Source organism: Hordeum vulgare, chromosome 5H, assembly GCF_904849725.1.
Source record: "Hordeum vulgare subsp. vulgare chromosome 5H, MorexV3_pseudomolecules_assembly, whole genome shotgun sequence".
In the NCBI taxonomy this organism is placed as follows: domain Eukaryota; kingdom Viridiplantae; phylum Streptophyta; class Magnoliopsida; order Poales; family Poaceae; genus Hordeum; species Hordeum vulgare.
This window is the reverse complement of record NC_058522.1, coordinates 560,888,014-560,952,008: the sequence shown is the minus strand read 5'-3', so window position 1 is coordinate 560,952,008 and position 63,995 is coordinate 560,888,014. Positions and strand designations below refer to the sequence as shown.

The following is a 63,995-nucleotide window of genomic DNA, read 5'->3' as shown; positions in this document are numbered from 1 at the left end:
CCGGTGGAGAGGCTATTCTGATTGAACGCTAGACAAATAACATGATTGAGGTAAACCTCTTGTGCACCTGAACTCGTTCTCTCCGGATGAACTCACAGCCAAACATGGAACCATCGTGCTTCGATTTATTCCTCTTGGCATCGTCACTAGCATAGCAATTTCCTCTTCTTCAGTCAATTCAAATTCCTCACCGAGCAAGGAATCGTCCACGAAGGTGGATCCCCATGAGCTCATCTACAATTTGGAAATCATCATCAAACTATACCTTCACACCCAATAAAGAACTCGTAGTTTGCATGTTTTTTACCTCGGGGGGGGGGGGAGATTTGCTCGAACATGTTCCGTGCAAGGTGGAAGAAATCGGTGAGCGCGGGTCGAGCAAGAAATGGGTGGCGGCTGGTGTGGGTGACTGCTCCGGACGGCTGCGATGCTGCAGGAGAACACTGCTCATGGTGACGTACCGCCGACGGGACCAATGAATATACCAGCGATGACTCCATGCGCGAATGGGTGGCGTCGCGCGGCTGCCCTAGATCCTGTTGTGGCTCGCAGGTAGCACAAGCAGCAGAGCCTGGGCGACCACGTCGTCGACGCCATTGTGACAGATAGAGCTCCGACGAATCTCCGAATCGGCCGCGAGGTAGGAGGCGGGCAAAATTAATCGGCGGTGCTGATGATGGCTTTATCGGCAAGGTAGGCGGCAGGGTCAGAGATGGACGGAGTCTAGTCCAGCATGTTGGGTGTGCTGAGACTTAGCGAAACCTTATTCAAATGACAAAACATATAAAGGAGAAAAAATTAAAATAAAATTTTAGATGGATCTCTGCATAAGATCTCATGAATATAACATTGGCTAAGACATTCGAGTGAGATTTACAATCTTAGCATTTTTAATGCAGAGTCTTTTTCTCGGGAGGGGAACATAGATTGTATTACTCAAGGATGATCATTATTCTTACAAAAATTGACAATTGTCATCTGTACCTAGAACTTGCAGACCAAATAGGGTAGTGTAGCACTTTCACAGAAGTATCCCAATAAGTAATCATCCCAACAAAGAGCGGAGGAGAGTATTTATGGAGGCGTTTCTGTCACACACAAGGCGTCAGAGTTCTTGTGTGGAGTACTGCTTGAGCTTCTACGATTACTGTTAATGTGGTTGGTAAATGATAGCTAAATATGATAGTAAAAAGAGGATTTAAAAGTGTCTACTAAATAACTAATGAAAGTAAATAACAAGAACGAAAAATGTAAATGGTGTTTACTACAATGAAGAGATTAGGTGCAAAGAGATTTCAGTTCATGGTAAGAATATATGAATTGTGTGAGTGCGACGATAATACGAGTTACCTTGTATTGTACTCATAGTATTTGATATAAACTTTTTTGCAAGGGATTCTCCCTAGAGTCATGAAACTCCTCCACGTGGGGTTACATTTCATTCTATGGTCCTACTTCTCCATTGCCACCGAGTTGCCGTTTCCACAATTAAGGCCATAAGACCTGAACCAATCATTAAGTTCAATGGATCACCGCTATCTCATACTTTCTTTGATTTTCATAGATATCTCCACCTGTCACGTCAGAGGTCATAGAGTTCCTAAACAATATGTGTTACTGTGTAGGTCTTGAGATCATATTGTTTGGGCCCTTAAATTGGACAACACACATATGGTTCACCACATCATAACAACATACTAAATTGATCATACTACTACAAATTCAAATGTCGACATATAGGATAGACACATATCAATACTACTTACCTACGTCTCCCACACCTAGGGGAATTACTCACACATCATAAGAGGGGAATTAATCACAACAAAGAGAAAAACCATGAAAACGATATCAATAATATTGAGGGGATCCACAATGAGATGAAATGGTGCTCAAATAGTCTTGATCTCAGCTGAGATGGAGTAGAGATCACAAGTTCCTATCCCTCTTACAATAATGAAGGAGGTGATGATGATGATGGAAATGAAAGGACTAAAAATTACGATGATCCTCACGAGTTCTTCAGATCCTCCCTTCTCATGTTCTAGATGGTGTGGTGGCGCCTAGGGTTCTCTTCTCCTCATGGTCCCTTCACTAAAGTTTCTTGTATAGAGGAGTAGGAGCTATGTGCACTCCAAACGACCGCTCAAACGAGCGCATGCGGTCGTATGGAAGGTCGTCTTTCACTCTGTTGCGCTTGTTGACAATGCTCTCTTCAAGAAAGTTGCTCCAACTGGCTTGATTCGCAACAATCTCCTTTGGTTTCTGTGACAGCCCGATGCCGACACCCCAGAAGATTCCCCCTTCTTTTCCGTTTCCGTCGTGTGGTTAGTTTTATTTGTTGCATCATCATGTAGTTTGCATCATGGCATCATGCATGGCATCGTGTCAATTGTGTTATTTGTCGGTGTTGCTTGTGAGTGCTTTATGAGTGTGGCGTTGTTCGTTGGCGTGATGAGAGTGGGTGCAACAGAGCCGCTTCAAACCCTGTTGCACCGTGGACCTAAAACCTTCTCTCCCCCTCTCTCCTCTTTATTTGTTTTTATGGTTTTGCTAAAGTTTAGTTTTAACCCCGTCAAAAGATTCATCTTCTTTTAAAAGATCCTTTTATTAAATGTGGGGGCAACCCTTGGGTTTTTTATGACGGGAAAATGGCGGGCATGTAGAACACGCGTCCACGTCATTGATACAGAGTGAATATATATATTTAAAGCGCATACAATGCATAAAATAAAATGAAGATCAAACATTGTAGGTACATATTTTCAGAACTCTTATATTTATATAAAAGATCTGTTAATTACATCTCCGTGGAGAGAACCCCTGATTAAGAATTCCAACATATCTATTACATGAGATTGCAACACATTCCTATTACAATATGCTACAAGAAAAATCCTCCTCGCGGTCGACATTAAACTCCGGCCTGGGAACTTGAAGTTTATCTCCGTAGATTATCTTCGACACCGTTATGTTTGATGGTTTGCCATATATCTCTTTATCTTTCAGGCATAGGATACATCCATGCATTTTTAATATTTAACGCTCATATCATGAAATTCATTTCAGAGAACCGCTGCTTGGAGCATAATTGTTGTTTCTATTTGGTTGATGGTTTATGCCATAGTTGTGTACTTGTTATATGGATGTTGTATGCCATGGAATTCGTATGAGATAACCCATGTCATAGCGTAACTTTATTATTTTATGGCTCATGCCACGAAATTCATATGGAAGAATCCATGCCATAAGATTTTTTTATATATTTTTTTATCAACTTGTGACTTATGCCATGGAATTCGTATGAAGGAACCCACGACGTAAGATACTATGTATTTTTTTATTTTATGACTTATGTCATGGAATTCATATGAAAAGAACCCATGACATAGCATAATTTGTATTTCCTTTGGTTTTATGACTTATGCCATGGAATTCATATGAGAAGAACCCATGACATAGCGTAATGGTGTATTGGCTCATGTCTTAGTCATTTAATGGCTCGCGTCATGGTATTCGTGAGAAAGAACCCATGCACGGAATGTATTTTCATGTCATGTAATTCAAATGTAAGGAACCCATGCGTAGAGCATTTTATGATTTTTTCCACACATAGCATGTCCACGTGAAGAAAGAAAAAAATATGTTCCTTGATCCGAACAAAAAGCCAAACCTAAGGACATGGTTTGGTAGATTTTATGTTCCTTGATCCGAACCGAACGGCCGAACCTAAGGACATGATTTGGTGGATTTTATGTTCCTTTATCCGAACCAAGCGGCCGAATCTAAGGACATGATTTAGTGAATTTTATGTTCCTTGATCCGAAACAAACGGCCGAACCTAAGGATATGATTTGGTGGATTTTATGTTCCTTGATCCGAACCAAGCGGCCGAACCGAAGGACATGATTTGGTGGATTTTATGTTCCTTGATCCGAACCAAACGGCCGAACCTAAGGATATGATTTGGTGGATTTTATGTTCCTTGATCCGAACCAAGCGGCTGAACCGAAGAACATGATTTAGTGGATTTTATGTTCCTTGATCCGAACCAAGCGGCCGAAACTAAGGACAATATTTCATATGTGAGAAGAGAGAGTTCCTTGATCCGAACCAAGCGGCCGAAACTAAGGACAATATTTCATATGTGAGAAGAGAAAGCTCCTTGATCCGAACCAAGCGATCGAAACTAAGGAGATTAGACCATCATCATATCTCACCTTCTCACCTGTGCAAGTAAAACGCTGGCCTCCCTGCTTCTTCTTCTTTGTGTGTGTATCTGTATATGCGTGTGTTGCTAATAGTAGTAGGAGGAGATGGAAGGGAGAGATGAATGGATGCGAGAGCAAAAATGGATCCAACCTCATGCACCCTGGGCGAGCGTGTATTTATAAGGGGCAGCAGCGGAGCGCTGTGGCCTGTGGCTGGTTGCCTGCGCGTGCCCACGTCCAGTGATCGTGGGATCGTGTGATGAAGGGAGTGGGGCTGCTCCTTTCTTTCTTTCTTTCTTTCTTTCTATTTCTTTATTGCTAATCAATCGGCAACTTCTAATTAGTCTGGGATTAGGCCACGCTCTCTCAGCATCTGGATCTCCACACTAACATTGCATACGTGAGTGACTGATGGATGAGACTATGCATGCTCATGTACGTAGCCAACTTATTTGAATGAGCTAAGCCTTATTAGTTGGAATGGCTAACCAAGTCTTGTTTCCTTCATATGAGAAGATATTCTTTCTATTAGTATTATACGCCAATATTTTGATAATGGTCCAACACATTTTAATTTAAGTATGTCATCATATCAGACATTTTTTTCTTTTACATGGGTAGTGTGACATTTCATGAACAGTGCCGGCATATGTGCCCATTTAGTGTGTAATCCAATACTTTAGTAATATTAATGATGCCTATGATAATTTGAATTTGTGTCAATCTTAGATTTCCGTCATCGGTGACACATATGTGTGTATGCTCATATTTTATAATTTCTTGACACTTTTCAGTATCCTCGGCAATATATCATATGCCTAGTTTTTGCACGGTTGATTACATATTCCTTTGAATTTCTCATTTTCGTCGTAAACGGATTTTGGCCGATTTGCATTTATATTTTATGTGTTTTATTTTATCTTGGTCAAAATCCACGTCAACAGTTTTTCTCTTATTTCTCCTCTTGTTTTATTTTAAAACCGTCTTATTTTTCTTTTCTCCTTTAAAGAGCTTTTATTTCATTCTTTAAATAAAAGAGGTTTTTTTTATTCTCTTGTCAAAAGGGGTTTAGATTTTTATTCTTTTGTGAAAGGGTTTTATTTTTATTTTCTTGTTAAAAGGGGGTTTATTTAATTCTTAAGGTAAAGGTTTCATCTTTATTTGTTTTAAAAGCCCAATCTATTTTTAAAATTGGGGTTTATTTTTAAAAGAGTGAAAGACATTTTTTTTAATTTTGTTAAAAACATTTTTTTTGTTTCTTTTGTCTTGTTCTCTGTTTTTTTATAAAAAAAGGAAAAGAACCCCAAAGAGGGAGAGGCCCAGCCGGCCAAGGCCCAGCTGAAACCCCCCTTCAACCCTAGCGTCCAGCCCGTTTCCCCTCGTCCCCTGTGCTGCGCCGTCATCTCCCTGCCCTCTCGATCCCGTCCCCTTCCCCCAGTGCCTCCTTTCGCCCGCCGTGGCTCCTCCCTCCCCTTGCCGCGCCGACCTCGCCATGGCCTCGCCTCGCCCCTCGCGCACCCCTCTGGCGCCCCGCGCCGCGCCGCCTCACAGCTCCCCTGCGCGCCGTCAGCCCGTGCCCCGCCGTCCCCGTGCTCGCCATGGCCGCCGTTCCCCTGCCGATTTGCTGCTGCCGTGAATGTTGCTGCTACGCTAAGCTGTTGCGTTGCGTGCTGCCGAAGCTGCTGGTTCCTGCTGCTGCCTGCTAGTGCTGATGCATAGGCTTGCCTGCGTGAGGTTGTTGTCCCGTTTTGCGTTGCTTGTCCGCTGTGCTGGCTGCAGACAGTTGTTGTTGCTGTTGCCTGCATGCCGCTGCTGCTCTTGCTGCCTGTGTGCCTGTTCCTGTTGCTGTTGATAGCTGCAGCTGTTATGTTTGCCCGATGCTTGCTTGCTTTGCTGTTGCGGGCTACTGCTTGGAGATGCTCATGCTGGTGCTTGCTGCTGGCCGAGCTTGCTAGCTTTGCTTTGCTGCTTGCCTACAGATGATGTTGCCGTTGCTTGCTAGTAGCTGTTGTCGAGTTTAGTGTTTGCTGCTAGGTGTAGTTGCTAGTTGCTAGGCTTGCTGATAGATGCTAGGCTTGGTTGCTGTGCTGCTTGCCGTTGTCTGCCGGCGCCGATGCATTTGCTGTGGTGCCACATGCGTCGCCGCGTGCGCCGTTCCCCTCAGCCGAGGAACCGACAAGATCACCATGCACCACGTCGTCCTCGACGGCCTCTTCAGAAACGTGTTTGACTCCCGACGCCGAAGATCATCTACCGACGCAAGAGAACGACTACCGTCGACGAGACCGTGTACGACTACTTCCACGACGACCGTTGGTCCGCTACGACCCGAACCGCTTCGAATAGCACGCTTCAAAGGTATACCGATGAGACGTGTCGTGTAACGAATGCTTGTGTTGTATGGGATGAAAGTATGTTTTGCGTCGTATGTTGCCGTAGCACGTTGTATCACTTTTGTTGTGCCCCGACACATGGGAACCCGATATACGGGATCACCCCATTCTTTATTTACCGTTCCGCACATGCTCCCTATTCGTTGGCTCCGATACCCCGTTGAGTTATCGGGATAGGAACGTTGTCGTGGCATCGTTTTTGTTTTGCCGCCCTCTCGCTCGCCGTGGCGACATATGCTTCTTTCCCTTCTTGCCGTGTTGTTGTAACTCGCATGCATGATGCATTCATGGCATATATCTTGTGTTGCATGTTCTTGTGCCGTAGCTCCGATCTATGCTCCGCGTGTTAACCGACTAGGATGTCAGGTAGAATCACTCGCTTCACCCTTGCCATGTTAACAACATTTAATATTGCGTGTTAAATTAACGGGAGTGAACTAAGAATTAATCGTGGAGTTTCGTCGATATGTAACTCGTTGCATATCGAGCTTCACTTAATGTGTAGAGTTTGCGTGAGGTGAATTGCCATGCCATCCCATGCATTTTGAACTAATCATGCATCATATTAGGTTGTGCATCATGTTGTGCATCGTGGGGTGAATACCGTGTGTTGATGCTTGTTTCTGGTTTGCTCCGTCTAGATAGAGTTCCGCAAGCGTGTCGGGATGTGAGGACCGTTCGACTACGTTGGTTCATCGACTTCACGGAGTTGTTCTTCTTCCAAGCGGGATCTCAGGCAAGATGACCATTTCCCCAGATACCATTACTATCATTGCCATGCTAGTTTTATCGCTTCTATCGATTATGTCTCGTTGCCTACCACATGTTAAATATCATCCTCTCAACAATGCCATGATTACCTTCAACCTGTTCGACCTAGCAAACCACTGATTAGCTATGTTACCGCTTGCCTAACCATGTTGTTAACGTTGCTAGTTGTAGGTGTAGTTGCTTCCATGTGATAACATGGGTTCCTTGTTATATCACCATATTTAAATGCTATTTAATTTAATGCACCTATATACTTGGTAAAAGGTGGAAGGCTCGGCCTTTCTAGCCTAGTGTTTTGTTCCACCTTTGCCCCCTTAGTTTCGGCTACCGGTGTTATGTTCCATAAATGAGCGCTCCTAACACGATCGGGGTTGTTATGGGGACCCCCTTGATAATTCGTTTTAGATTAAAGCTGGACTGGCAAGGCCCAACTTTGGTACTACATTTGCCTAATAACTAATGAACTGCATAGGGAGTAATTAACCCGAGGATAATTTAATCAACCCCCGGGCCAGTGCTCGTCATGAGTGTTGGCCCCACCCGAGCGATGTTCGGCGCCCCTCTGGTCACCCGGAGGTTTAGCGATCCCGACGTCTAGCTCATCCGCCGTGTCCTGAGAACGAGGTACGCGACTCCTATCGGGCTCGTCGACACGTCGGGCGGCCTTGCTGGATTGGTTTTACCTTTGACAGAATATCTTGTGCATCGGGATTCTGGTGATGCTTTGGGTAATCTCAGAGTTGAGGTTTTCCACCAGGGAATCCGACGAGATCGTGAGCTTCGTGATTGAGGATTTCTATGCGACTTGTGGTAATTTGTGATGGACTAGTTGGAGCACCCCTGCAGGGTTAAATATTTTCGGAAAGCCGTGCCCGCGGTTATGTGGCAACGTGGAAACTTTGTTTAACACTGGTTCTAGATAACTTGAAGTTAGCTTAATTAAAATATGCCAACTGTGTGCGTAACCGTGTCTGTCTCTTTCGTGAGTTCCTTCTCCGATCAAGGACACGGTGGGGTTATGTCTGACGTAGGTAGGTGTTCAGGATCATTCATTTGATCATCTGTAGTTCACGTCCGCTATGCGTAGATCTTCTCCCTTTTACTTCTTGTACTCGTAAGTTAGCCACCAAATATATGCTTAGCCGCTGCTGCAACCTCACCACTTAACCTTGCCTCACCTATTAAGCTTTGCTAGTCTTGATACCTTTGGAAATGAGATTGCTGAGTCCCCTGTGGCTCACAGATTACTACAACACCAGTTGCAGGTACAGGTAAAGGTTACTTGACGCGAGCGCGTTGATTGTTCATTTGGAGTTGCTTCTTCTTCTTCTTCTTCATCGATCTAGGATGGGTTCCAGGCCGGCAGCCTGGGATAGCAAGGATGGACGTCGTTCTTATTTTTCTCGTTTGTTTTCGTCCGTAGTCAGACCCTGCTCTTACTCTTGATGATTATGTAATGTACTGATGTGACTCTGATGTAGCTTGTGGCGAGTGTAAGCCAATTCTATTATATATCTCTTCTTTTCAGTACATGTACTTGTAACGATATCCATTCTTTCGACACGACGAGATGCGCTTGTATCCCTGACGAGGCCTTCGTGCCAAATTGAGGATAGGGTCGCATCTTGGGCGTGACAGTTTCCTTCCAAATATGATATTTCCTGCCATCCAAAGGACAACGTAGATTTTCCTCTCTTTTGTTGGATTAGCATTAGAAATATTCAAGGAGTAATAAAAATCCGATGAAACCAAATGGAAATCACTATGAAAAACACTGCAAATTCTCGAGCCATTAACTCTCCCAAGCTTAAGATTTGCTTGTCGTCGAGCAAACAAGAAATCAAGAGAGTGAAAAAAGCTTGGTTGAATGGAAAGAACGTTACCGGCTCGAGAAAATACATATCAAGATAGTGAAAAAAATGATGGATTAATTACTGCCTTTTGTATTACCATTTACAGAAAGAAAAATGAACTAGAACTAAAAAAAATACCATATTCGACTTCGTTGGATGGATTGACAAGACTAAAGGAGAACATGCATGTGACATACATAATCAAAATCACGGGAGACCGAAATTAAAATTTGTGCCAGTCGACCACATATAATAAAAAAATTACCCATATATTTAGCATTTTAAATAATATGCAAGAATACGCATATAACATCACAAATTTCACAGAATTAAGTTTTTTAAGCAGGAATGTATTAGTGGCATTGATGTTAGCCTTAAAAAATAATTTAAAAACACAAAACATAATCAAAATAACAAATGTTTTCTAAAAAAATGAATTACTGGAATTGGTATTACCGTTTCATAAAAAAGAAAACGAGATAGAAACTAAAACAAAATGAAAATAATGTGGTTTTCTATGAAAAAATGAATTGGTGACATTGGTGTTACCCTTTCAAAATAAAGAAAATAAACAAACTATACAAATAAAAATAATGAAGTTTTCTAAGGAAGAATAAAGTAAGGGCATTGGTACCACCCTTTCAAAAGAAACAAATGGTAAAAATAACCAAAACAAAACAAATATAATCAAGTTGTTAAGGAAGATTAGGTTAGTGGCATTTATATTACCCTTAAATGGGAAATAAATGATATTAAAAACTAAAATAAATATTGAGACAATTTGGACACAATTTACACATAAATTGTGCTGTTATAATATACAAGAATAAACAAGTAATAATGGATTTATTTGCAAGAAAATGGGTTTCTAAATAAAGGATGAATTTGTTGCATTGGTATTTGATCCATGGTGTCTCTACTTCTTCCAATCAAAATAATGTATTAGTGGTATCGGTATTAGCGTTTAAGAAGAAACAAAAGTAAAAAATAGTAACAAAAAATGTACAGAGTTTGCATAGCAATTACGTTTTTTATCATATGCAAGAATAAGCACAAATAGTTAAAGTTTGCCTAAAAAAGTAGTTTTCTAAGTAGGATTGAATTAGTGGTATTGGTATTACCCTTAAAAAGAAAGAAAATGAAATAAAAATTAAAGAAAATTAAAATAATTAGGTTTTCTAAGAAAGAATTAATTCATTGGTTTTCTTTGAAGAGGAAATGTACACAAAAAAGTAAAACAAATATTGATTTTTTTGCAGACATTTTACACAGAAGTTGCGCACTTTTATAGTTTGCAAAAATAAGAATATAATAGTGTAATTTTCAAAAAAAGAAAGTCTCCTAAAAAAATGAAGTTGTGGCATTGGTATTATCATTAAAGAATAAATAAAATAAAACTAAACTAAAAATATCAAAATATCAAAGTTTCCAGGAAAACCCACCACGACATTTTTATAAAAAAGCCCCTGTAAATTTTGTTATTCAACCCGCGCTCCATCATTTATCTGCAACGCAAAAGGAAAAATGATTCGCTGTAAAAATTATATCCGTACGCATCGCCTCCTTCCGTCGACCTTGGGCCACCCTGGCCTGTGCCCAACCCGCCGCCACACCACTCACCGCGGCGGCCGACCTCAACCGCCACCGTTGCCGATCTCAACCCACCCGCCTCCGCGGCTGTACCTCTCCCCGCTCACTGCCCCCGTTGCGGCGCTCGAGCGCATCGCGTCGACCCTGGTCCACCCTGGCCTGTGCCCAGGCCGCTGCCACACCACTCGCCGCCGCGGCCGACCTCAACCACCACTGCTGTCGATCTCAACCCGCCCGCCTCCGCGGTCGTACCTCTGCCCGCTTGCTGCCCCTGTTTCGGCGCTTGAGCACAGCTTCTGGATCAAATCAACGCGACAGGTACAACGACTTGGATGATGCGTCTGCTCGATGCAGAACGGCGGCGGCGCGCGGATAAGGCATGACGGAGCGAAGTACTTGCAGGTGGAGGCGGACCTCCATGGCTCACACGGGGAACTCTGAGGTTATGGCGCGGCAACAGCGACTCCTTATGACCAGATAGAGGCGCCTAACCCTTGCTCCCCTCATCGTATCCCCTCCCCCGGCAGGAATTCATCATCTGGTGAGATCCCCTCCCCATGCCTCCAACCGTGTGCCAAGCACCGGCAATAAATTTTGTTTTGTGAGAATTTGTTTGCTGATGAATGAATGTATTGAATGTAAGATTGCATTGTTGTAGAGAGAGAGAATGAAACACCACCTTCAGTTTGTCATCTTATCCCACATTCTCTACCCCATGAGTGAAATAAGATAACAGTGCCTTGATCAATTCATGTAGCCTCTTTGTTTTGCTTTGCTTGTCCTGCTCAATTTTCTCATCATGGTAGAATTAACAATGGATGGGTTGATTTCTCAACAAAATAGGATAGGACTGACTACATTAGTTAGTTAGCTTATTATTTTAATAAATCAAAATGATTATAAAAGATTAAAAGCGTGTGGTATTTTTTTCTACGTTGCAACGCACACCCCTTTTGCTAGTATAGCTAAAGTGAAAGAAAAAATAAGGACGAACGTTTAGGAACAGGGTTGGATGGTCAGCCTTTTTCCGCCGGCGTTACATGTTTTGTTCTGGAGGTCCGCGTCGGAGAAGGGCTGACCTCTGCTCTCTAGTTTTGCAGGTCTTACTCGACTAATTCGGATGGTAATTGATCCTTTTTGTGTGTGTGTGTTGTGTTGTACGAGTACTAAATTGATGAACATTTTGAATTGTCACTGGGGTGACAAGACCGTGTACATCCCATGACCGGCAAACACCAAGCCGGAGAGCAAGAAAAAGTAGTCCACCGCGCGCGCCCACGTGCTCGCCGTCGGCCCCACGACGCGGAGGTGGAAGAGCGCCGGCAGCACGAAGGAGAGCAGCGCGCACACCGTGCTCCCCACGAACGCCGCGAACTCCCCGAACGCCGGCACGAAGCACGCTATCGCGGCCAGCGCCGCCACCACCGCCACGCGGCTCAGGTGCAGCGCCGCCCGCTCCACGAAGCCGCCGCGCCTCCGCGCCCACCCGCCCGGCGCCAGCAGCCGCGACTCCACGATCTCGTGGATCGGGTGCATCATCACCGCAAACGTGAGCGCCAGCGCGACGCACAGCACCACCTTGACGGCGGCGGTGGACCAGTTGTTCGGGAGGTTGAGGGTGACGATGTCTCGGGTGGCGTCGCCGTAGGCCAGGTAGCCGCAGACGCCGAAGCCGACGTACACAACCGTGACCCCGGCGATGGCTTGGAGGAGCACCGACCTGAACTTGGCTCTGTTCGACATGGACGCCTCCAGCGCCAGCGTGAGGCAGAACCCCTCGAAGCAGAACACGGCGACGCCGCAGGCGAACGGGACGCCCCATAGCCCCGCGAACGCGCTCCGATCGGCGAACGGCCGCCCGCGCTCCACCAGGAGCTCGACGTCCTCCTTGACCACGGCAGCCACGGCCAGCACGGTGCAGGCGTCGGCGAGTATGCTGAAGGGCGCGAGCGCGGAGAGGGAGTGGACGAAGGAGAGCGCAACCTCGGCCGGCAGCAGGAACGCCAGCACGACTGTGGCCGGCGAGAGCGCGGGGAGCACGGAGCTGATGTTCTGGCCGATGAAGACGAGGTACGCCACGGTGCCGCCGGTCTGGCAGAGGACGATGATGGCCTCCGTGAAGTGCCTGCCGACGGGGCCGAAGCATCGCTCCCCCAGGTCCCCGTAGGTGTAGTTGCCGCCATCGCCATGGCGGCGCTGCTCATCTCCGAGCCCGTCCTCCTCTGTTTCTTGCTCCCGCAGCTTGTCCCTGCAATCCAGCTTCAGACCGAACAGCAGCTAAAGTCAAGAGCGAGTCACAGTACAGAATCGATCGAGCAAACTAAGCTGAACATTTAGGCACAGTACAGAATCTAGATCGATTGAAGCTGATTGAATCCTAAGAAATCCACCCAGGTAGTGATGCTCAAAGTCAAACAGGGGGAGTGGAGGAGTGTGTACTGACGAGGAGGAGCATGCAGTAGAATGTAGCGGCACCGGCACCAGCGACACCGAGGGCGCCGGCGAGCCAGCCGGCGGTGCGGAAGGCGAAGGGCAGGCCGAGCACGCCGGTGCCGACGATGGACACGACGATGTTCCCCAGCGTCTGCGCGGGCGTCGCGCCCCTCCCCTCCAGCAGCGGCACCTTCACTTCCGGCGCCATGGAGGGATGGATGGTCCGACAGACAGACTAACAGCGAGCCAATCCCCGTGCTGCAGCTCAAGATCAATCAAGCTGACGGCCACGCCACGTCGTGATTGGACATGGTGCTCTCGCGATGATTCTGCCGGGTTCTTGGAGGAGGATGAGGATGGATGACCGGTGATGGTGATGACGCGACGGTAGGTGGCGGCGACTGGCGCGTGTGGGCGGTTCGCGCTGGACGCTGTCGGGCTGCGTCGGCAAAATGAGTAGAAAAAGAAAAATGGCGCACGCGGCTCAAGATTTCCAGTGTTTCTTGTTTGGATTGGTCTGATTGGGCAGGAGGATCATATCGTATCAGATCGTCAATGATTTTCCCGGTGGAAAATGGATTATTAATAGGCCGGGGAATTTTCTATAAGAAAATAATAGGCTAGGGAATCTCGCACGGCACACTTCCCTGTGTCATCCAGAAAAACGAACCGAGCCTAACCTACCCACTTGATTTACGTTTTCGACTTTGGTACTGATACTCGTATTAATCTGAACTAGCAAAAGGGTCCATGCGTTGCAACGGGAAAAAGAAATACCACACGCTCTTAATTTATAAAAAATGATCCATAATCTAAGAATTTGTAGTTACGACACAAATAAAGATGGTCTTATCCTAAAAAATGCAGTTCAAAATTTCACTGATCTTCTATTTTAACACGGCTTGCATGTAGATTTAATACGTACAAAGAATCAGTCAAGTGACCTTCAGTTTCATCTCTAATCCTGATTTTGTTGACGTGTTCATCCCCAACCCGGATGAGTACCGGTATGAAAAAAAGACGAATAATGACTTATTTATTAAGATTGCACCCTAGATAGTATTTTTATTAAACGTTTAACAGATAAAATAATATCATATTTAAATTCTACATATTTTTCTAATCAAATTCCATACATAATATGTTAAATTTGGAGTTACGGTTTAAAAGATATGAGTATTTTAAAAAACATTTAATATATACTACGAGTTTAATGTCATAAACAGTAAGGACTTTTTTGTAAAATCACCTCGGTGGGTTTTCTGACGGAAGCAATAGCCTCTTTATTATTAGGTAAAGATTTATTTTAGAATTTTAGTGCTGTTTTTTTTTTGAGATGAATTTTAGTGCTATTTTCTTTTGAAGATGAATTTTAGTGCTATTTGTTCATATGTAGATGATGACAATTCGGAGGTGCTTATAGGAGTAAGTTGAACATTTCTGTGTTCATACATATGGGTGTACGTGAGTCGTATTTATTGTGTCTAAAAGTTTAAGATCACTAGAACTTCTTTTCACTAATTGACATGACTCCATTGAGGGCCTCTTTGATTCAAAGAAGTTTTACTAGAATTTTTAAGAATTCTATCTTTATAATCTATAGTTATGTTCTATGTAAGTTTGTTTGATTCTTGCGATTATAATCTATAGTTTTCTTTTCCTTCTTAGGATCCTTTTGTGCTAGTTTCACGGACAATTTTCAGCTACATGTGAAGAATTCCACTCCCTCCGTTTTACAATTATTATTATCATGGTCCATGACAATAATTATAAAATGGAGGGAACATGTTTTTCCTCAAGACAATAAACACCCAAACTAATCCTATTGTATTAAGGATGATTCTGTTGGAATGCGCCCACGTCAAGCCACGGCTGAACCATCAGCCCAAGTCTTCAGGCACCCAAACGGCCACTACACATCGTGTTTATCCTCTCCTAGAGATTAGGCACTACTGGCTCATGCCGTTGTAACTCCCCACGATCTCCCTGCTCCTCTCTCTCTGTAACATGTATATATACTCCACTGAGTGATGAATATAGCAGGGCGTGAGTTATACAGCTCAACTTGGTATCAGACGCGAGCCTCTTCGATCCTCCTTCCACCTTCTGCTTCCGCCATGAATCGCCTCCTTCGTCGTTCGCGCTCGGCCGATCTCGACTCACCAGCCTCTGACGGCCGCCCCTTCGCTGCTGTTCCCGTCGCCGTCGCTGCCACGCCCGTCGCCACTCGCGTGGCCGCCGCCGCGTCTGCCGTGCTCCCCACAGCTCGACTCGCACCTGCTGTCGTCCAGGGGAAGGCGCCTGTCCCCGAGGGTGCCAATGCGCCCTCCTCGACTGCACCCGCCGTCCACCTCACGCCGCCACCTGTAGCGGGCATTCTCCGGACCGCCGGGAGCTTCCCCGTCCCGCACGTCGACCTCGGGGTCCCAAACGGCGACCTCGTCCCGCATGTCGGCTCCTCCGATGCCGGCCCTTCTTCCGTCAATGGACTACCGTCGTCCATCACACACTACTTCAACTCCAAGCTGGCGCTTGAATCCGGTAACTATTCTAAATGGCGCCACATCTTTTACATGGTCTTGTGCAAGTACAACGTCCAGCACCACCTTGCCATCGCCGCCATGCCACTCGAGCAGAGTGCCGTCTGGCGCAATGACGACCTGACCATGGTGCTCTGGATGCACGGCGTCGTCGCCGAGGAGCTCATGGACGTCGTCGCATCCCCAACAAGCACCGCCTACGACGTCTGGACGTAGCTCCATATCTTCTTCATGGACAACCAGCCAGGGCGCGCCGTCATCCTCGGCGCCGAGTTCCGCAACCTCGTTCAAGGCGACCTCACCGTCACCGAGTACAGCTGGCGGCTCAAGTCGCTCGCCGACGCACTCGAGGATGTCAGCGAACACATCTCCGACCAGTCGCTCACTCTGCAGCTCATCCGCGGCCTCAACCAAAAGTTTCATGTGATGGCGACACTCCTACCTCTGCAGTCGCCGTTTCCTTCCTTCGTACAGGCACGATCTCGGCTGCTCATGGAGGAAATCTCGGCTAACGAGCGGGCCCGCCTGGATGGTCGTCCCGAAGCCACCGCTACCGCGCTCACCATCGGGCAGGGCGGCCCCGACCGTGGCGCCTCCGCCCCTGACCGCGGCGGCTCCTCCTTTGACCGCGGCACCAACACGCGGGGCAGGGGCCCTGCCTCCTCCTCTCCCACCGGCGACAAGGGGGCGCGTGGACGTGGCCGCGGCCGTGGCCGTGGCCGCGGCGCCCAACCCTCTTGTGCTGCTCCGACTGGACGCGGAGCGCCTCCTCCAGCCCACGGCATGCAGCTGCCCACAGGCTACTTCACGCCTTACGGCACCCTACCCCCCGGCCTCCCACCGCCTCGTGCGCCTTGGGCTGCACCCAACGCCGTCGGCGTCCTCGGGCCGCGCCCACCACCACCACACCAGGCATACCCGGTGGCTGCCGCGTCATCGTCCAGCGGGCCGACATGGGAGCAGTACCATCAGCTGTACGCTGCCCTTCAGAACCTCTCCGTGCAGCACCAGCAGGCCGGCGGCGCCTCAGACTGGTTCCTTGACACAGGCGCGACTTCGCACGTTGCAGGTAACACGAGCTCACTCACCTCGTATGATTCTCCATCTGCGCGTCATTCTTCTGGCATACTCGTCGGTGACGGGTCTCGCATCGCCATTACTGCTGTCGGCTCCACCTCTCTCTCAAATTTCTCTCTTAATGATGTTCTTATCTCTCCCACAATTATTAAGAACTTAATCTCTGTTCGTCGTTTCACCATCGATAATTTTTGTTCTGTCGAGTTTGATCCCTTCGGTTTTTCTGTGAAGGACCTAGCCACGGGGAGGATACTCCTGAGATCCAATAGCCACGGAGAGCTCTATCCCTTCTTCAACAACTCCAGCGTTCAGGCATCGCTCTCCGTCGTCACCAATGGCCTCTGGCATCAACGTTTAGGGCATGCTAGCAATAAATCTGTCTCTATATTAGCTCGTCACTTCCTTCCAACTTGTAATAAAAACCAGCCTAGTTCCTGTGTCTGCACCGCATGTAACTTAGGCAAGCAGCCTCGGCTGCCCTTTTCACATTCTGTATCCAAGACTAGTGCTCCCTTTCAGTTGGTACATTGTGATTTATGGACCTCCCCCGTACTTAGCTTCTCTGGATTTCAGTACTACCTGTCATTCTCGATGATTATTCGCATTACTCGTGGACATTCCCATTGCGCAACAAGTCCAACACCGTCGACACCATCTCGCGCTTCTTCACTTACATGCTCACGCAATTTCAGGTTCCCATCCAGTGCATGCAATGCGACAACGGTGGTGAATTCCTCACTTCTTCCTTGCGTGATCTCTTCTCTCGCCACGGTACATCCTTCCGTCTCTCCTGCCCTCACACCTCCCCCCAAAACGGAAAGGCTGAATGCCTCATCCGCACCACCAACGATATACTACGAGTCCTTCTCATACACGCCAACCTCCCACCTCCCTTTTGGGTCGAGGCCTTACACACCGCCACCTACATCTTAAACCGACGCCCATCTTCAGCGATCAACTTCGCCACACCTTTCTTCCTCCTCCTCGGACGTCATCCCACGTACGATCACATGCGTGTGTTTGGATGCCTCTGTTTCCCTAACACCATTGCCACGAGTCCTCACAAACTCGCGCCGCGCTCAACTCGGTGTGTTTTTCTGGGCTATCCTCTAGAGCACAAAGGATACCGGTGCCTGGACTTGTCCGCCCGCAAAGTCATCATCTCTAGACGCGTCACATTTGATGAAACAAGATTTCCCTACTGCCCACCCAGCACTTCTCCAGCCACAGACAAACCCGGCACTCCGGTACTCCCTGATCTACAGGCGTCTTTCCCGCAGCATGCCCACCTGCGAGCGTTATCTCCTCCGGGGTTTGCGCCCGCCGCCACGCCGGCTAGCTCGCTCGCTGAGCCGGCTCGTTCATCCACCACACGCACGCCACCCAGCTCTCCTCGTGTCTCTGCTAATTCTCCTGCACCATCCACTCCCTCACATGCATGTAGTTCCCATGCACGTAGCAGCACCAGCCGCTCCCCTAATGATGTTTCCCATGCACCTTACCATTCCCCCCATGCATCCAGTCCATGTGCGCCACGTGCCCCGCCCCTATCACTGCGCGCCCATGCATGTGACCATCACCATGCACGTAACGTACCCCGACCCTCCGCTATTGCTGGTTCTCCTGCACCCTCCCATACCCCTGATCGTCCCCATGCATCGAGTCCCAGCGCGCCGCATGCCCCGCCTTTACCACCGCGCGCCATACCGGTGGTTCCACCCACAAACGCGCATCGCATGCAGACCCGGAGCAAAACCGGTTTTTCTCAGCCTAAAACTCTTCATGTCGCTGCTTCTGCCATCAGTCCACTCCCTTCCTCCTACCGCGTTGCCCTGCGAGATCCCAACTGGCACGCTGCAATGCTAGAGGAATATAATGCACCGATGCAGAATGATACTTGGTGTCTAGTGTCTCGTCCTGCAGGTACAAATGTTGTCACGGGCAAGTGGATTTTTCGGCACAAGTTTCATCCGGATGGTACCCTCGCCCGGTACAAAGCACGGTGGGTGCTTCGAGGCTTCACCCAGCAGGCCGGCGTTGACTACGCCGAAATATTCAGCCCCGTCGTCAAGCCGGCCACCATCAGGACCTTCTTGAGCATCGCCGTCGGTAGGGCGTGGCCCATTCACCAGTTGGACGTGAAGAATGCGTTTCTTCACGGTCACCTCGCCAAGACCGTCTACAGTCAGCAGCCGTCCGGCTTCGTCGACGCTGCCTCGCCCTCGCATGTGTGCCGGCTGAACCGTTCTCTATACGGTCTCAAGCAGGCGCCTCGCGCGTGGTTCACTCGCTTCACCACCTACCTGCGAACACTTGGCTTCGTCGCGTCGCGGGCGGACTCTTCGCTCTTCGTCCTACGCCGCGGTGATCAGCTGGCCTATCTTCTTCTGTACGTCGACGATATCATCCTCACCGCCAGCTCCACCGCCGTTCTCGACTCCGTCATCCAGGCTCTTCATCGCGAGTTCTCGATGAGTGACCTCGGCACGCTCCATCACTTTCTCGGCATCAACGTCACCACCATCGCGCACGGGTTGTTCCTCTCCCAGGAACAATACGCCCTGGAGATACTCGACCGTGCGGGCATGCTTAACTGCAAGCCCATCTCCACTCCGGTCGACACATTGGCCAAGCTCTCCGCCGACACCGGGCCACTCTTCCACGACCCGTCGCTCTACCGCAGTTTGGCTGGTTCTCTACAGTACATCACACTGACGCGCCCCGGGCTCTCCTACGCCGTCCAGCAGTGTTGCATGTTCATGCATGCGCCTCGCGATTGCCACTTCCAGCTTGTGAAGCGCATCCTTCGCTACCTGCGCGGCACCACTCACCTTGGGTTGCAGATTCATCGCGGAACCGACACCGAGCTTGTCGCCTACTCCGACGCCGACTGGGCCGGTTGCCCTGACACACGGAAGTCCACCTCGGGCTACTGTGTCTTCCTCGGCCCCAACCTGCTCTCGTGGTCGTCGAAGCGTCAGAACACCGTCTCGCGGTCGAGCGCCGAAGCAGAGTATCGGGCGGTCGCCAACGCCGTCGCTGAGTGTGTTTGGCTCCGCCAGCTCCTCGGTGAACTCCATTCGCTGCCCTCACGCTCCACGGTGGTCTATTGCGATAACATCAGTGCTGTCTACCTATCGAGCAACCCGGTGCAACATCAACGTACGAAGCACATCGAGATTGATCTTCACTTCGTCCGCGAGCGTGTGGCTCTCGGTGAGATACGCGTCCTACATGTACCCACGAGCTCGCAGTTCGCCGACGTCTTCACCAAGGGTCTGCCATCGGGCGTCTTCCTTGACTTCCGCTCCAGTCTCAACGTCGCCGAGCCCCATGTTTCGACTGCAGGGGGGTGTTGGAATGCGCTCACGTCAAGCCACGGCTGAACCATCAGCCCAAGTCTTCAGGCACACAAACGGCCACTACACATCGTGTTTATCCTCTCCTAGAGATTTGGCACTACTGACTCATGCCGTTGTAACTCCCCACGATCTCCCTGCTCCTCTCTCTCTGTAACATGTATATATACTCCACTGAGTGATGAATATAGCAGGGCGTGAGTTATACAGCTCAACTGATTCATTGTGTTTTTTCTATGGATTTACAAATCCTGCGAATTAGAGAGGCCTTAACTAAGATCAATCGTATGCAACACAAGGTTGGACACACAATGGCTGCCATTGAACGTGGAGAACAAATGACGGATCGTTGGTTTGCAAATGTTTATCAACAAATTAACATTGTCATTATGAATGGTTGTAGCTCCCCCTCTCTCCCAACCCTAGCCGCCTCTCCCTCCCTCCCAACCCTAGCTGCCTCCCCTACACCTCCCTTCCTCGCCGCCGCCTGAGGCAGCCGCCGGGCAAGTTCGGGGCGTCAAGGATGGTGGCGGCGGGGCCTAGGCTGCCCTGCCTCTATGTTGGGAGCCCTGGCTCTGGAGCGGCGACTCCATTGGCGAGGCACGACAGGCTAGCAGCCGTGCGGGCGGTGGATCTGACGTCTCGGCCGCACGCGCGGCGGGATCCGGTGGTCTTTGGCGTCCGACGGCGGCTTTTGCGGTGGCCGGTGCACGCGATCTGGCACCTCCCCTCCTCCCCTGTTCGGCGTGCGGGCCAGTCTGGTCGGGCCGCGATTCCTTGGGTCGCCGGTTTTGTTCAGGAGGTGTCGCTGGTGGCGGGGATCTAGTTCGGGCGAAATCCCTGGTCGGTCATGGCCGGCCCTGTCGACGGCGACGCCTGAGGGCGCCGTTCCCCTTCTTGAAGGCGTCGGTATGGACTGATCCCCTCACTTCCCCTTCCCCTAGGTCTCCCGGACGAAAGCCTTAACTTTGTTGGGCGGCGGCGGCGCTCACGGCGCCGTTCCCTTCTTGAAGGCGCCGCTTTGGGAACCTTGCGGCTGGGTGGCGCTTGTGGTGGTGGGCGACGGCGGTGGTGCGGCCCTATCCTAGCATGGATCTCCGTCCGTTGCTTGGAGATGGACTCGCATAGGTGGAAGTCGTCGTTTGGCATCATGGTGGCGTCGATGGCGGAGGCACCTACCAAGGCTGGTACCTCAATCTGATCTGAAGATGGACCAGTGGAAGATGGCGGTGACGACACATGTGAGTGCGTCAGACCGATTTGTGCCCCGGACCCGGTATGTGGCTCGGTCAGGGTCTCCCGCTTTAGATGTTAGGCTTAGGTGAGAGGTCTGGGTATTTGATCCAGTTTGCACCTCTTCATCATATGAATAGGAGTAGCGGCAGATGTTGTCAAGATGGCGAATTCAGGCATATTGTAGTACTGCTTTGTAAGGTTCTTGAGAATAATCAATAAAATGACCGCATACATCTCCCAGATGCAGAGGCCGGGGGTCATCCTCCTTTTCTAAAAATAATAATAATAATTATGAATGGTTGTAACACGGTGATGAATTAAGTAACGAAATGTTTTACCTCCGCAGAAAAGAGAGGCCCTAACTAAAATATTGTTAGATGGAATAAATTGAAACAAATGCAAAGGATAAAGAGTTGTGATAAAACTATAAGTTACCATAAACTTGACTATATAGAAAACATTTGCGAGCAATGATATCATCACAAAAATATGAAAATAGAAGGGATCGAAGATTTTCATTAGTAAACCAATTTTCACGAGCTTTTCTAAATTATTTGACCAGTTTGTCAGGCTGGTGGTCGGCATTTAACCGAAAATCCTATTTGACGCTCTGTGCGAAGCGGTGTCGAGGCTTCGCACAGAGTAGTAGGGGATCGGACTGGCCCGGTAGCGAGGCTGCAGTGCCCGGTTTTTGGGGTTCCCAACCGTTTTTTTCCGGTTTGGGGCAACTTCTAGAAGGTTCCATGAGCAGGGTTTTTTTCTTTTTCATTTGTATTCTCGATTTTCAAAAACTATTTTCAAACTTTCAAAAAAAATCTCAATTTTTAAAAAATGTCCTGTATTTTTTAAAAATTGTTCTTAAGATTCAAATTTGTTCTCAGTTTTAAAACAAAATCTTAACATTCAAAAAATGTTTGTGCTTTAAAAAATTGTTCTCGTAGTCAGTTTTTTAGGATTTTCAAAATTGTTGCCGGTTTCAAAATTTGTTCTCAAAATTCAAGAAATGTTCATGCTTTTAAAAATTTGTCCTTGCTTCCAAATTTGTTTGGCGTTTTTGAATTTTGTTGTCGGTATCAAAATTTGTTCTCAAGATTCATAAAATGTTCGTGCTTCCAAATTTTTTGACGATTATTCAAAATTTGTTTTCAAATTAAAGAGATGTTCGTGTTTTAAAAATTTGTTCGCGCTTTCAAATTGGTTCCAGTTTTTTTTAAATGTATCTCTTTTTAAAAGGTGGTTCTCAAGATTTAAAAAATATTCGCGCTTCCTAATTTGTTCATGTTTTTTCAAAATTGTTCTGGGTTTCAAAATTGTTATCAAAATTCAAAAAATGTCCATGCTTTGAAAAATGTTCGCACTTTCAAATTTGTTCGTGGTTTTCAAAATTGTTCTCCTTTTATAAATTTTGTTTTCAAGAGTCAAAAGATGTTCGTGCTTTAAAAAACTATTCACTGTTCCAAATTTGCTCACGTGTTTTAAAATTGTTATCGGTTTCAAAATTTGTTCTCAAAATTCAAAAAATGGTCGTGCTTTAGAAATTTTTCGTGCTTCCTAATTTTTTGGGTTTTTTGAAAAAATTTCTCCTTTCCAATTTTTTTTTCTCAAGATTCAAAAAATGTTCGCGCTTCCAAATTTGTTCACATTTTTTTTAAATCTCGGTTACAAAATTTGTTCTTAAAATTCAAAAAATGTTCCTTTTTCAAAAATTTGATCGGGCTTTCAAATTTGTTTGTGATTTTTTCGAAATTGTTCTCCTTTTCAAAATTTTATTCTCAACATTTTAGAAATGTTCGTGCTTTAAAAAATTTGCTCATATTTTTCAAAAGTTGTTCTTCGAATTGGAAAAATATAAAAGGAAAAAGGAAAGAAAAAATAAACAAAACTGGGCCGACCGAGTTGGGGCGCCCCCTGTACGGCGCAGGGTCTCCGTACCGCAATGAGCGACACGTAGGTGCTCCCGAAGCAGCTATTAGCGACAAGAGGAAGCAGTGCGTGAAGCAGCAAGTGTTTCGAATTGAAGGCCCGTTCGCAAGCCTCGCTTACCAACTCGGCTTGTGGGCCTTGAATGGGCCTTGGACCATGTAAACGTGTAAGTCACCTACCGATGGCGTGTGGAAGCCCGGGGATCACACAAATGACTTGTTAACACGACTTGCTTGTGATTTCGTCCTTCTCCTCTCAACTACCCATCCCTGAACCGTTGTTGTAGCTCACATTCGAAATTCCATGGTGATAGAGAGTGAATCCTTACAATCTTCTTCCCTCTGCTTGTCGCTCCAGCGGTTGATAGCGGGGAGGAGAATCCGGTGCTTCGACTTTGACAAGTAGTTTAGGTAAGGGTTTTGTAGTCCTCATAGGGATGTCACTTCATCTTTGAATTGATTTTTTGGTCTTTCGTCCTACTCGAATTCAAACAATGTCGACATTGCTCCAACGTAGATTCCTCTCACCTTCTTAGGGTAGTGAGGTTGGAGCTTCTCATCTTGCGTGCACAACTGCAAGATCTAGGCCATGAGCTTTTAATTTATTCAAGGTTTCAACAACGATGACTGCAACTCTAGAGTCTTGGTTCTCACACGCATGTGCACAAAAAATTTCCCGTGTGCCATGGACAAGGTCAACCAGGTCTGGTATCGGAGCGGTGGCATTTCTTTTTTATATCTTTGAACTGCTTTGTAGTTTTAGTTAAATTTTATAATAGTTCTAGTTTTTTCAAACATATATCTCCGATACTCGATCTCGAGTGTTGACGATGTATGGTCCTCGATCTTGGTTGCTGGTCCCTCTAACCACAACTTGACAAACAGTGAGACGTAGTACGGACACGATGGAGATTCAAATCTGACGTGGTGTATTTTTTTCCAAAGCACGTCTTTTAGGGATTTTTTCAGAGCGTGTGGACCAGCCTTAGGCCCATTCTTTTGGCCCAATCTAGTTTTGTAACGAAAGAAGTGTATATAACCCCCTAAACTTTCGTGTTTTGGCCACATCACCCCCTCAACTCTAAAATTGCAATCTTAATCCCCTCAACTATGAAAACCAAATAAATCACCCCATACCCCTGTGAAGTGGTTTTGCCAACTTGGCAGTGAGAGGCTGTGGGGAAGGCCCACCATGTCACCCTCGTGCACACATACACATACATTGGCCACCTACTTATTTTGTCAAACAATTTGAGGGCATCCATGAGACAGACCCGTCGAAGAAAAAGCCAGTGTGCGTTCTCATAGGCTCGTACTCGTGGAGGTCCTTCCCGGCCTGCACTTTTGCTGAAATTAGACATGCATCTTGGTATGAGTGTGTACATGGGGAGATTTTTTTTTGGCTTGATGATGGCTCCCAATGGCTCTGCTGTCCTCGCTCCCCGCTCTGCCTTCGCCCATGGCCCGGTGGTGCGCCTTGATGCGCCCTCGTCCGCGGTGGCGGGCTCCTGGCATCTTGTGGAGAGGCGTCGTGGCGTGCGCGTTGTTGGCTCCTCCACCATCTCACCGTCCCCTTGATCCCCCTCCGCCCCGAGGTAGGTACTGGGCGCTGGCGGAGACTGAGGTGTTAGGGAACGTTGCATGGAAAACAAAAAATTTCCTACGCGCACCCAAGATCTATCTATGGAGATCAGCATCTATGAGAGGGGGAGTGCATCTACATACCCTTGTAGATCGCTAAGCGGAAGCGTATATAACACAGTTGATGTAGTCGTCGGTCTTCACGATCCAATCGTGATCCGTCCCGATCTAGCGTCGAACGGATGGCACCTGCGCGTTCAACACACGCGCTTCTCGATGACGTCTCCTCCTTCTTGATCCAGGAAGAGAGGAAGGAGAAGTAGATGGGATCTCAACCAGCACGACAGCGCGATGGAGATGGTGGTGGAGCAATCCTAGCACGGCTTCGCCAAACGCCTCCAGAACTACGAACGAGGAAGAACATGAGAAACGGGATAAACACCCCCTTACATCCCATGCACTTCCTAGGGGTTGGAGGGAACCTTATGGACCCTACGGAACCCTCTGGAACCTTCCGGAACCTTCTAGAAGCTTTCTAGTACAATACTGATAAAACCAAAAACTTTTCCCATAGCCAAAATATGATTTCCCATATGTAAATATTTACCTCCGGACCATTCTGGAGCTCCTCGTGATGTCTGGTATCTCATCCGGGACTCCGAACAACATTTGATCACCAACGTACATATCCCAATACTACTATAGCGTCACCGAATGTTAAGTGTGCAGAACCTGCGGGTGCGAGAACTATGTAGACATGACCGAGACACCTCTACAGTCAATAACCAGTAGCGGGACCTGGATGCTTATATTGGTTCCTACATATTCTACGCATATCTTTATCGGTCGAACCACGATGTCAAAGATTCAATCAATCTTGTATGGAGTTGCCTTTGTCCATTGGTATGTTACTTTCTCGAGATTCGATCATAGGTATCTTCATACCTAGTTTAATATCATTACCAGCAAGTCTATTTACTCGTTTTGTAATACAAGACCCCGTGATTAACTCCTTAGTCACATTTCTTGCAAGCTTCTTGTGATGTTGTATAACCGAGTGAGCCTAGGGATACCTCTCTGTTATATGGAGTGACAAATCTGAGTCTTGATCCATGACAACTCCACACACACCCTCAGAGATACCTGTAGAGCATCTTTATAGTCACCTAGTTACATTGCAACGTTTGATACACACAGGGCATTACTCCAGTGTTAGTGAGTTGCATGATCTCATGGTCATAGGAACAGATACATTGACATGCAGAAAGCAATAGCAGTAAACTCGATATGATCAAACGCTAGCTTAAGGTTTGAGTTTTTTCCATCACATCATTCTCCTAATGATGTGATCCCGTTATCAAATGACAAATCATGTCTATGGCTAGGAAACCTTAGCCATCTTTGATCAACGAGCTCGTCTAGTAAAGGCTCACTAGGGACACAGTCTTGTTTATGTATTCACACATGTATTTGAGTTTCCAATCAATACAATTATATCATGGATAATAAACGATTATCATGAATAAGGAAATATGATAATAACTAATTTATTATTGCCTCTATGAAATATTTCCAACATGAGGTGGCGGTGAGCCCGTAGATGGCCAGTGGTAGTGCTTACGTGACGATGGCGCGACGCCCGGGATCTGTGGCGCTAGGCCTCGCGGTGGCGCTGGGTGGTCCTGCCTCTATGGAGGATTTCGTCCTCACGGTGGTGGCTGCATGGGCTAAAAATGTTTAAAATTTCATCAAAATATTTAAAAAATATTCATATTTCATAATTGATTTAAATTATAAAAAAGTTTAGAATTGTAATTTTTTTAAGTTTTGAAAACTGAATTTCAAAATGTGCATAAATTTTGAAAAATGTTCAAAATTTGTTGATTTTTTTAATAAAAAATCAGATTTTGAAAAGGGCTTTATTTTTAGAAAAATGATCAGAAATTGTTTAAAATAATAATACCAATTTTTTTTTAAAATTTCAAAATATTATTCGGAATTTGAAATTATTCAACACGTCTAAACAGATGCACTTTGTCAAATAAAGTATCCGCTCAGTATGTTGATACGTCTCAAACGTATCTATAATTTTTGATGGTTTCATGCTGTTATCTTGTCAACTTTTGATGTTTTATATACCTTTTATATCTTTTTTGGGACTAACTTATTAATTCAGTGCCAAGTGCGAGTTCCTGTTTTTTCTGTGTTTTTGACTCTCTTCAGATCTGATTTTGGAACGGAGTCCAAACGGAATAAAATCACTGAAATGAATTTTTCCAGAACAGAAGAAGATCGGGGGACTTCAGGGCCAAGGCAGGAGGCCCACAGGGGGCCCACAAGCCCTGTAGCCATGGCCAGGGGGGCCATGGCTACCAAGCTTGTGGCCCCCCTGGAGCTCCCCCGCCCTAGCTCTTTGGCCTATTTATTCCCTAAAATCCCAGGAAAAATAAGGGCGTCCACGAAACCACTTTTCCGCCGCCGCAAGCTTCCGTTTCCGCGAGATCTCATCTGGAGATCCTTCCCGGTGCCTTGCCGGAGGGGACTTTGGAGCTAGAGGGCTTCTACATCAACATCATTGCCTCTCCAATGACTCGTGAGTAGTCCACTTCAGACCTACGGGTCCGTAGTTAGTAGCTAGATGGCTTCTTCTCTCTCTTGGATCTTCAATACAAAGTTCTCCATAATCTTCATGGAGATCTATCCGATGTAATCCTCTTTGGCGGTGTGTTTGTCGAGATCCGATGAATTGTGGATTTGTGATCAGATTATCTATGAATTATATTTGAGTCTTTGCTGATTTCTTATATGCATGATTTGATATCCTTGTAAGTCTCTCCGAGTCTTGGGTTTTGTTTGGCCAACTAGATCTATGATTCTTGCAATGGGAGAAGTGCTTGGTTTTGGGTTCATACCGTGCGGTGACCTTTCCCAGTGATAGAAGGGGCAGCAAGGCACGCATTGTGTTGTTGCCATCAAGGGTAACAAGATGGGCTTTCTTCATAGATTTGAGATTGTCCATCTACATCATGTCATCTTGCTTAAGGCGTTACTTTGTTCTTATGAACTCAATACACTAGATGCATGCTGGATAGCGGTCGACGTGTGGAGTAATAGTAGTAGATGCGGAAAGTATCAGTCTACTTGTTTTGGACGTGATGCCTATATGTATGATCATTGCCATAGATAACGTCATGACTTTGCGCGGTTCTATCAATTGCTCGACAGTAATTCGTTCACCCACCGTCTACTTGCTTTCATGAGAGAAGCCACTAGTGAACACTACAGCCCCTGGGTCTATTCACAATTATCATCTCCGCTTTTACTTTTACTTTGCTTTGTTTACTTTTTTGCTTTCAATTCTCACTTTGCAAACAATCTATACGGGATTGACAACCCCTTCATAGCGTTGGGTGCAAGCTCTTTGTGTTTGTGCAGGTACTTGTGACTTGACGCGATCCTCCTACTGGATTGATACCTTGGTTCTCAAACTAAGGGAAATACTTACCGCCGCTGTGCTACATCACCCTTTCCTCTTCAAGGGAACACCAGCGCAGGGCTCCAAGGCCACGGGGGAATCCTTTGCATATTTGCCAAGGAAATCCCTATAGGCGTAGCCAGCAGCATATGTCTCAACACATACGTCGGTACCAAACAACAACAAACGCATGTACTAAACATTTCTAGAATTAGCATCTACTACCACTAGAAAAGGAAGAGAGGGCAGATCCAACTTTAAATCTGGACCTTCTAATCATTAAACAATGCTCTAAAATCTATGTTAACGAAACGAACGAATCTTCGTTAGCGCTAATCGAACGGCTCGCTCACCTCACACGTCGTCTCGCCCGCACACCTCGTCCGCGCGTTAACTGGCGACTCGCCTTGACTACGCCGGTCGCCGCCCCCTCGCCCCGCACGCTCGCAGTGCCGTGCCGGTCTCTGCCCCTCGCCCCGCCGCGTCGGTCTCTGCATCGCCCCACACGCTCGCAGCGCCGTGCCGGTCTCCGCACCCTCGTCCCGCCACTCCAGTCTCCGCAGAACCACTGTTGGGGAACGTCGCATGGGAAACAAAAATTTTCCTACGCGCACGAAGACCTATCATGGTGATGTCCATCTACGAGAGGGGATGAGTGATCTACGTACCCTTGTAGATCGTACAGCAGAAGTGTTAGTGAACGCGGTTGATGTAGTGGAACGTCCTCACGTCCCTCGATCCGCCCCGCGAACAATCCCGCGATCAGTCCCACGATTTAGTACCGAACGGACGGCACCTCCGCGTTCAGCACACGTACAGCTCGACGATGATCTCGGCCTTCTTGATCCAGCAAGAGAGACGGAGAGGTAGAAGAGTTCTCCGGCAGCGTGACGACGCTCCGGAGGTTGGTGATGACCTTGTCTCAGCAGGGCTCCGCCCGAGCTCTGCAGAAACGCGATCTAGAGGAAAAACCGTGGAGGTATGTGGTCGGGCTGCCGTGGAAAAGTCGTCTCAAATCAGCCCTAAAACCTCCGTATATATAGGTGGGAGGGAGGGGAGGAGGCAGCCTCAAAACCTAAAGGTTTGGCCGAAATTGGAGGTGGAGGAGTCCTAAGCAAAATAAGGTGCATAAAAGGATTAACATCACATGCAATTTATAAGTGACATGATATGGCCATCATCACGTGCTTCTTGATCTCCATCACCAAAGCACCGGCACGATCTTCTTGTCACCGGCGTCACACCATGATCTCCATCAACGTGTCGCCATCGGGGTTGTCGTGCTACTCATGCTATTACTACTAAAGCTACGTCCTAGCAAAATAGTAAACGCATCTGCAAGCACAAACGTTAGTTATAAAGACAACCCTATGGCTCCTGCCGGTTGCCGTACCATCGACGTGCAAGTCGATATTATCTATTACAACATGATCATCTCATACATCCAATATATCACATCACATCGTTGGCCATATCACATCACAAGCATACCCTGCAAAAACAAGTTAGACATCCTCTAATTTTGTTGTTGCATGTTTTACGTGGTGACCATGGGTATCTAGTAGGATCGCATCTTACTTACGCAAACACCACAACGTAGATATATGAGTTGCTATTTAACCTCATCCAAGGACCTCCTCGGTCAAATCCGATTCAACTAAAGTTGGAGAAACCGACACTTGCCAGTCATCTTTGAGCAACGGGGTTACTCGTAGCGATGAAACCAGTCTCTCGTAAGCGTACGAGTAATGTCGGTCCAAGCCGCTTCAATCCAACAATACCGCGGAATCAAGAAAAGACTAAGGAGGTCAGCAAAACGCACATCACCACCCACAAAAACTTTTGTGTTCTACTCGAGAAGACATCTACGCATGAACCTAGCTCATGATGCCACTGTTGGGGAACGTCGCATGGGAAACAAAAATTTTCCTACGCGCACGAAGACCTATCATGGTGATGTCCATCTACGAGAGGGGATGAGTGATCTACGTACCCTTGTAGATCGTACAACAGAAGCGTTAGTGAACGCGGTTGATGTAGTGGAACGTCCTCACGTCCCTCGATCCGCCCCGCGAACAATCCCGCGATCAGTCCCACGATTTAGTACCGAACGGACGGCACCTCCGCGTTCAGCACACGTACAGCTCGACGATGATCTCGGCCTTCTTGATCCAGCAAGAGAGACGGAGAGGTAGAAGAGTTCTCCGGCAGCATGACGGCGCTCCGGAGGTTGGTGATGACCTTGTCTCAGCAGGGCTCCGCCCGAGCTCTGCAGAAACGCGATCTAGAGGAAAAACCGTGGAGGTATGTGGTCGGGCTGCCGTGGAAAAGTCGTCTCAAATCAGCCATAAAACCTCCGTATATATAGGTGGGAGGGAGGGGAGGAGGCAGCCTCAAAACCTAAAGGTTTGGCCGAAATTGGAGGTGGAGGAGTCCTACTCCAATCCTACTTGGAGTAGGATTCCACCTTCCCACTTGGAAACTCTTTCCACCTTGTGTTTTTTCCTTCTCAAACCTTATGGGCCTTAGTGGGAACTTATTCCAGCCCACTAGGGGCTGGTTTATCTCTTCCCATAGCCCATGAGACCCCTTGGGGCGTGACACCCCTCCCGATGGTCCCCGGCACCCCTCCCGGCACTCCCGGTACACTACCGATGAGCCCGAAACTTTTCCGGTAATGCAAGAAAACCTTCCGGTAACCAAATGAGGTCATCCTATATATCAATCTTCGTTTCCGGACCATTCCGGAAACCCTCGTGACGTCCGTGATCTCATCCGGGACTCCGAAAAACATTCGGTAACCAACCATATAACTCAAATACGCATAAAACAACGTCGAACCTTAAGTGTGCAGACCCTGCGGGTTCGAGAACTATGTAGACATGACCCGAGAGACTCCTCGGTCAATATCCAATAGCGGGACCTGGATGCCCATATTGGTTCCTACATATTCTACGAAGATCTTATCGTTTGAACCTCAGTGCCAAGGATTCATATAATCTCGTATGTCATTCCCTTTGTCCTTCGGTATGTTACTTGCCCGAGATTCGATCGTTAGTATCCGCATACCTATTTCAATCTCGTTTACCGGCAAGTCTCTTTACTCGTTCCGTAATACAAGATCCCGCAACTTACATTAAGTTACATTGCTTGCAAGGCTTGTGTGTGATGTTGTATTACCGAGTGGGCCCCGAGATACCTCTCCGTCACACGGAGTGACAAATCCCAGTCTCGAGCTATACTAACTCAAGAACACCTTCGGAGATACCTGTAGAGCATATTTATAGTCACCCAGTTACGTTGCGACGTTTGATACACACAAAGCATTCCTCCGGTGTCCGTGATTTATATGATCTCATGGTGATAGGAACAAATACTTGACACGCAGAAAACAGTAGCAACAAAATGACACGATCAACATGCTACGTCTATTAGTTTGGGTCTAGTCCATCACATGATTCTCCTAATGATGTGATCCCGTTATCAAGTGACAACACTTGCCTATGGCCAGGAAACCTTGACCATCTTTGACCAACGAGCTAGTCAACTAGAGGCTTACTAGGGACAGTGTTTTTTCTATGTATCCACACAAGTATTGTGTTTCCAATCAATACAATTATAGCATGGATAATAAACGATTATCATGAACTAAGAAATATAATAATAACTAATTTATTATTGCCTCTAGGGCATATTTCCAACAACCAGATCCCTCCCTCCCGGGACGCCCTCTGATTTGCCGCTCGCCATGGACAACGACTACGTCGATGAGGCGCATAGCGGCTGCAATGCAGGCCGGCGCCGCTGCCCTCAGCCTCGTGCGCCTGCCGCACCACCGGTCCCATGCCGCCCCCGCGCCCCATCGTTCCGTCAACTGCCGCCCGCTCCTCCCCCCTCGCCGCCTGCCCCGCATTCGCCCTTCGACGGACTTCAAGCAAGCGATCGTCGCCTAGATCGCTGAACCTCGAGCAAGCGGCCTTAGCCCACATTGCCTGACCTCAAACAAGCGGCCACCGCCAACATCAAACAAGACTGCAAGACGACCATGACGTCCACTCCAGCCACAGCCACCAGTATTTTCGTCACCCACCGCTCGTAATTTACCGATGCTTCATTTTGAAATTGTGGATCAAAGTTTATTTAGCTACCTTGAACAGCAGACAAATATAAGGCTTACTAACTTTTAACGAACAATGTGGTTCTCATATGAATGTGTGTATTTTTATTCTATTCATTAGGGTGTAAATCACAAGAGAACCGTGCAATGAAATTCTTCTGAGACTGGTGAGGATAGTGCCATATTCTTATATTTTTTTTGCTCAATAATATTGAAGCATTGTGCCCTTCTTATTCTGTATGTCCATGGGGAAGATGGACCTCATGCCCCTGGGTGTATGAAGAGGTAAATGGTTCAAATTTGTGCATATGCTTATCGTCGGCTAGGATTAGGTGATTAGATATGTGAATATTTAACAATAAACTAGATTCAAATTTGTGCCTTAGCTTTTGTTTGCCCGTGTTAGTATATTTATATTCCAAGACAAACATTGTGGGATGTGAAGTAAATTGTTCTACATGTCACTGATTGTGAAGGACTAGAGTAGGGAGAGTCATCCACCGGATAGGACCCCATGTCCGGAGAGGGTTGTGCACTTGAGAAGACAATCAGGGTACACAGACAAGTTGGGTGACCATGTTCTTGAGCTTTTCATCCATTCGATTCATCAGGAGAGCCATATGATTTGTATAACTTGTATTTCTGGGATCCTGGTTTTATAATTCACTATGGGAGAAGTCAGCTAAACACAGAGAAGATGAAATGCTTGCAAAAAATAGTTTGTGGTTGCTCTGTATCTTAACTGGGTTGGTATAGAATCAAGTTCAGGTTCAGCGATGCTGATAATGGAAATTTATATCCGCACAGGGGAGGCCTACATAGGAGAACAGTATGTCTTGTCGCTGTGAATACCCAACACTGGTTCGACTTTCCACACATCTGACAAGGGGCGACACATTACTAAGCACAGAGTCTCGCACAATCATTCATTCATGCCCACATGTGGCGAGAAGGTTCATTGGCGGTCGTGCAAGGAGATAAATTAGTACACAAAGAACTTGGTAAAACTGCTAAGGAAAAACTTTCTTTGACTATGAATTCAGGGCCAAATTTTGCTCCTTCTTTTCCTGCAATTATTCGTTCCCATTTGATTAGTTTGATTAGGATGAGACGTGTTTCGGTTAGCATGATTGTTTGTAAATGGTCACTGATACGTCTCCAACGTATCTATAATTTTTGATGGTTTCATGCTATTATCTTACCAAACTTTGGATGTTTTGCATGCCTTTTATATATTTTTTCGGACTAACTTATTAACTCAGTGGCAAGTGTCAGTTCCTATTTTTTCCATGTTTTTGATCCCTTTCAGAGGAGATTTTGAAACGGAATCCAAACGGAAGAAAATCCCCGAAAAGATTTTTTCTGGAATGGAAGAAGATCGGGAAGCTTGGGAGCCAAGGCAGGGGAGCCTCATGTTGGAAATATGCCCTAGAGGCAATAATAAATTAGTTATTATTATATTTCTTAGTTCATGATAATCGTTTATTATCCATGCTATAATTGTATTGATTGGAAACACAATACTTGTGTGGATACATAGACAAAACACTGTCCCTAGTAAGCCTCTAGTTGACTAGCTCGTTGATCAAAGATGGCCAAGGTTTCCTGGCCATAGGCAAGTGTTGTTACTTGATAACGGGATCACATCATTAGGAGAATCATGTGATGGACTAGACCCAAACTAATAGACGTAGCATGTTGATCGTGTCATTTTGTTGCTACTGTTTTCTGCGTGTCAAGTATTTGTTCCTATGACCATGAGATCATATAACTCACTGACACCGGAAGAATGCTTTATGTGTATCAAACGTCGCAACGTAACTGGGTGACTATAAATATGCTCTACAGGTATCTCCGAAGGTGTTAGTTGAGTTAGTATGGATCGAGACTGGGATTTGTCACTCCGTGTGACGGAGAGGTATCTCGGGGCCCACTCGGTAATACAACATCACACACAAGCCTTGCAAGCAATGTGACTTAGTGTAAGTTGCGGGATCTTGTATTACGGAACGAGTAAAGAGACTTGCCGGTAAACAAGATTGAAATAGGTATGCGGATACTGACGATCGAATCTCGGGAAAGTAACATACCGAAGGACAAAGGGAATGACATACGGGATTATATGAATCCTTGGCACTGAGGTTCAAATGATAAGATCTTCGTAGAATATGTAGGATCCAATATGGGCATCCAGGTCCCGCTATTGGATATTGACCGAGGAGTCTCTCGGGTCATGTCTGCATAGTTCTCGAACCCGCAGGGTCTGCACACTTAAGGTTCGACGTTGTTTTATGCGTATTTGAGTTATATGGTTGGTTACCGAATGTTGTTCGGAGTCCCGGATGAGATCACGGACGTCACGAGGGTTTCCGGAATTGTCCGGAAACGAAGATTGATATATAGGATGACCTCATTTGATTACCGGAAGGTTTTCGGAGTTACCGGGAATGTACCGGGAATGACGAATGGGTTCCGGGTGTTCACCGGGGGGGGGGGGGCAACCCACCCCGGGGAAGCCCATAGGCTTTGGGGGTGGCGCACCAGCCCTTAGTGGGCTGGTGGGACAGCCCAAGAAGGCCCTATGCGCCATAGGAAGAAAATCAAAGAGAAAAAAAGGAGGAGGTGGGAAAGGGAAGAAGGACTCCACCTTCCAAACCAAGTTGGATTCGGTTTGGAAGGGGAGACCTTCCCCCCTTTGGTTCGTCCGACCCCCTTGGGGATCCTTGAGCCCCAAGGCAAGGCCCCCCTCTCCCACCTATATATACGGAGGTTTTAGGGCTGATTTGAGACGACTTTTCCACGGCAGCCCGACCACATACCTCCACGGTTTTTCCTCTAGATCGCGTTTCTGCGGAGCTCGGGGGAGCCCTGCTGAGATAAGATCACCACCAACCTCCGAAGCGCCGTCACGCTGCCGGAGAACTCATCTACCTCTCCGTCTCTCTTGCTGGATCAAGAAGGCCGAGATCATCGTCGAGCTGTACGTGTGCTGAACGCGGAGGTGCCGTCCGTTCGGCACTAGATCATGGGACTGATCGGGGGACGGTTCGCGGGGCGGATCGAGGGACGTGAGGACGTTCCACTACATCAACCGCGTTCACTAACGCTTCTGCTGTACGGTCTACAAGGGTACGTAGATCACACATCCCCTCTCGTAGATGGACATCACCATAATAGGTCTTCGTGCGCGTAGGAAATTTTTTGTTTCCCATGCGACGTTCCCCAACAGTGGCATCATGAGCTAGGTTCATGCGCAGATGTCTTCTCGAGTAGAACACAAAAGTTTTTGTGAGCGGTGATGTGCGTTTTGCTGCCCTCCTTAGTCTTTTCTTGATTCCGCGGTATTGTTGGATTGAAGCGGCTTGGACCGACATTACTCGTACGCTTACGAGAGACTGGTTTCATCGCTACGAGTAACCCCGTTGCTCAAAGATGACTGGCAAGTGTCAGTTTCTCCAACTTTAGTTGAATCGGATTTGACCGAGGAGGTCCTTGGATGAGGTTAAATAGCAATTCATATATCTCTGTTGTGGTGTTTGCGTAAGTAAGATGCGATCCTACTAGATACCCATGGTCACCACGTAAAACATGCAACAACAAAATTAGAGGACGTCTAACTTGTTTTTGCAGGGTATGCTTGTGATGTGATATGGCCAACGATGTGATGTGATATATTGGATGTATGAGATGATCATGTTGTAATAGTTAATATCGACTTGCACGTCGATGGTACGACAACCGGCAGGAGCCATAGGGTTGTCTTTAAACTAACGTTTGTGCTTGCGGATGCGTTTACTATATTGCTAGGACGTAGCTTTAGTAGTAATAGCAGGAGTAGCACGACAACCCCGATGGCGACACGTTGATGGAGATCGTGATGATGGAGATCATGATGTGACGCCGGTGACAAGAAGATCGTGCCGGTGCTTTGGTGATGGAGATCAAGAAGCGCATGATGATGGCCATATCATGTCACTTATGAATTGCATGTGATGTTAATCCTTTTTGCACCTTATCTTTCTTAGAACGACGGTAGCATTATGAGGTGATCTCTCACTAAAATTTCAAGACGAAATTGTGTTCTCCCCGACTGTGCACCGTTGCGACAGTTCTTCGTTTCGAGACACCACGTGATGATCGGGTGTGATAGACTCAACGTTCACATACAACGGGTGCAAAACAGTTGCACACGAGAACACTCGGGTTAAGCTTGACGAGCCTAGCATGTGCAGACATGGCCTCGGAACACATGAGACCGAAAGATCGAGCATGAATCGTATAGTTGATATGATTAGCATAGAGATGCTTACCACTGAAACTATTCTCGACTCACGTGATGATCGGACTTGAGATAGTGGATTTGGATCATGTACCACTCAAATGACTAGAGAGATGTACTTTTTGAGTGGGAGTTCTTAAGTAATATGATTAATTGAACTAATTGTCATGAACATAGTCTAATGGTCTTTGCGAATTACGATGTAGCTTGCGCTATAGCTCTACTGTTTTTATATGTTCCTAGAGAAAATTTAGTTGAAAGTTGATAGTAGCAAACTTTGAAGAGGATTGTCCTCGTTGCTGCGCAGAAGGCTTATGTCCTTAATGCACCACTCGGTGTGCTGCACCTCGAGCGTCGTCTGTGGATGCTGTGAACATCCGACATACACGTTTCTGATGACTACACGATAATTTAGTACAAAAATACTTAATGGCTTAGAAGCAAGGCGCCGAAAACGTTGTAAAACGTCACGGAACATAAGTGATGTTCTAAAGAGATGAAATTGTGATTTCATGCTTGTGCCCTTGTTAAGAGGTACGAGACCTCCGACAAGATTCTTTGTCCACAAATCACAGGAGAAAAGGCTCAATCGTTGAGCATGTGCTCAGATTGTCTGAGTACGACAATCGCTTGAATCAAGTGGGAGTTAATCTTCCAGATGAGATAGTGATAGTTCTCCAAAGTCACTGCCACCAAGCTGTGAGAGCTTCGTGATGAACTATAACATATCAAGGATAGATACAATGATCCTTGAGCGATTCGCGATGTTTGACACTGCGAAAGTAGAAATCAAGAAGGAGCATCAATAGTTGATGGTTTGTAAAAGCACTAAGTTTCAAGAAAGGCAAGGGCTAGAAGGGATACTTCATGAAACGGCAAAACAGCTGCTGCACTAATGAAGAGACCCAAGATTAAACCCAAACCCGAGACTAAGTGCTTCTATGAGGGGAACAGTCACTGAGGCGGAGCAACTCTAGATACTTGGTAGATAAGAAGGCTGGCAAAAGTCGAAATAAGTATATTTGATATACATGATGTTGATGTGTACTTTACTAGTACTCCTAGTAGAATGAGGGTATTGGATACCGGTTCGGTTGCTAAGTGATTAGTAACACGAAATGAAATCTACGGCATAAACGGAGACTAGCTAAAGGTGAGGTGACGATACATGTTGGAAGTGTTTCGAAGGTTGATATGATCAAACGTCGCACACTCCCTCTACCACCGGGATTGGTGTTAAACCTAAATAATTGTTATTTGGTGCTTGCGTTAAGCATGAACATGATTGGATCGTGTTTATTGCAATATGATTATTCATTTAAAGAGAATAATGGTTACTCTATTTGCTTGAATAATCACCTTCAATGGTTTATTGAATCTCGATCGTAGTGTTACACATGTTCATAATATTGGTGCCAAAAGATACGAGGTAATGATGATAGTACCACTTACTTGTGGCACTGCCGCTTGAGTCATGTTGTTATAAATTGCATGAAGAGGCTCCATGCTGATGGATCTTTGTACTCATTTGATTTTGAATCACTAGTGACATGCAAATCATACCACATGAGCAAGGCCTTGTTTTCATTGAGATGAAACAATATAGTAACTTGTTGGAAGTGATACATTTTGATGTATGCAGTCCAATGGGTGTTGAGGCTCGCAGTGAATATCATTATGTTCTTACTTCAATGACGATTTGAGTAGATACAAGAGTATTTACTTAATGAATCACAAGTCTGAAATATTGAAAGGTTCAATTCTGTTTCAGAGTGAAGTTCGTCGTAACGGGAGGATAAACTATCTACGTATGATCATAGAAATGAATATCTGAGTTATGAGTTTTGGTACGCAGTTAAGACAATGTGGAAATTGTTTCGCAGTTCATGCCACCTGGAACATCATAGTGTGATGATGTGTCTGAACGTCATAGCCACGCACTATTTGGTATGGTGCATGCTATGATGTCTCTTATCGAATTACCACTATCGTTTATGGGTTATGCATTAGAGACAACCGCATTCACTTTAAATAGGGCACCGCGTATTTCCGTTGAGATGACACAATATAGACTGATGTTTAGAGAAATCTAAACTGTCGTTTCTTGAAAGTTTGGGGCTTCGACACTTATGTGAAAAAGTTTCAGTCTGAAATATTTACTTAATGAATCACAAGTCTGAAATATTGAAAAGTTCAATTCCGTTTCAGAGTGAAGTTCGTCGTAACAAGAGGATGAACTGTCTACGATATGATCATAGAAATGAATATCTGAGTTACGAGTTTTTGGTACACAGTTAAGACAATGTGGAAATTGTTTCGCAGTTCATGCCACCTGGAACATCATAGTGTGATGATGTGTCTGAACGTCATAGCCACGCACTATTTGGTATGGTGCATACTATGATGTCTCTTATCGAATTACCACTATCGTTTATGGGTTATGCATTAGAGACAACCGCACTCACTTTAAATAGGGCACCGCGTATTTCCGTTGAGATGACACAGTATAGACTGAGGTTTAGAGAAATCTAAACTGTCGTTTCTTGAAAGTTTGGGGCTTCGACTCTTATGTGAAAAAGTTTCAGTCTGATAAGCTCAAACCCAAAGCGGATAAATGCATCTTCATAGGATATCCAAAACAGTTGGGTACATCTCCTATCTCAGATCCAAAAGCAAAGTGTTTGTTTCTAGAAACGGATCCTTTCTCGAGGAAAGGTTTCTCTCGAAAGAATAGAGTGGGAGGGTGGTAGAACTTGATGAGGTTATTGAACCATCACTTCGACCAGTGTGTAGCAGGGAGCAGGAAGTTGTTCCTATGGCGCCTACACCAATTGAAGTGAAAACTGATGATGGTGATCATCGAGCATCGGATCAAGTTACTACAAGCCTCGTAGGTTGACAAGGTCGCGTACTACTACAGAGTGGTACGGTAACCCTGTCTTGGAGGTCATGTTGTTGAGCAACAGTGAACCTACGAGTTACGGAGAAAGCAATGGTGGGCCCAGATTCCGACAATTGGCTGGAAGCCATGAAATCCGAGAGAGGATCCATGTATGAAAACAAAGTGTAGACTTTGGAAGAACTACTTGATGGTCATAGGACTATTGAGTAAAGATGGATCTTTAAAAGGAAGACAGACGATGATAGTGATAAGTCACTATTATTAAAAGCTCGACTTGTCGCAAAGATGTTTCTGACAAGATCAAACAAGATGACTATGATGAGACTTTCTCACTCGTAGAGATGCTAAAAGTCTGTTAGAATTATGTTAGTAGTTGTTGCATTATTTATGAAATATTGAACATAGGATGTCAAAACATTGTTTCTTCGACGGTTTCCTTGAGCAAACATTGTATGTGATACAACCAGGAGGTTTTGTCGATCCTAAAGATACTAGCAAGTATGCAAGCTCCAGCGATCCTTCATTGGACTGGTGCAAGCATCTCGGAGTTGGAATATACACTTTGATGAGATGATCAAAGATTTTGGGTTTGTGCAAGGTTTATGAGAAACTTGTATTTCCAAAGAAGTGAGTGGGAGCACTATAGAATTTCTGATAAGTATATGTGGTTGACATATTGTGGATCAGAAGTAATGTAGAATTTCTGTAAAGCATACAAGGTTGTTTGAAAGGAGTTTTCAAAGGAGTACCTGGATTGCGCTACTTGAACGTTGAGCATCAAAGATCTATGGGGATAGATCAAAAGCGCTTAATGGAAGTTTCAACAAGATGCATGCCTTGACAAGTTTTTGAAGGAGTTCAAAATAGATCAACAAAGAAGGAGTTCTTGGTTGCGTTGTGAGGTGTGAATTTGAGTAAGACTCAAAACCCGACCTCGGCAGAATAAAGAGAATAGACGAAGGTCGTCTTCTATGCCTTAGCCGTAGACTCTAAAGTATGCCATGCTGAGTACCGCACCTGATGTGTGCCTTGCGGCAAGTCAGTTAAAGAGGTACACACTGTGATCCAGGATTGAATCACTGATCAATGGTCAAAGTTATCCTTAGTAACTAAATAGACTAAGGAATTTTTCTCGATTATGGAGGTGGTTAAAGAGTTCGTCGTAAAGGGTTACGTTGATGCAAGCTTTGACACTAATCCGAATAACTATGAGTAGTGAAACGGATTCGTATAGTAGAGTAGATATTTGGAGCATTTCCGAATAGCACGTAGTAGTAGCATCTATAAGACGACATAAAGATTTGTAAAGAACGCACGGATCTGAAAGTTTCAGAATCGTTGACTAAAACCTCTCTCACGAGCAGGACGTGATCAGACCCCAGAACTATATGGCTGTTGGATTCGTTGGAATCACATGGAGATGTGAACTAGATTATTGACTCTAGTGCAAGTGGGAGACTGCTGGAAATATGCCCTAGAGGCAATAATAAATTATTTATTATTATATTTCTTAGTTCATGATAATCGTTTACTATCCATGCTATAATTGTATTGATTGGAAACACAATACTTGTGTGGATACATAGACAAAACATTGTCCCTAGTAAGCCTCTAGTTGACTAGCTCGTTGATCAAAGATGGCCAAGGTTTCCTGGCCATAGGCAAGTGTTGTTACTTGATAACGGGATCACATCATTAGGAGAATCATGTGATGGACTAGACCCAAACTAATAGACGTAGCATGTTGATCGTGTCATTTTGTTGCTACTATTTTCTGCGTGTCAAGTATTTGTTCCTATGACCATGAGATCATATAACTCACTGACACCGGAGGAATGCTTTGTGTGTATCAAACGTCGCAACGTAACTGGGTGACTATAAAGATGCTCTACAGGTATCTCCGAAGGTGTTAGTTGAGTTAGTATGGATCGAGACTGGGATTTGTCACTCCGTGTGACGGAGAGGTATCTCGGGGCGCACTCGGTAATACAACATCACACACAAGCCTTGCAAGCAATGTGACTTAGTGTAAGTTGCGGGATCTTGTATTACGAAGCGAGTAAAGAGACTTGCCAGTAAACGAGATTGAAATAGGTATGCGGATACTGACGATCGAATCTCGGGCAAGTAACATACTGAAGGACAAAGGGAATGACATACGGGATTATATGAGTCCTTGGCACTGAGGTTCAAACGATAAGATCTTCGTAGAATATGTAGGATCCAATATGGGCATCCAGGTCCCGCTATTGGATATTGACCGGGGAGTCTCTCGGGTCATGTCTGCATAGTTCTCGAACCCGCAGGGTCTGCACACTTAAGGTTCGACGCTGTTTTATGCGTATTTGAGTTATATGGTTGGTTACCGAATGTTGTTCGGAGTCCCGGATGAGATCACGGATGTCACGAGGGTTTCCGGAATGGTCCGGAAACGAAGGTTGATATATAGGATGACCTCATTTGATTACTGGAAGGTTTTCAGAGTTACCGGGAATGACGAATGGGTTCCGGGTGTTCACCGGGGGGGGGGGGGGGGCAACCCACCACGGGGAAGCCCATAGGCTTTGGGGGTGGCGCACCAGCCCTTAGTGGGTTGGTGGGACAGCCCAAGAAAGCCCTATGCGCCATAGGAAGAAAAACAAAGAGAAAAGAAAAAAAGGAGGAGGTGGGAAAGGGAAGAAGGACTCCACCTTCCAAACCAAGTTGGATTCGGTTTGGAAGGGGAGACCTTCCCCCCTTTGGTTTGGCTGACCCCCTTGGGGATCCTTGAGCCCCAAGGCAAGGCCCCCCCTCTCCCACCTATATATACGGAGGTTTTAGGGCTGATTTGAGACGACTTTTCCACGGCAGCCCGACCACATACCTCCACGGTTTTTCCTCTAGATCGCGTTTCTGCGGAGCTCGGGCGGAGCCCTGCTGAGATAAGATCACCACCAATCTCCGGAGCACCGTCACGCTGCCGGAGAACTCATCTACCTCTCTGTCTCTCTTGCTGGATCAAGAAGGCCGAGATCATCGTCGAGCTGTACGTGTGCTGAACGCGGAGGTGCCGTCCGTTTGGCACTAGATCGTGGGACTGATCGAGGCACGGTTCGCGGGGCGGATCGAGGGACGTGAGGACATTCCACTACATCAACCGCATTCACTAATGCTTCTGCTGTATGGTCTACAAGGGTACGTAGATCACACATCCCCTCTCGTAGATGGACATCACCATGATAGGTCTTCGTGCGCGTAGGAAAATTTTTGTTTCCCATGCGACGTTCCCCAACACCTCAGTAGCCCCACAAGCCCCCACCCCGCGGCCAGGGGGGAGGCCACTCCATCCAGGCTTGTGGGGCCCCTGGACGCCCTTTGCCCTAGGTCTTTCGCCTATATATTCCCATAAATTCCAGAAAAAATCAGGAGATCATCGAAAGTACTTTTCCGCCGCCGCAAGCTTCTGTCTCCGCAAGATCCCATCTGGGGCACGTTCTGGTGCCCTGCCGGAGTGGGGATTCGGACACGGAGGGCTTCTCCATCAACACCATGACCTCTCAGATGATGCATGAGTAGTTCACCATAGACCTACGGGTCCATAGTTAGTAACTAGATGGCTTCTTCTCTCTCTTGGATCTTCAATACAAAGTTCTCCATGATCTTCATGGAGATATATCCGATGTAATCTTGTTTTGCGGTGTGTTTGTCGAGATCCGATGAATTGTGGATTTATGATCAGATTATCTATGAATCTTATTTGAGTTTCTTCTGATCTATCTTATGCATGATTTCATATCCTTGTAATTCTCTTCGAGTTGTGGGTTTTGTCTGGCCAACTAGATCTATGATTCTTGCAATGGGAGAAGTGCTTGGTTTTGGGTTCATACCGTGCGGTGACCTCACCCAGTGACAGAAGGGGTAGTGAGGCACGCATCGTGTTGTTGCCATCAAGGGTAAAAAGATGGGGTTTTCATCATTGGTTTGAGATTATCCCTCTACATCATGTCATCTTGCTTAAAGCGTTACTCTGTTCGTCATGAACTCAATACACTAGATGCATGCTGGATAGCGGTCGATGTGTGGAGTAATAGTAGTAGATGCAAAAAGTATCGGTCTACTTATCTTGGACGTGATGCCTATATGTATGATCATCGCCTTAGATATCGTCATGACTTTGCGCGGTTCTATCAATTGCTCGGCAGTAATTTGTTCACCCACCGTAACACTTGCTATTTTGAGAGAAGTCTCTAGTGAACACTATGGCCCCCAGGGTCTACTCCACACCATATTTTCAGCCTTACACTTTTTACTTCGTTGCACTTTCCGCCTTCAGATCTCACTTTGCAAACAATCTTGAAGGGATTGACAACCCCTTTGAAGCGTTGGGTGCAAGCTTGTTTGTGTTTCCGCAGGTATTCTGGACTTGACGAGACCCTCCTTCTGGATCGATAACTTGGTTCTCAAACTGAGGGAAATACTTACTGCTCTTGTGCTGCATCACCCTTTCCTCTTCAAGGAAAAAACCAACGCAAGCCCAACCTTTGTCAACGTGTCAATTTCTGGCGCTGTTGTCTGTGGGATAGCAGTCACCACCCTCCCTGTACTTTTGTTGTTGTCACTTCATTAATTATTTCCCTAAAAGATAACATTGTAGAAATCAGGTGCATTTTATTAAATATGATGGACAAGTTCTTATGTCAAGTCTCGGGGTGTAGAATCTATTTCATAGAGGTCGGTTATCCTATCTTTGTATTGTTTTCTCTTTGGATGGATGAAGGTATTTTTCGAAGAATCCTTCTTATGCTTGTTTGGAGTTGAACTGGAGGTACTTGTGGAGTGTGTTATGAAGATTGCTCTATAGGAACTTTGATCAAATTTTTTGATGCCATATCACTATCATTCTTCTTCTACTTGATAAAAATAAAGTTTGGGTTGATAGGGTATATATAATTTCTGAAAATGAATACCAATGTTAGTGTTGTGAGAATATCTAAGTACACGACAACAAAAAAGAATCTATGCCCTTTAGAGTATGATTACTTGATTAGAAAGTAAATCTCTTAAGAAGAACATTCAATAAATTAATTTGGAGAGAAGAGAACATGAAGAGAAGTAGTGACATAAAAATCAAAGATACAAAACTAGATATTTCATACAATTGATTTTTCAGCTTATGTTATCTCTGCCCTTTAAAGTATGGTCTTGTTCCACAAGCAGTGAGGATATTATTTACACCTTGTTTATTTTGTCCATGCCATTTATTTTCTCTTCCACCCATACAAATACACCCTCTGTTCATTTTTATAAGTCGTTGTAGAAATTTCAGACAACGTGCAAATTTGCTTAATCTTAGTTGTTCAAAACGACTTCCAAAAGTGAACAAAGGGAGTACTATTTTTTAGTGAACATGTGGAGATGAAAACTATGTAAAACCACACGACTATTTTCATAATTATCTGATGGAGTTAAGACGTGCATTGCACGTGCAAGCTTACTAGTGTCTTAAAAAGGAACAACAATACTATAATGGAAACTGCTACCAAAAACACCCTTAGAGTTCACCCGAGAGAGCAACACCTAGAAGCACCAAACCTTATCCTTAATTTGAACAGATCATGGTTAATTTCCTTATGCTTCCGACTTTATTTTTCTTTTCCTAGGATGTAAGCAAATTACTACAGATGGACTCATATTATTCACATTATCCAACCTACCATCCCAATGAGGAAACGTAAATCAGAGAATTCGAGGTAATTACGATGACATGTGGGTCCCAGGATAAGGTAGCCTTATATAGGTCAAACAATGATACTGGTCAACAAGCCAGATGGGTAAAATGTCACGCCCAAGATGTGACCCTATCCTTAATTTGGCACGAAGGCCTCGTCAGGGATAGAAGCGCATCTCGTCGTGTCGCAAGAATGGATATCGTTACAAGTACATGTACTGAAAAGAAGATATATATATATATATATATATATATATATATATATATATATATATATATATATATATGGCTTACACTCGCCACAAGCTACATCAGAGTCACATCAGTACATTACATAATCATCAAGAGTAAGAGCAGGGTCCGACTACGGACGAAAACAAACGAGAAAAGAAGAACGACGTCCATCCTTGCTATCCCAGGCTGCCGGCCAGAAACCCATCCTAGATCGATGATGATGAAGAAGAAGAAGCAACTCCAATTGAACAATCAACGCGCTCGCGTCAAGTAATCTTTACCTGTACCTGCAACTGGTGTTGTAGTAATCTGTGAGCCACAGGGGACTCAGCAATCTCATTTCCAAAGGTATCAAGACTAGCAAAGCTTAATGGGTGAGGTATGGTTAAGTGGTGAGGTTGCAGCAACGGCTAAGCATATATTTGGTGGATAAACTTACGAGTACAAGAAATAAGAGGGGGATGATCTACGCATAACGGACGTGAACTACTGTTGATCAAATGAATGATCCTGAACACCTACCTACGTTAGACATAACCCCACCGTGTCCTCGATCGGAGAAAGAACTCACGAAAGAGACAGTCACGGTTACGCACACAGTTGGCATATTTTAATTAAGTTAACTTCAATTTATCTAGAACCAGTGTTAAACAAAGTTTCCACGTTGCCACATAACCACGGGCACGGCTTTCCGAAAAGATTTAACCCTGCAGGGGTGCTCCAACTAGTCCATCACAAATTACCACAAGCCGCATAGAAATCCTCAATCACGAAGCTCGCGATCTCGTCGGATTCCCTAGTGGAAAACCTCAACTCTGAGATTACCCAAAGCATCACCTGAATCCCGATGCACAAGATATCTCGTCAAAGGTAAAACTAATCCAGCAAGGCCGCCCGACGTGTCGACGATCCCGATAGGAGCCGCGTATCTCGTTCTTAGGACACGACGGATAAGCGAAGTGTACGAGTGCCAAACCTCGAGTTTCCTCGCGGTGGCCCCGCACAGTGCTCTGTTTTGGACCAGCACCATCAGCACTGGCCCTCCCTATATTATGTAGAATTACTCCTCGGGTAGCGCTAACTCCCTATGCATTTCAATATTATCAAATTATTATGTTGGGCAAATAGTACCAATGTTGGGCCTTGCCAGACCAGCTTTAATCTAAAACGAATTATCAAGGGGGTCCCCATAACAACCCCGATCGTGTTAGGAGCGCTCGTTTATGGAACATAACACCGGTAGCCGAAACTAAGGGGGCAAAGGTGGAACAAAACGCCAGGATAGAAAGGCCGAGCCTTCCACCTTTTACCAAGTATATAGGTGCATTAAATTAAATAGCATTTAATATGGTGATATAACAAGGAACCCATGCTTTCACATGGAAGCATCTGCACCTGCAACTAGCAACGCTAACAACAGGGTTAAGCAAGCGGTAACATAGCCAATCAGTGGTTTGCTAGGTCATACAGGTTGAAGGTGATCATGGCATTGTTGAGAGGCTGATATTTAACATGTGGTAGGCAACGAGACATAATCGATAGAAGCGATGAAACTAGCATGGCAATGATAGTAATGGTATCTGGGGAAATGATCATCTTGCCTGAGATCCCGCTTGGAAGAAGAATGACTCCGTGAAGCAGACGAACCGACGTAGTCGAACGAATCCTCACAATCCGACACGCTTGCGGAACTCTATCGAGACGAAGGAAACCGGAAACAAGAATCAACACACGATATTCACCACACGATGCACAACACATATGATGCATGAGCAGCTGAATACATGCAAGTCACGACATGGCAAATCACACAAACAAACACTACACATTAAGTGAAGTTCAATATGCAACGAGTTGCATATCGATGAAACTCCACGATTGATTATTTAGTTCACTCCCGATTATTTACACGGCAATATTTAATTGTTGTTAACATGGCAAGGGTGAAGCGATGATCCTACATGGCATCCTAGATGGTTAACACGCAGATAAAGAACGGAGCTACGGCACAAGAACATGCAACACAAGATTATATGCCATGAATGCGTTATGCATGCAAGTTCAACCACGGCAAGAAGGGAGAGAAGCAGGTGTCGCCACGGCGAGCGAAAGGGGAACTATGTCGGCAAGACGGAAACGATGCCACGGCAATGTACCTATCCCGATACTCAACGAGATATCGGTGCCACGATCTGGAAGCGTGTGCGAGAACGTTAAATAAAGATGGGGTGATCCCGTATCTCGGGTTCCCATGTGTCGAGGGCACAACAAAAGAGGTACACGTGCAACGGGCAACATACGATGCAACATACATTCCACTCATACAACACATTCGTTCGTTACACGACACATCTCATCGGTATACCTTCGAAGCGTGCAATTCGAAGCGAATCGGTTCGGTGAAGGAGATCAACGATCGTGGTGGACGTCCTGGAAGTAGTGGTCATCGTGGTCGTCGTGGAAGTCGTGGTACTCGGGTCTCGTCGATGGTAGTCGTTCGCTCGGCGTCGTGGTTCACGGTCTTTGGCGTCGGTAGTCGGTCACGTCTCCGTCGATGTTCGGGGTTCGGCGAGGACATCGTAGTACTCACCGATCTTGTCGACGTTCCTCGGCGGCGGGGATGGTGCACACAGCGACGCAAGCGGCAGCAACACAGCAACAAAATGCAAGCCTCACGCAAGGCAATCGGCATGCAGCAGCCAGGGCAATAGCTATAGCAACTACAACACTAAGCAACAGCAAATACAGCTATGCATCTACAGCAAGCCTGCCAAGCACGACAACCTAGCCTAGCAATAAAAACGGCAAGCGAGCACACAAGCCGCTACAGCAGCACTACACAACAGCACGAGCACAGCAACTACGGCAGCAGCGGCATCAGCGACAACAGCTATCAGGCACGGCGATGACGGCAGCAACAACTAGCAGCCTCGGCGACAGCAGTAGGCAGGCAACAAGCAACAACAGCATCAACATTGCAATAGCAAGCAAGCACAGCAGCATGCATCAGGCGGCGACAGCAACAACTAGCAGCAAGCCTCGACAGCAGCGGCAGCTTAAGTAACAACAGCAACATAGCGGCAGGCAGGCATAGCAACAGCAGCAAGCTGGCAGCAACGGCGGCAAGCGGCAGCAATGGCAAGCAGCAAGCTACTAGCAGGCCACGCAAGCAGGCACAGCTACAGCAGGCGGCAGCTGGCAGGCAGCAAGCAACAAGAGCATCGGCGAGAGCATCAGTAACAACAGCGGGGCGAGCAGCGAGGAAGGAGGAGGTCGGGGGCCCTGGAGGGGCTGTCACGGGGATGGCGAGCACAGCGGGGCGGCGCGGGGAGGCGAGCACGGCGGGGCGGCGCGGGGAGGCGAGCACGGCGGGGCTGCGCGGGGAGGCGAGCCGGGCAGGGGAGAGGGCCAAGGCGGCTCTGCGCTGGACAAGCCGGCAGATGCGGAGAGCTCGCGGGGAACAAGGGGCCCTAGCGCGAGCGAGGTGGAATAGGGACAGGGGGTGCTCGCGAGGGACTCCGACGGCGAGGGCCTGTCGAGTGGCGAGCGGCGAGCGGAGGCGAGGGATCGAGCGTGGGGAGGAACGGGGAAGAGATGGGATCGGGGCTGGGAGGAGAGGAGCACTGGAAGGACAACGCGCAGGGGCCTGAGGAGGGAGAAACGGGGAAGAGGCCTTCCTCTGTCGCTAGGGTTGGGGCACGCGGCTCGGCCTTGGGCCGGCTCGGGTACGGCTGAGCTCCTCCTCTCTCCCTCTTACTTGTTTTTTTAAAACAGAAAAAAACACACAAAAGAAAAGAATTTAACAAAATAAAAAAAATACTTTTGGGCTCCTTAAAAACATACCCCAATAAATAAAAAATAGATTGGGGCCTTTTGAAGAATAAAAATAAAACCCTTTTATAAATAAAAATGAGACTCTATTTGTAAACAAACAAAAGGAGAAATAAAAACTAAAACCAGAGGGTTGGCCCAAATAATAAGAATATTTCTTAAAAGAGGAGGAACATTTTATTTAGGCAAAACAGAAACTGGAATTGCCTCAAAAGAATTAGGAGAGGAGAGGGGAGTTCCTATTGCACTAAAGACTCTAAGAGCACTTGAAGCACACACACTCAAAACACACACACGCAACAGATGATGCAAGATGCAATGATGCAAACTAAAAGATGATGCAACAAATAAAAATAATCACACGATGGAAACAGAAATAAAGGGGAATCTTCTGAAATGTCGGCATCGGGCTGTCACAAGTCTCCTACACTACAAGAGGATCTCGCCCCGAGATCCAAGAATGAAAGGGGAAGAGGATGAGAAAGCAAGAGGCAAAACTTAGTCGCTTCTTTGACAAACGAGTGAAACCAACAATCCTTGAAGGTTGCAAAGAGATGTGGAATGAGATGAGAAAGAAGCAAGAATTCACGGAAAATTTCGGTAGCACTTCGGTAGGAAAATGGGACAAAAAATTCGATAAGATGGAAGAAATAGACAATATTCACAACAAACAAGTAAATAGAACAAGGGAGCACCGTGATCTTGATAGAACAACATAATAGACCGAAAAGAGCAACATCACAAAGCCTCCAGAACAAGAGGATATGAACTAGCTCAAGCGGAAGAAGAGAATGAAGAAAGAATGCCAACTATCATCACAATAGAATTGAATAGCCTCCGGACAGAGAATTGACGTAGCAATTGGAAAACCAATAATGAAAAGAACAAGATAGTAGTGGGCTTATGAAAATCATCTCAACAAATATGAGGTGAGAACCAACCACTAAAAGAAACAAGGATAGCTTGGGAGCAACAAGAAATTGACACTTCTTACACCAAGAGGGTACATTGAGAACTGGGATTAATGACAAGCACCATGATAGCATAATCCATAGGAAAAGCTTTAGGTGAAAACCAAAGCAAGATATCTCAATGAAGAAATCATGGGTTGAAAATATCTCATGATCAAAGAATTGGTGGTTTTAATTATCTCATACTTGAATGGAAGTCTCTTCGAGGCTCCTACACTAACAAGAATGCTATAATACCACCTCAACGGATAAAGGAAGAACAATTGCACATATAAATGCAAGAGAAAGGATACTTGAGGTTCTCCAACAAGAATCTTGAAGAACACTTGAGAATGGATTGAAACCTTGATGAACCACAAGGACCTCCGTATACGAATGAATGATGCAAAGATAACAAGGTAGAAAGAACAAGATTATGACCTTGCCAAGATTTAGATGAAGCCTCACAAAGAGATACTAAAAGAACTTGGAACTCCGGAAAAGAAAGATAAGCACCTGAGAAAAGAATCGATATCATGAGCCACTCCGGAAGAAGAATTGAAATCTCTTGGAAGAAGGAAGAACAAGAATAAGAATTATGTTATGCTTATCCTTCATCAAGTTTAAATGATGACAAGCAACGGATTTAGCATACCACTTATTCTACTAGAAATGAATCTCGAAGAGGCAGAGAGATAAGCACCACTTGAGGCATAATTGAAGGAAGCACCGATGAGAATTCACAAATAAATGGGAACACCACGAAATAATGGAGATACATGAGAATGAAGAGATCATGAGCCACGTGAGAGAAGAAAAACTTAAACAAGGCACCGGAATAATTGAGAGACGAACGAAGAGCCAACAATTGAGAAGAATTAAGGACGAAAGATGAAAGCTGAGAACGAAGAATCTTCTAAAATGATGGCCTTCGGAGGATCGAGAATGAAAACAACACAGAAATGCGCCGGATAGCATGAAAGGGATTACTCATGATTGGGAATAATGAGAGGATAACACGAAGCTGAGATGACAATCTTCACAAGAATGGAGCAAGATTTACGAGGAACACTCCTTCGAATTGCAAGCTGAGGATGATGACGAGAAACAACACCAAGAATACTAAGACACTCCGGAATAATGAAGAATGAAAGGTTGAGCCAATATGATAATTAATTCAAATAGAACTTAAAGAAGGGATATCACTGATGAAATTCATACTTACTCATAGTTGAAAAGAATTAATGATCTCCGGGAAAAGATTAGAAGAGACATATAAGATCCTCGAAAAAACATGTGGGTTATGGGCCCACTCAAAGAAATCACCGTTGAAACAATTGCTAGAACGAGAGATATTGCACCGGAATAAGAAAACTAGATGAGATTAGCACCCCGAAATAATTAACGAATTGAAAACACGAAACTTTTGAGATATCTTCAACACTCCAGATGGAACATAGATGAAGGAATAACAAGATAGGTTGATAATAATCTCCAACATAGGAAAGAATTACAAAGATGAAAAGGATATAATGAACACGGACAACTGAATTAAATTCACTGGAAAAATAACAAGACTGAATAAGGATGAACACGACGCTCCTGATAATCTTCACAACGAATCACCGGCTACGAAAGGAAGACGAGATAGCGGAAACATCACTGGAATGAAATGCACTTGGTTGAAATCCAAACACTCAAGAAAAGGCCGGGAGGGCGGGGAAAAACAAAGACAACTTGGGCTAGATGAGATGAACTCCGGAATAAAATGAGACAATGATCTTGCAAAAATTGGAGAGGATTGACTCCACTTGGAGAGAAACACACCGGTTGAAAAGAATTGATATAACAAATCCGGTTGACAAGAATTGATAAGACGGTTGATTGAGCAAAAGGATTAGCACTCTCATATGAATATGAGAACACTGCTTAGAAAAGATCTGAAATCACCACTTGACATCGAAGCAACTTGAATTACCATATTCCAACAAAACAAAGAGTGAGGTTTTTGAAACAAGCCAGAACAAACTCATGAGAAAGATTTCGTCCGATATTTTCGTGGACAGGAATCCACTAGATGTTGAACCCCAACCTAACATCATGCATTTGTTGGAAGATTGTCCTATAAGCAACTACTTGAATTCCCACCTAAGAATTCCCGAAATATCTGGTCATGCAATCTGGTACACGGATACAAGGAGTAATATCACACAACTCCTATACTAACCCGTCACCTGTATCACATCCGTCAACACACAACCAGAATCTCGGACCTTCATCTACTACAGACCCTCATGATCACAACGATACAAAGTATGGCAGTACTCCCGAACAATCTGCACCAGTACTGGGGACATCGGGGTTATCTCGCCACTACCAGTATTGAAGCAATTACGAACATCCTTCGTTCTGAGATACTAAGAAATCTGAATGATAACGATGTGCTCGAGAATCCCCTGGAGCTCAACTCCCCTGAAACTCAAAGCAGATAGGAGGCACCAAGACAGAACTCCGTCACATCGGCATCATATAGATTCCAAAAATATCCGCGTGATCCTAAAAAAAATTTGAGTGAGAAGAGGAGTAGAATAAATTATTACGTCAAGATTCCTCACCAGAGCATAGAAGAGGAGAAAAAAGAATCCTACTCTCCGATATATAACTAGACTCAAAGCAGTTTTTCACTAGACTCGACTCGGCCAAGTTCGATCAATCAAAGGGGCTCCTTGGTCGGTACTGCTCTGATACCAACTTGTCACGCCCAAGATGCGACCCTATCCTCAATTTGGCAGGAAGGCCTCGTCAGGGATAGAAGCGCATCTCGTCGTGTCGCAAGAATGGATATTGTTACAAGTACATGTACTGAAAAGAAGAGATATATATATAGATTTGGCTTACACTCGCCACAAGCTACATCAGAGTCACATCAGTACATTACATAATCATCAAGAGTAAGAGCAGGGTCCGACTACGGAAGAAAACAAACGAGAAAAGAAGAACGACATCCATCCTTGCTATCCCAGGGTGCCGGCCTGGAACCCATCCTAGATCGATGATGACGAAGAAGAAGAAGCAACTCCAATTGAACAATCAACACGCTCGTGTCAAGTAACCTTTACCTGTACCTGCAACTGGTGTTGTAGTAATCTGTGAGCCACAGGGGACTCAGCAATCTCATTTCCAAAGGTATAAAGACTAGCAAAGCTTAATGGGTGAGGTATGGTTAAGTGGTGAGGTTGCAGCAGCGGCTAAGCATATATTTGGTGGATAAACTTACGAGTACAAGAAATAAGAGGGGGATGATCTACGCATAACGGACGTGAACTACTATTGATCAAATGAATGATCATGAACACCTACCTACGTCAGACATAACCCCACCGCGTCCTCGATCGGAGAAAGAACTCACGAAAGAGACAGTCACGGTTACGCACACAGTTGGCATATTTTAATTAAGTTAACTTCAAGTTATCTAAAACCAGTGTTAAACAAAGTTTCCACATTGCCACATAACCGCGGGCATGACTTTCTGAAAAGATTTAACCCTGCAGGGGTGCTCCAACTAGTCCATCACAAATTACCACAAGCCGCATAGAAATCCTCAATCACGAAGCTCGCGATCTCGTCGGATTCCCTAGTGGTAAACCTCAACTCTGAGATTACCCAAAGCATCACCGGAATCCCGATGCACAAGATATCTCGTCAAAGGTAAAACTAATCCAGCAAGGCCGCCCGGCGTGTCTACGATCCCGATAGGAGCCGCGTATCTCGTTCTTAGGACACGACGGATAAGCGAAGTGTACGAGTGCCAAACCTCGAGTTTCCTCGCGGTGGCCCCGCACAGTGCTCTGTTTTGGACCAGCACCATCAGCACTGGCCCTCCATGTATTATGTAGAATTACTCCTCGGGTAGCGCTAACTCCCTATGCATTTCAATATTATCAAATTATTATGTTGGGCAAATAGTACCAATGTTGGGCCTTGCCAGACCAGCTTTAATCTAAAACGAATTATCAAGGGGGTCCTCATAACAACCCCGATCGTGTTAGGAGCGCTCATTTATGGAACATAACACCGGTAGCCGAAACTAAGGGGGCAAAGGTGGAACAAAACACCAGGATAGAAAGGCCGAGCCTTCCACCTTTTACCAAGTATATAGGTGCATTAAATTAAATAGCATTTAATATGATGATATAACAAGGAACCCATGCTTTCACATGGAAGCATCTGCACCTGCAACTAGCAACGCTAACAACAGGGTTAAGCAAGCGGTAACATAGCCAATCAGTGGTTTGCTAGGTCGTACAGGTTGAAGGTGATCGTGGCATTATTGAGAGGCTGATATTTAACATGTGGTAGGCTACGAGACATAATCGATAGAAGCGATGAAACTAGCATGGCAATGATAGTAATGGTATCTGGGGAAATGATCATCTTGCCTGAGATCCCGCTTGGAAGAAGAATGACTTCGTGAAGCAGACGAACCAACGTAGTCGAACGGGTCCTCACAATCCGACACGCTTGCGGAACTCTATTGAGACGAAGGAAACCGGAAACAAGAATCAACACACGATATTCACCACACGATGCACAACACATATGATGCATGAGCAGCTGAATACATGCAAGTCACGACATGGCAAATCACACAAACAAACACTACACATTAAGTGAAGTTCAATATGCAACGAGTTGCATATCGACGAAACTCCACGATTGATTATTTAGTTCACTCCCGATTATTAAGACGACAATATTTAATTGTTGTTAACATGGCAAGGGTGAAGCGATGATCCTACATGGCATCCTAGACGGTTAACACGCAGAACAGAGAACGGAGCTACGACACAAGAACATGCAACACAAGATTATATGCCATGAATGCGTTATGCATGCAAGTTCAACCACGACAAGAAGGGAGAGAAGCAGGTGTCGCCACGGCGACCGAAAGGGGAACTATGTCGGCAAGACGGAAACGATGCCATGGCAACGTACCTATCCCGATACTCAACGAGATATCGGTGCTACGATCTGGAAGCGTGTGCGGGAACGTTAAATAAAGATGGGGTGATCCCGTATCTCGGGTTCCCATGTGTCGAGGGCACAACAAAAGAGGTACACGTGCAACGGGCAACATACGGTGCAACATACATTCAACTCATACAACACATTCGTTCGTTACACGACACGTCTCATCGGTATACCTTCGAAGCGTGCGATTCGAAGCGGATCGGTTCTGTGAAGGAGATCAACGATCGTCGTGGACGTCGTGGAAGTAGTGGTCGTCGTGGAAGTCGTGGTACTCGGGTCTCGTCGACGGTAGTCGTTCGCTCGGCGTTGTGGTTCACGGTCTTCGACGTCGGTAGTCGGTCACGTCTCCGTCGATGTTTGGGGTTCGGCGAGGACGTCGTAGTACTCGCTGATCTTGTCGACGTTCCTCGGCGGCGGGGATGGTGCACGCGGCGACGCAAGCGGCAGCAACACGCAGCAACAAAATGCAAGCCTCACGCAAGGCAATCGGCATGCAGCAGCCAGGGCAATAGCTATAGTAACTACAGACTAAGCAACAGCAAACGCAACTATGCATCTACAGCAAGCATGCCAAGCACGGCAACCTAGCCTAGCAAGCAAAATGGCAAGCGAGCACACAAGCCGCTACAGCAGCACTACACAACAGCACGAGCACAACAACTACTGCAGCAGCGGCATCAGCGACAGCAGCTATCAGGCACAGCGGCGACGGCAGCAACAGCTAGCAGCCTCGGCGACAGCAGTAGGCAGGCAACAAGCAACAACATCATCACTATAGCAATTGCAAGCAAGCACAGCAGCAGGCATCAGGCGGCGACAAAAAAAACTAGCAGCAAGCCTCGGCAGCAGCGGCAGCTTAAGTAACACCAACAACATAGCGGCAGGCAGGCATAGCAACAACAACAAGCTGGCAGCAATGGCAAGCAGCAAGCTACTAGCAGGCCACGCAAGCAGGCACAACTACAGCAGGCGGCAGCAGGCAGGCAGCAAGCAGCAAGAGCATCGGCGAGAGCATCAGCAACAGCAGCGGGGCGAGCAGCGAGGAAGGAGGAGGTCGGGGCCCTGGAGGGGCTGTCTCGGGGCTGGCGAGCACGGCGGGGCGGCGCGGGGAGGCGAGCACGGTGGGGCGACGCGGGGATGCGAGCAAGGCGGGGCAGCGTGGGGAGCCAAGCCGGGCAGGGGAGAGGGCCAAGGCGGCTCGGCGCTGGACAAGCCGGCGGCTGCGGTGAGCTCGCGGGGGACGAGGGGGCCTGGCGCGAGGGAGGTGGAACAGGGACAGGGGGTGCTCGCGAGGGACTCCGACGGCGAGGGCCTGTCGAGCAGCGAGCGGCGAGCGGAGGCGAAGGATCGAGCGTGGGGAGGAACGGGGAAGAGATGGGATCGGGGCTGGGAGGAGAGGAGCGCTGGGAGGACGACGCGCACGGGCCTGAGGAGGGAGAAACGGGGAAGAGGCCTTCCTCTGTCGCTAGGGTTGGGGCATGCGGGTGGGCCTTGGGCCGGCTCGGGCACGGCTGAGCTCCTCCTCTCTCCCTCTTACTTGTTTTTTTAAAACAGAAAAAAACACACAAAAGAAAAGAATTTAACAAAATAAAAAAATACTTTTGGGCTCCTTAAAAACATACCCCAATAAATAAAAATAGATTGGGGCCTTTTGAAGAATAAAAATAAAACCCTTTTATAAATAAAAATGAGACTCTATTTGTAAACAAACAAAAGGAGAAATAAAAAACTAAAACCAGAGGGTTGGCCCAAATAATAAGAATATTTCTTAAAAGAGGAGGAACATTTTATTTAGGCAAATCAGAAACTGGAATTGCCTCAAAAGAATTAGGAGAGGAGAGGGGAGTTCCTATTGCACTAAAGACTCTAAGAGCACTTGAAGCACACACACTCAAAACACACACACGCAATAGATGATGCAAGATGCAATGATGCAAACTAAAAGATGATGCAACAAATAAAAATAATCACACGACGGAAATGGAAATAAAGGGGAATCTTCTGGAACGTCGGCATCGGGCTGTCACATAAAACCACCTTCAAAACCAGCGCAGGGGGTGATTTGTCTGATTTTTTTAAAGGAAAGCAAAGCTTTATAGATCAATGACGCCCGGGTATATCGCCCAACACGCAAGCAGCCACACTGGGCGGAACAATAGTATCCCACTCGACACACACATGTGGGGAACCGTATTTAGGGTTCTTCTACATGCACTAACACTCCACTTGGGGAACCACACCCTCAGTTCAAACTTGATGTCTTCAATGATTGCAGGATATGGCGAGGCATCAACGCGCCGAATATCCATCGCATCAGCCAGCAACTCTGAATCCGTCTCAAAACTCACTGTGGTGGCTCCTAGTTCATCTATTGTCCTCACCACCGCCCCCAAGGCATTGACCTCTGCGCCGAAAGCATCATGGACCTGCTCGTGTCGTCCTGCCCGCGCGATGATGACCTGCCCCGAGCTGCCGCGAGCCACAACACCCCACCCACTGAAGGAATTGCCCGGGGTGAAGGCGCCATCGAGGTTTAATTTAGTGGTATCGACGGTAGGCGGGTGCCACTGCTCCGGGGGTCTCTTGGGTTTAGCCGGCAAGAAAACCTGCTCATATTCGAGTGCATCACAGCGCGACCGCCTTGCAATCTCTATCACATGCATAGGGAGTTCTCCTTCTCTGACTCTGTTTCGGTGGTTCCACCAATGCCACCAGAAGAATATGATTAGCATCCGTTTCTTCTCATCTAGACCCCATAAAGAGTCGAGCATTGCATGCACGCTCCCGATCCCCTCGAGCCATCTCCGTTCTAGGTCCGGTCCCAGGTGCCTCCACGCCTCCTTCATTGCCTTACATTTTATGAACAAGTGGCCACCATCCTCCTCGCCCCTGCCGCATAGGAAGCAGGTCGACGACTTGAGCTTCATACCCCGTCTGATCAAGTTTGTGCATAGGGCTAGGGACTCATGACGGATCCTCCAGACAAACATTTGCACCTTTGCTGGGCAGGGCATTTTCCAAATCCATTTCCAGGTTTGGTCCGGCCAGCGATCAAGTTGGCCAGTGCCCGCACCATTCGTGCTTGGTGCCCCATTTCTTCCCTGCTTGTTCAACTCCACTAGCAGCTTGTAGGCACTCTTAACTGAATGAGCACCCTTAGAATCAAAGTGCCAAGCAATGAAGTCCTCAACCCCCTCTCGCAACGGGACCTGGAGAATATAGCGGACATCCTCTGCACAGAAAGTGTCCTTAATTGGGCGTTCATGCCATCCACCTGTGATCGGGCAAATTAATTCATGCACTTAATTCAGCAGGCTAGCTCCTTTTGGTGTGATCGCTTGCCTCGACCAGGGTCTAGGAAGCGAAGGTCCAGCCATATATTGATGCGTGCGCCATCTCCGCCCCTCCAGATGCAACCTTGTTTCACAACATCCAGCCCTCGAAGAATACTATGCCAAGAATATGAAATACCATTGTGTGCCACAACCTCCAAAGCCGAACAGTAAGGAAAATAGCGGGCCTTTAAAACCCTTGCACACAGGCTTAGAGGATTATGCACAATCCTCCATCCTTGTCTGGACAACATGACTAGGTTGAACGTGTGCATATCCTGAAAACCGATTCCACCCATGGTCTTGGGTTGTGAATGTAAAATAGGGTCTAGTATTCATAATGTATTTGTATACATACATGGACTTGTATGTAATTGTAATACCCTGATCATCTATATATATGGAGACGTGAGGTGGATACACCACCCACGCAAAACCCTAAACCCTCTGATTTAACCTGGTAGCCAGCCTCGGCCACTGCCTTGTTCCCGCCCGTGTCACCCTCTGTTGAGTCGTCCTCAGCCTTGACACCTTCGGCAGGGACATCTGATGCGCTGTCTACCCCTCCTGCCGCGGCTGTGCAGGGTCATGCCATGGTCACTCGGCAACGCGATCACACGCGCAGGCCGAAGACTTATACCGATGGCACCGTTCGGTATGATACCGGCCGTCGTGCGTTATTCGTCGTGCCTGTCTCTCATCATCAAGCTCTTCGTGCTCCCGCATGGCGTGCTGCCATGTCTGAAGAGTTTGCCGCCCTACGACATACCAATACCTGGGTGTTGGTGCCTCGACCACCCGGCGTTAACATCGTAGGCTGCAAATGGATCTTCAAGACAAAACACCGGCCAGATGGTTCTGTTGACAAGCACAAGGCTCGCCTTGTTGCTTGTGGTTTCACTCAACAACACGACATTGACTATGGTGACACCTTCAGCCCCGTGGTCAAACCTGCTACGGTTCGAATTGTGCTCTCCATCGCAGTCTCTCGCGGCTGGAGCCTCCGGCAGATTGATGTGAGCAATGCTTTCCTCCACGGTTTTCTGGCAGAAGACGTTTACATGCAACAGCCGCCTAGTTTCGAGGATGCTAGGTATCCATCTCATGTTTGCAAGCTTCAGAGATCCATCTATGGCCTCAAACAGTCCCCTCATGCCTGGTATGCTCGTCTCAGTTATCGTCTTTCCCAGCTTGGTTTTGTCACATCTAAAGCAGACACATCGCTGTTCATCTTCTCTGATGGCGTCACTCAAATATTCATGTTGGTTTATGTTGATGATATTGTGATTGCTGGCTCTACACCTGTTGTGGTTGACTGTCTGGTGCAGGCCCTATCCGCTACATTTCCCATCAAGGATATGGGCAAGCTTGAGTACTTTCTTGGATTGGAAGCGTCCTTTCATTCCGGGGGCATGATGTTGACACAACGAAAGTATGCATTGGATCTTCTTCACCGTGTCAACATGGAGAACTGCAAGTCCACCTCCACTCCACTTCCTACGTCCGAGAGTCTATCCCGCCATACTGGTGCACTTCTGGGTTCTGGTGATTCTTTCAGGTATCGGAGTGTGGTTGGTGCCCTTCAGTACTTAACACTCACTCGTCCCGATATCTCCTTCGTTGTGAACAAAGTGTGCCAGTTTCTGTCTCAACCTAAAGAGGTCCATTGGGAAGCTGTTAAGCGCATTCTGAGGTATGTGAAAGGGACACTAAACACAGGGCTTCAAATTCGCAAATCACAGTTTACTGGAGTTAGTATATTCACAGATGCAGACTGGGCAGGCTGTGTTGATGACAGACGCTCTACAGGTGGTTTTGCTATATTTGTTGGACACAACCTTATATCTTGGAGTTCCAAGAAACAGCCTACGGTCTCAAGATGTAGCACTGAGGCACACTATAAGGCGTTGGCCAATGGAGCTGCCGAAGCCATTTGGATAGACACAGTTCTCAGGGAACTTGGAGTCTCACGGCAGCGCACACCTATTTTGTGGTGTGATAACTTAGGGGCTACGTACCTGACAGCAAATCCACTATTCCATGCTTGGACCAAACACATTGAGATTGATTTTCATTTTGTGAGAGAACGAGTGGCTGCAGGTGCATTGGATGTCAGGTTCATTTCAACTGATGATCAGTTAGCGGATGTATTTACTAAACCCGCTACTCGACAGATGCTAGACCCATTTAGGACCAATCTGAATCTTGTATGTAGTTCAGATTGAGGGGGCATGTAAAATAGGGTCTAGTATTTATAATGTATTTGTATACATACAAGGACTTGTATGTAACTGTAATACCCTGATCATCCATATATATGGAGATGTGAGGTGGATACACCACCCACTCAAAACCCTAAACCCTCTGTCTTAACCGTGAAAGCTTCTCCAACTAAGCCAATGCATAGTGTTCTGCTTATCCTACTGGCTCCATCAAAATTTACCAAGGAGTGTGTTCAACTCTGCGCAGAATGTTTTGTTAGATCGAAGCATGACATAGCATAGGTGGTATTTGATAGTTTAGGGGATTAATATTCCGGTTTTAGGGCGCGATTGGATCGTCGTTTCATGGACGATTACAGGTGTGAAACATGCAGGTGGGAAATTAATACACGCCTCTTCCAGTCAACCGCTTGGTTGGTCGTTTAGATGGCTATGCTTTGCCTTACACCTGGAGAAAGAATACACACCTCTCGTGCTCGGTTTTCTTTCCACCCGATTTTACAGGAACCCAGTTTAATGCGGGTGGAAGAGGTTACACGTGGAAAATTAAAACGGTAGAAAAACGACAAACCAAGCGCAGCCTTAGAGTTGAGGGGGTGACATGGCAGAAACGCAATACTTTAGGGGGTTATATACACTTACCGTCTCGTGAGCCACTCTTCGGTTAGGGTGTAAAAGGAAACCGTGTCGAATGGCCGGGATCGTGCGTGCCTTTCTTCGCCGGCGCTCGGAACAAATCCTCCTCGCTGGCGCCAGCGATAGCGCGGCGGTCGCCGCCTCTGCCCTTTGGAAAACTTCCATATGTACCCTTTGGATTGTAGGATTGGCTTTAAAAATTCATATATTCCTTCCCTTCCAGTTTTGGAGGATTCTCAACATTTGCTCAAACCTTATATGTTTTCACTTCTTTTGAGAAGTCCAATGCAACATGTGTATTTAATTATCTCTCCAAAAGAAACAGTTCCTGCAAAAAGTACAGTTATTCCTGCGTTTTACATCGTGTAGGAGAGAAGCATAACTAGGTGATGTTCATATTTGGGTTGGTATAAATTTTCATTGCGGCTATACTAACTGATAGTATGGTGCCCATGCACTATATGTTTTCATCTCGCGGTATTCTTGGGACAAGAACAAGCTTCCCCTTCCGACGCATCGTCACTCCAAACACGTCGGCCATGTCAACATCCTCCTCCTTCATCCCGTCGGGAAGCTCCCAGTCGAAGCAATAGACAAGGTTGGCGAGCATGACCTCGACCGTGGCCAACCCGAAGCCCATGCCGGGGCACATCCTCCGCCCGGCTCCAAACGGTAAGAACTGAAAATCCCTACCTTTGAAGTCGGCGGTCGCTTTTGCCCCATCCATGAACCTCTCCGGCCGGAACTCTTCCGCCTTCTCCCCCCACAACTCGGTGTCTCTGCAGAGAGCCCACGCGTTGATGATGGCGCGTGTCCTGGCTGGGACTAGGTAGCCGTTAACGTCATCACACTCGGCCATGGATAGGTGCGGGACGAGGAGCGGCGCCGGCGGGTGAAGCCGGAGCGTCTCCTTTACCACGGCCTTGAGGTAGGACATGTTGCCCAAATCATCCTCCTTGACTGCTTGCTGGGTCTTGGGTGTCTTGCTCCTCACGTCGGCCTGGAGTTTGGCCATAAGGTGTGGCTTCCGCATGAGCTCCGCCATGGCGAACTCCAGGACGATGGATGACGTGTCTGTGCCCGCAGAGAACATGTCCTGTGTTGTATATTTAGAATTATATATGAATGAAAATTAATCATCGAAATTAATTAATAAAACGTTCACGAAGCTAAGCCAATTACCAGCAAGATGACCTTGACGTTGTCTCTAGTGAGATTGTACTCATGTTGAAGAGAGAGGAGAACATCCACCAAGTCTCTGTCTTGATCTTGTTGGTGTTGCTCTAGCTCATCGTGTTGATGATGATGTAAACCTTCTAGCGATGTTGATTTCGTTGTGTGGTCGTCTATGATCTTGTCGAGCAACTCGTCCCACCTCTTCTTCAGCCTGTTCGTCTTGCCCAGCACCACTCGCCGGATAAGACCGATCTTTGACAAGCTCGGGAAGTAGTCCTCTAGATTGAAACCCCCGATCACGGCCACGTTCCCGGCGATGAGCTCCCGGAACAGCTCGTTCCTGCCTTCCTCCCTGAAGAACTTCCCGGACACGGCGCGGCACACGACGTCGTTGGTGAAGGCGCCGAGCAGCTCAGTCATGTCGACGGCAGAGCGCGCGGCCGCGGCCGCCCGGAGCTTGGTGACCACGAGGCGCACCTCCTCCTCGCGGCCGCCCTGGAGCGCGCGCACCTTCCTGGTGCTCAGCAGGTGGGTGGTGACGAGCTTGCGCGCCTGCCGCCAGTACTCGCCGTAGGGAGCGAGGGCGACGTCGGAGGGGCCACTGAGGAGGACGTCGGCGACGATGGACGGCGGGCGGGAGGCGAAGACGTGGTCGTGCGTGCGCAGGACGGCCTCGGCGGCGCTGGGGGATGAGACGACGAGGTTGGGCACCTGGCCGAGGCGGAGCAGCATGAGGCCGTCGCTGCCGGCATGCTTCCGGGAGAGCTCGGCGAGGGAGATGTGCGGGTCGGGGCCGATGAGGTGCAGGTGGCCTATGAGTGGGAGCTTCGGAGGCGACGGTGGGAGACGGCGGCCATTGTCGTGGCAATCGTTCGCTGATCGCCTTGCCAAGTAGTAGCGGCCTACTACGAAGAAGCAGAGCAAGAGTGAGAGCAGAACTTGAGCGGAGATGATGAGCGCTTGAGCCATATCGCCTGGCATCCTCTGAACAGAAACCATGGTAGTGCTTTCTTGCTAGGTGCGTGCACGCTTTTATAGCTGAGGGTGTATAATCAGTGGTGCATGTCTGGGGTTTCCCTTTTTTTTTCTGAAAATGTTTCTTCCATTCTCTGTACATTTTGATGTGAAGCTCATGCG

General features: G+C 46.7%; 2 protein-coding genes and 1 pseudogene across 2 annotated transcripts; 1 reads left to right on the top strand and 2 right to left on the bottom strand.

Moving 5' to 3' along the window:
- Positions 1-11,985: 11,985 nt before the first annotated feature.
- Positions 11,986-13,795, bottom strand: LOC123452993 (amino acid transporter ANT1-like). Its single transcript, XM_045129745.1, has 2 exons — positions 13,262-13,795; positions 11,986-13,077 (listed from the first exon to the last, which is right to left on the bottom strand). Exons 1-2 carry the CDS (start codon positions 13,457-13,459, stop codon positions 12,010-12,012), a joined length of 1,266 nt encoding a protein of 421 aa, XP_044985680.1. The 5' UTR covers positions 13,460-13,795; the 3' UTR covers positions 11,986-12,009.
- A 2,364-nt stretch (positions 13,796-16,159) lies between these two features.
- On the top strand, positions 16,160-17,137 carry LOC123400182 (annotated as a pseudogene).
- A 44,796-nt stretch (positions 17,138-61,933) lies between these two features.
- LOC123399185 (indole-2-monooxygenase-like) lies at positions 61,934-63,860 on the bottom strand. The gene is made up of 2 exons (XM_045093616.1): positions 62,865-63,860; positions 61,934-62,778 (listed from the first exon to the last, which is right to left on the bottom strand). Exons 1-2 carry the CDS (start codon positions 63,855-63,857, stop codon positions 62,140-62,142), a joined length of 1,632 nt encoding a protein of 543 aa, XP_044949551.1. The 5' UTR covers positions 63,858-63,860; the 3' UTR covers positions 61,934-62,139.
- Positions 63,861-63,995: the final 135 nt, after the last annotated feature.

What these genes read in the sequence shown, in the direction of transcription:
- LOC123452993 (XM_045129745.1), bottom strand. Translation starts at nt 13,459, where the DNA reads ATGGCGCCGGAAGTGAAGGTGCCGCTGCTGGAGGGGAGGGGCGCGACG. An exon ending in TCTACTGCATGCTCCTCCTC is followed by an intron (nt 13,078 to 13,261) that starts GTCAGTACACAC and finishes TTCGGTCTGAAG; the next exon opens with CTGGATTGCAGGGACAAGCT.
- LOC123399185 (XM_045093616.1), bottom strand. Translation starts at nt 63,857, where the DNA reads ATGGTTTCTGTTCAGAGGATGCCAGGCGATATGGCTCAAGCGCTCATC. An exon ending in ACGTCAAGGTCATCTTGCTG is followed by an intron (nt 62,779 to 62,864) that starts GTAATTGGCTTA and finishes TATACAACACAG; the next exon opens with GACATGTTCTCTGCGGGCAC.